This window comes from Piliocolobus tephrosceles, chromosome 1 (genome assembly GCF_002776525.5).
Source record: "Piliocolobus tephrosceles isolate RC106 chromosome 1, ASM277652v3, whole genome shotgun sequence".
Classification (NCBI taxonomy): domain Eukaryota; kingdom Metazoa; phylum Chordata; class Mammalia; order Primates; family Cercopithecidae; genus Piliocolobus; species Piliocolobus tephrosceles.
The window spans coordinates 52,823,829-52,895,917 of NC_045434.1; the positions used below are offsets into that span (position 1 = coordinate 52,823,829).

Sequence of the window (72,089 nt, forward strand, 5' to 3'; positions counted from 1 at the left end):
ATGAGGTACATAATTTTTCCCGTGTGTCAACAAAATATATTGCACAATGGTTGGAACCCATGAAAGGCAGTTTATCTGAAATTCAAGAAATTATATTTTTGAATATAATTCAAAAATTCAAAAGTTTAGCTTGCTGAGTTTTCTTAAGATCAGTATTTTTAATTCAGTTGTAGAAATTTTATAATTTTTGTTTTATTGGGGATCTGTTCATGGGAAATTAACATGTTCCTTTGGGGGTATTATTTCTTTATTTTTCATTTTTTGTACCAATATTAGTATCTATGCATCTATTGTAACAATCACTTATTCCAATTTGGAAGAATGTAGATTTTTCCAAAATGTGGATTTTCCTATAGATTTATCTGTGGTGTCTGCTACACAGGATAATTTGATTTTGGTTCTGGATAAGCAGAGTAGTGTAGCCTTTACATTATTTATTTGGCTATAATCAACATCAACAGTATCTGTGAGTTCCTCAGTAGCTTAATTTATAGTTGTGTGTGCAGGCTATATTATTTTGCATTTTACTACAATAAAATCAATATAAAGGAATATATAAAGGGATATATAAGTTGACATCTTTCATAAAGAGATTACTGTAAACTTGGAAGATGGAGTACTTTTCAAATATCTGTGATTTTAACTTTTTTATTGACAAATGAGAGAGAATTGAAACAACATTGCAATGTCTTTATTCAGTTACTCAGTATTTCATATCAGTTGCGTTGTTACATCATATTTTAATACTCATTTAAATTAAATTTGAACTAATATAGTATATTACTTGATCAGAATACTGTATAATTATATTTGTGGTCTAGTTGCTCATTTTTACAATAGGACCAATAAAACCTTTTTTTGGATATTTATTTTGCTAGGCAAATATTATTCCAAACTATTTATTGTGGTTTACATATTTTTAGTATGAAGAGGAAGATTATAATTTAAATTTAGTTTTAGAACATGCTAAGAAATCCTGTAGAGCTTCTTTATAGTCTTGGAGTTGGGACTTGAATCCATCCAACATCCAAAGTATAAATAATTTAATCATTTAATTTTAGGGTTTTACTATATGTAGTTGTTATGCTACTGTACAATTACTGTATAATATTTCTGGAATAATTTACACAAAACAACCTCATCAAACATGAGAATCAATTTAAATCCATGAAATAACTCTTAATTTTAATTTACTTCACTACTGTATGTGCAGTACATAATTTTCTTTTTTAATAAACACCTTGTCACATAAATGAGGCACTTTGTGAGGCCTTCTAAGAAATTCAGAACACAGGGGAAAGGTTATTTTCTATCTCTTAATAAAGTTGTAAATTATTTTTCTTGAGAAAATTAAAGTCATATTGTAACAATTAAAATAATCATAAACATTAATCTTTATTCAAATCATATAGTTTTTCAAATTTAGCAAATAAGAGAAGGCATTCCTAAAATAATCATAAATGTAGTGTAAAAACATTATTTATAGCAAACCATTAGAAAGCAGCCCACCAACAAAATACTAAGAAAAATATTTATTTCAATTTAAACAGTATTCATGTCTCAGAATCATAATCTGCATCATATTTCTGATTCTCTATAAATTATAGTCATAATTTTATCATTCTATTTTAGCTATAATATGTGAATTCCTCAATGTAATTCCATAAGTCTCAAAAATACTCTCAATTCTCAGTTATGGATAGGTTCTCTTCTATTCAGATTTTCCTTTCTCTCAATCTTTCTTTTATTTCACACATTTCTTATAGTGTCTTGAATTATCTAACTACATTAACCACTTTTCCATGCATACTCAATGTCATAAAATAATTTTGGTTATTTATTGAAGCCAAACATTCTTAATTTTCTCTCTCATTGATAAGGAGTGTCTCTTTGGGGTGAATTATATCTCCTATTCACCTTTCTCACCCCGACACCACTCTATATGGCTAAAAAACAAAAGAAAGTCTTTAAGAAAAACAATAGCCACAATATCACAACATAAAAGCTAATCAATTCATGTATAAAAAAATTTAGATAATGGAAACCTAATTACTGAAAGTATGAATCATTTCCCTTAATGTAAAAAGGATCCTATAATAATATCCCAGAAAATAAAAAAAAAAGGTTAATAGTCTTTGCTTGAACAATTCTCACAGTGGGAAAAATCTCTACTTTATTAAGGAGTTCATTTTCTTGCTGGACAGCTTTGAAATTAGAAAGTTGCACCTGATATTTATTCATTTCTTCATACAGATTATGAGCAAAGTACAAAAATAATGTAGCTGACCTCATCTGGACTCTGAAGAGTGGCTGTTTCCCTGCATTTGTATACTTTGTTTTCCAGATGATGAGATAGAAAATAGTTCTGTAGGATTAATCATTCAAAATGTTCTCATATAAAAATATCTACAGTGATTTTTTTCTTTGAAATTTTACAAAGATGATAAAAATGCTCTCTTGATAACTGAATTCATTTTCTGAAATAAGAATCTAAATGCACAATGAATTTTAAATCTCCATCTCTTCCTCATCAGTAAGTGATGAAACTCTTAGCTCCTGTTCCTGAAATGACCATCCTGGCCTGGTCTGGTCTGGGTCCTACACAGTGTCCTACATAGTTTGTCATATTCCGTGTAGTCTATAAATACATTTGCCTCTTTTTAAACAGGTGTGCTAGCTTACTCCTCCTCCCTTTGCTTAAAGTATAATATTTTATATTAAATATTTTGCATATAAGGAAAAATCTTGTCTTCCTATAGTGTACCTGCTGACTGTATAGCTCTGTTCATCTATCAGAGTGTTGGATGCAGTGAAAATGGAAAGGAGATGGTTAATGGCACTGGCATTAAGTCCTTTTGCAAGGCAAATCCAATCCTCTGAGTGTGAACTCAAAATTTACAACATATCCTTTCAACTTTACCACAATGCCTGTGTAATAGTCCTCAGGTATCATTAGTTGTGAAAATTTTGATATTTGAATTTGACAGAGGGGTAGAACACCACCAGAAGTTCTGCCATTGGTGTCTTGGATGGAAAGTATTTAGGATGTGCAAACACAATTTTAATTTTGAATATATATATATATATTATATATATATATATCCCTGTATAACTTCCAAATAAGATATCAACTATCATCTTTAAGTATCTGAATGTATATATATATATCAAGTACATGTAAAAACTAAATCTGCTAATTGTAATTAACTAACAGAGGTTCAGATGTTTATCTAAAATATAATAATGGAATAAGTGTTGTTTCTTTGCTTACTTTGATGTATTCTAAGGCCTTACTATCTTTTATCTACATGTAATACAAATAAATACTTTATATATAGTTTGTAATATATCCAGATTATCAAAAGTAAGATACAAAAAATTAAAACTACTATAAATGTGTAATATTTCTAAAGAAATCTTTTTTCAATTTTGCTTAAAAATATTACAATATGGGCCGGATGCGGTGACTTGCCACTGCACTCCAGCCAGCCTGGGTGACAGAGCAAGATTCTGTCTCCAAAAAAAAAAAAAACAGATTGCAATATGATAAAAATATATTAAGTGAATTGATACTTGACACAAAGCTAAATTGAATTGTGTAGATTTTACATTCAACAAATGGTTTAGACATTTCATTTCGAAAACACATTCTTCTTCTCTCTTTTTTTTTTTTTTTTTTTTTTTGGAGATGGAGTCTTGCTCTGTTGCCCAGGCTGGAGTGCAGTGGCACAATCTCTCCTGACTGCAACCTCCTCCTCTGGGTTCAAGTGATTCTCCTGTCTCAGCCTTCCGAGTAGCTGAGATTACAGGCATGTGCCACCATGCCCTGCTAATTCTTATATTTTTAGTAGAGATGGAGTTTCACCATGTTAGCCAGGCTGATCTTGAACTCCTGACCTCAAGTGATCCTCCCTCCTTGACCTCTCAAAGTGCTGGTATTACAGGCATGAGGCATTGTGCCCAGTCATAAAACACATTCTTATAATGGTTTCAAATGCATCAGAGCAACCAAATAATTTACTTCTTTTTCCCAGGTTATGAGTATCATTCTTATACTATTTGTTATTTGAAAAATATTTCCAGTGATTCTGCAAGAAATGTGAAAACTAGGGATAGGAGTTTCTGAAAATAATAAACGGAGATTCTTTATACTGGATCTGTCTTTGAATAAATGATTTATTAAGGATTAGGAAAATAGAAACATTAGTATTCAGGTATCATAGTAAACTCAGAGAGAAGTTTGACTAAATGAATAATAAACATATGGAACATGTCACCAAGGAGACCAATTAAAAGTGTGATAAATCAAAAATTCTGCCATCATTTCGAGTGCAATAGAAGTAAAGAGAGTAAGACAGGAGAACAGAGCTAGATGCTTGCTTTATTGACAAAGTTAAGCCATTATTTCTTTTCTTCATATAATATTCCAATTGATCTCTCTATTGGTGTAAAATGTTTAACAGCAACCTCACCTTTACATACATCATTTTTAAAATCAGCAGTTTTCCTATCAGAATTCTATTTTAAAATATTCATTTTTGTATCTTTATTGTGTCATTATCTTTGCCAGTCATTTTGCTGATATACAAATTCTGAATTTTCTTAAACTTTGAAGATATATATCTTCTTTTTTGGTATTATTATAGTAGATGAATATGCAACCAATTATATTTACTGAGATAATCTTTCACACGTGGTAGATACAAGTATCTTTCTTCACTTCCTATATATCTTCACCATTTCCTCAGATACTATTTAAATAACCAAAAATACAATGTTTGTAATTAAGGCATCCTTGACCTTTCTCTTAAAATGCAAATTTCTCCAGAGATATAATGTATACATAACCAGCTGTATCTTGTAATAAGATTTATTATATTACTTTCCAACAAGACTTAACAGAGAAACTAAAACCTGGGCCAACTTAACTTTTGATTAGTCAGAGGGTGCTGATGTTGCAGAGTGCAGAGTTTTGCTCATCTCTAAAGATGTACAATCTCTGGGCAGGCAGAGAACTAGAAGGAAAGGATATGGGCCCCTGGAAACAGAACTGCATGGAAGAAAGATTAGGGATATCAGAATGGTTATGAAGAAAAATTTTTTAAAAAACTGATTTCATAATGCAAACTCTACATTTGGACTAGTCAATGTGTTTTACTATTTTAGTTTTATAGATCATTAAATGTTTATAAATTTCTGTGAAAATAAACATGCAAATTAGCTCATCAAAATTTAGACTGTATGATTTTATTATTGATATTTTTAAAACTCTTAGTAACAAACCACAAAATGGAACTGATATCTGTTCAATCACTCTACTAATAATTACTGAACATTGACTTTGCTCAGTGAACTGTGCTTGCACATAATTCGCAATACAGTAGCGAGTATGAATAATACTTCTTTAGTACTCTACAATGGATTATTACAGATACTTTCATACGTAGTCTAGTCTGATCTTATGGTGCTAAATGTTTTGATCTCAGCTTTCAGTACTGAAGATAAATTTATTCATAAGATGACAATTTAAAAGGAAAGAGAAGAAATGCTGCATTGGAATGTTTTCAAGGAAATTGCATTTTAAAACTATAAATGTACTTCATGTAGAAAGGATTTGTAACACATATACTTTGAAGAATTATGTGTCTACATGTTTTCTATTTTTCTTAATCTCTGAATGAAAAAAATTATGAAGTGATACATTTGAGTATTATGTTTCTTTGAAAAGGAATGATAGCTCATTGAAATGTTTTCTAAGTCATTTCATAGTTTCATATAAAATGTCAGCAGTGGATAAAATCTTTGAGTTCCTGCTTAGGTGAATTATTTTGCATTATGTTTAATTTTCTATTTAACGCCATATAAAATTGAAACTGTATTCTTCTAGAAAATAATTGTAATGCTAAGATGTTATCAAAGTGCACAACAGATTGCATCACACTATAAATTGTATTTTTAAAATTAGTATTTTCTGTTAATGTTATGACTAAAATACACCACAAACACAACAGTGAAAGATAACTAGTTTGCTAAATATTGGAATACAAGCTTCTTTTGGTATATTTCTATATAAACAGTGCCTAAAATAGTCCCAATCACTTAATAAAGGCACTTAATAAATCTTTGTTAAGTTAATTTAGAGGGAGAGAGAAGTTAGAACTTTTACTATCTACATTTACCTATAGTGCCTTCGCCCTTCCTCTCAGTACCCTTCATCTCCTGGTTCGTGCATCTTTCTCCAATTACTATTAAGGGGATCAGAGCTACTACAGAGTTTCTGGGATACATTTGAACCTGCACTGGCTTATGCTGGAAATCATCAATGCCATACTTAAAATAGTCATACTGCTTACAAAATGTTCTAGTTACATATTATTCTGCAATACCACCCTCAACTGTATGCTGTATTGACAATTACCTAATGAGAACGTAGATAACCTTCTATTTGATAATTAAGAATGGTCATTTCACAAGATATTTCTTTATAACCACAAAACAAGCAAACGATAAAAAAAAATATATATATATATATATATCTCTTTTCCTACACCTAAGATGTCCAGCACTCCCAAGGAAAAATAAACTCTGTGTTTTTATGTATTTTAAGAACTTAATGTTTTAATTTCTCATCAGGGCATTTGACCCTGCCTATTAGTCTCTTTTCTCATTTTTCTTTTATACTTCATTACCCTCTTCAAATCCCCATCTCTGGTGAACATTCTGCTAATTATTGAATGATAATTTACAATTCAGGAATTTTCTCAAATTTTTATTCTCATAGAGAAATATGTGTTCTCCTTTTTAGCTACACTCTCAGAAACAATAAAACGCATAATAATACTCTTTACTGATCAGCTAATATATTCAAAGAATTGTGCTAAAAAGATTCATTATCAATAATTATGTTATTTAATATCAGATAGATACTTATATTGGCATCTTTTTAAAAAATAATGAAACTGAAGTTTCAAATGGTTAGGTAATATTGCAGAGGTTAATTAATATCCACGTAGTTAATATGTAGCAGAACAAGAATTTGCACCATCGTGATTGGAGATCTCTCTGTTACCTAAATTGAAAGGAAATAAATATTATTTCTTTCCATCAGACTCAATTCTCAGCTTGTGCTATAGACACTTCCTCCATAATTATCCATTGGAGAAATAAATAGAAGAGAGAAGAAGAGAATGTGGTCAATTGTTTTATTTCTTATTTTCTCAGCTTCTTTCGTTACCTCTACTAATGGTCCTTGCTCTATCACATTTTATTTTTTAGTTATATTTAACCTGTTTTTGTCTTCCACTATTTCATGCACACCCTTTACCTCCAAGTTACATACTTATATAGTTAACTTTATTGCCCTCTAGACTTATACCTTTTTTGTGGGCAGACCGTTACCATGTCTTTTTTAATTTTATCTCCTATGTCTTGAGTATCTGTTACAATTGATATAGTTGATCAATTGTATCATAGTTGATACTCAATAAATAGGTGTTTAATGAATACATCTCAATGTCTCTGTCATCATCAATAAGAATTGTCTTCTTCAGGTTTTTTGGAAACTACATGGTAACTCTTTTGTTTCTTCATTCAACTGGTAAAGGCTAGTGATACCCAGAGTTTTTTCCTTAGTCATCTATCCTCACTCTATCATCTTCCTTTGGAAAATTTGTTCCATATTCAACACTGAATTTCTACTTGTGATATGCTAGTTATTTCTGATGAATCTCTCTTCTGCTCAGGCCTCTATTTTCTGCATTTGTCTTATGTATTCAACTTCCATTTATACGTGAGTGTCCCATATGCATCAGGTATAAAATTAAGCTTCTCTTCCCCCATAACATACTTGTCCTATATTCACTGCTGGTGAAAGACACCAGTGATTACCTACTTTCTTAAGCTAGAAGCCTGTGAGTTATATAAAATAGATGTACTTTCTTGTTCACGTATAACTTCTCTACACCAAAATATAATAGACTTCCCCTTGCTTGCCGTCACTGCTACCACTGTATTAACTTAGTATTTCATCTTTTCTTTCATGTATTAATAATTTTAACTAATATTTCTCTATTTTTCTCAATGCATTATGTATGAATTTTCAAAAGTATAGTCCTGATTCTGCAATACTCTTATTTAAAATCCAAACTACTCTATATGTTATGTACAAAACATGCTTTATAAGATACACAAGTTTTCCACTTTATTCATAGTGAAATAAATAGTATAAAAACTATGTTAACCAAATCTAACAGATTTTTTATGCGTGTGTGCAGTTGAATGCTATCATAGCAATGAAAAATATGGGTTATTTCTTTTTGTCTCAATTGATATATTTATTCAACTCAGAAATTTTATGTAACTGTGAATTTCCTCATTTTTCTATTCTGTTAGTCAAAAACAGCACATCTAAAATTGCAAATGAACTCTTCAATTTCAGAAATATTGTGAATATCATTTGGACCACAGTCTCTGTTCTGATTATTCTGTTAGAGTTCCTTCTCTGGATACACGGTTTTTAACTACATTTTCTATGTACATAAAAAATAGCCGGTGTCCTGCAGATAGAAAGTTAAAAGTCAGTTTTTAACCTGACATTAAATTGATTTACCATCATTATTAGAAGTATATAGAGATAAAGAAGTTAAAAATCATATTAGTTTTTGCTATGATGTTTTCTATTCCCTTTTCCCCCAAATGGCAATGTTGTTGAGTAATTCGTTTAAGAATATCAAGATTTTTAAACCCTGTAAGTTTTATTTTTCTAACCTGGTTAAGATTAGCTATATATAATTTATTCCTTGACTTTAGGGCACAAGTGTTCACTTTTCAGACTGTAGCAGCACAGTTTTTATTTCCGTCTTGCAATTTTGATATTAAACTTCATACTTCTAAAAATAATAAATAAATACCACACTGTAATGAAAAACTTGTCTTCAATGAAAATCCAGTTTCTAGTCTCTTGATTAGTCAACCAGAAAAAAAAAAAGCAACTTTTAAAAAGGTTCTTTGCTCTAAAATACTTGACACTTTCTATTCCTATTCTTCTCTATTTTTTGTGTGTTGTTCTTCCTGCACTTTTTTGGATATTTTTCCTGGCAATTATTTGCAACTCTGGATTATTTTGATTCAAGATTTAATTTAGCTGGCATTTGTTGAAATTCTGCCAAATGTTAGTCATAAAGGGTAAGCACATGAGATAAGCACAGACTCTAGACTTCACTATTCACACACACAAAAAAAATTGAGAAAGTCAGCATTTTTTGAGCTCCTACTATTTGCCATATGCCTCTGATATTTATGACAGACATAACCTCTCACGTTGAAACGACTACCCTTAAGAGAAGGTGTTATCACCTATTATTTATAAATAGGAAGAGCTCTAAACATTAGATATGAGTCTTAAAACAGTTGGGCCAAGATTTAAATGTACCAGGATGTAATAATATGCACACTATGTCTACTACAACATGGTGCTTCAAAAATTATTATTTTTTAGCATCAATACATGTTCAATCTTATAAATTTTTTTAATGTAAATTTTAGCTTTAGTTTCAATTGAGTATCACCAGACTCTGGATATTTTCATGTCTTCCTAATATGACCCAGACATGGCCTCTGTTTGGGATCGTATTGAACCTGTACACTAATTTAGGGAGAATCGACATTTCAATGATTAATATGTCTTCTGACTCATGAATACAGTATATCTCTCTCTATGTTCTTTAATTATTTCAGCAATTTTTTGTAGTTTTCAGCATATGTATATTTCACAATTTTTTTTCAGATTTATCTCTATGTGTTTACCACTTGTTGATGCTATTGTAAATGGTATTTTTACATTTTAGTTTCTCATTTTCATTGCTAATATATAGAAATGTAATAGATTATTTATATTTATGTGTATCCTTTCATATATGCATTACTACTGTTCTATTAGATTTTAAGGAGATTCCAGCAAACATTTTATAAAGACAATTATTCCTTGTGTGGATAAAAACAGTTTAATTCTTCCTTTCCAATTTGGACACTTTTTGTTTCATTTTTATGCTTTATTGCACTGTTGGAGCCTCCAGTAAAATGTTTAACAGAAATGATTAGAGTAGACCTCCTTGTTTTGTTCCTGATTTAAGCAGAAGGCATCCAGTCTTCTACCATTAAATATGATGAGATATATAGATTTTCATACATGGTATTTATCAGGTAGAGGAAGCTTTCTATGCCTAGTTGTCTGAAAACTTTTATTAGGAATTCTAGATTTTGTCAAATGACTTTTTCCATGGCTGTTGAGATGATGTTTTTCTAAATAATTTAATATGGTGAACTACAATGCATTTTTTGCATTCCTAAGTAAAACTCATTTTGTCACTATGTATTATTCATTTTGCATATTGTTGTATTCTGTTTGTTTTTGTTTTAGCTTTTTGCAACTTTCATCAGGCGATATTTTGGTCTGTAGTTTTCTTGAAGTGTTTCTGTCTAGGTTTTGGTGTCAGGTTAATTCCGCACACATGATTCACTTGGAAAGTATTCCTTTCCACTTTTCTGGAAGAGTTTGTTTAGAATGTGTATTATTTTTCTCTCAAATATATTGTAGAAATCACTGGCGATGTAATCTTGACATAGAATTTTATTTGTTGGAAGATTTGTTCCTACAAATGTAATTCCTTTATATATAGGACTCTACAATTTATTTCTTCTTGGGTAAGCTTTGGTAGTTGATGTCTTTCAAAAAACTGGTACATTTCATATAAATTGTTAAACATATCTGTATAAAGTTGTTCATAACATTCTCCTAATATTTTTTTAGTGTCTAGAGAGACACTGTACTTATATCACTTTTCCTAATTAATTTGGTTAAAGGTTTAAAATCAACTTTATTAATTATTCTCACAAACAAACTATTGATTTTGATTTTGACCTTTCTTTTTCTTTTATTGTAGGAATTCAGTGGTATAAAATTTTTCTTATATACTGCTTTTGCAATATATAATGTATATTTTCAAATGTCATCTTTTCCTTTTCATTTAGGTCAAAATACTTGTAATTTTCTTTCAGATTTCTCACTGGCTTATCAGTTATTTAGAAGTGACTGTTTATTTTGAAACTACTTAGGGGTTTCTCAAGAAATCTTTCTGTCTTTATTATCAAATTTTATTCCATTGTGGCCAGAAAATGTACTTTGTAGACTTGAATCATTTTGGATTTATTAAAAGTTGTTAGTTATTATAGCTGATTTATTAAAAGTTGCTAGCATATGATCAATCTTTGTGAAACTATTACATGCAGAAACTCTTCCAGAAAAATGACAAAGTATGAATACTTCCCAAATAATTTCATGTATTCAACATCAGAAGAATGTGTATTCTGCTTTATTGGGTAGACTACTCTATACATTAAATTTGATCAGGTAAGTTGACCTAATTTCAATTAATCTATATTGTTCAAGTCAACTACTGTATACCTGGGATGATTTTCTGACTATTCTATCAACGCTTATATAGAAAGTGGTATTCAAGTTTCCAGCTATCATTATTAGTTTGTCTATCTTGTCTTAAAATCCTATTAGACTTTATGTATTCTTAAGTTCTGTTATTTTGAAACCATTTTTAAATACATAAACATCTAAACTTTTAATGCTTTATGTTTTTATTATTATGAGATGGACCACTTTACCCCTAGCTATATCGTTTGCTCTGAACTCTAATATTTAAAAAGAATCTTTAGCTTTCTTTTGATAGTATGACAGTCTTAGCCTGGTATACATTTTTAAAATATTTATATCTTTACATTTAAAGTATTTTTCTTAAAGGTGGTATTTATTTTTTTTATGCTACTCTTCTCTTTAATTTTTCTATTTGTACATTTTGACTTTTTAGATCATTTACATAAAATGTGAGTATGGAAATTTTTAGGTTTAAAACTATCAGTTTGCTGCACACTTTGTATCTCCCATTTATTCTTTATTCTATTTCTTTTGATTATTTTCTATTTCTCTGCCTTTTGGATTTATTTAATTTTGTGATTCCATTTTACCTTCTTTGTCAACATATTAGCTACAATTCTTTATTTTGATAGAATACATTTTTAACTTATTACTCTTTATTTTCAAATGATGTTATATTACTTCACTTATACTATAAGAACAGTAAATAATGGACTTCCCTTTTATCTCCAGCTGGGACTTGTTTGTTATTGTTACATCTACTTGATACACTTCACTTTCAATTTTGCTGCTGTTATCTATAATTAAGTAGCCAACTATATTTTAAATGAATTTAAATAAAAATAGATGTATAATTTTTTCTCCACATATTCACATTTACATTTCCAGTACTTTCATTTATTTGTACAGCTGATGAATTTGAAGTTTTCTGTAAATATATTAGGAGTTACAGGTCACATACAGTCTCTGTTTTAGATTCTCTCTCTTTTTTTCTTTATCATCTTTTAAAAGTATAAAAAGCAGGCTATCTCATGGCTATACAAAAAGAGGGTGCTAGGCAGATTGTGATACATGGTTTGCCAATCCCTGGCATAGATCTGTGTTTATATCAAGTATCACTTTTTCTTCTGCCTGAAAAATATAGCTTAACATTTAGATGGTGAGAGAATGCCAGTGATTAATTATTTCAATTTTTCATTGCCTTAAACTGTATTTATTATTCCCTTTTTAAACTCACTTTTCCTGTTTTAATTTTTGAAACATGTTTTCACAGGCTATACAATTCTGGGTTGACAGTTTCTTTTTCTGCAGCATTCTAGATCTTTAAATATTTGTGTCTACTCTCTTCTTGTTTGCATTGTTTCAAATGAGACAGCTGATGTAATCTTAATTTGTTTCCTGTGTACATAACATGTTTCTTTCCTTTGGATTTTTTAAAAGATTTTCTGTCATCACTAGCTTTGAAATATTTGATTATAATGTGTTTTGGTATAGTAGTCTTTCATTGGGATTTACTGAGCTTCTCAGATCATCAGGTATGTAGTTTTCACCAAATTTGAAAGCTTTAGCCATTACTATGTCAGTTTTCTTTTGGACTCCGCTTTTTTAGGGACTCCAATTATAGGTTTATTAGGTAACTTGAAGTTGTACCGCAGCTCACTGATGCTGTCCATTTTCTTCTCCTCGTTAACGTCTATGTAAAATTATAGATGATTTGTATTGCTATGCCTTCAAGTTTATTATTTTTTCAATTTCTACATAGTCATTAACTTATCAAGTTATTTTTCAAATTTGACATTGTAGTTTTTTCTTTAATAGTTCCATTTTAGTCTTTTTAAACGTCTTCTTTCTCTAACTTTTTAAATGCATGGAAAACAGTTTGGTTAATTTTTCTCCTCTCCTCATTATAGGTCACATTTTTCTGTTTCTTTGCATGCCTGCTAATTTTTTCATTGGATTCAAACATTTGAATTTTACTTTTATGGATGATGGACATTTCTATGTTTCTATAAATATTCTTTTTATATGTATGTATGTATTTATTTATTTATTCATTTATTTTTGAGACGGTGTCTCGCTCTGGTGCCCAGGCTGGAGCGCAGTGGCAAGATCTCGGCTCACTGCAAGCTCCGCCTCCCGGGTTCACGCCATTCTCCTGCCTCAGCCTCCCGAGTAGCTGGGACTACAGGCGCCGGCCACCACGCCAGGCTAATTTTTTGTATTTTTAGGTGGAGATAGGGTTTCACCGTGTTAGCCAGGATGGTCTCGATCCCCTGACCTCGTGATCTGCCCGCCTCGGCCTCCCAAAGTGTGGGGATTATAGGCGTGAGACACTGCGCCCGGCCTATAAATATTCTTAAGCTTTGTTTTGTGATGAAGTTAACTACTTGGAAAGAGTTTTATCCTTTTTTGTCTTGCTTTTGAAGTTTGCTAGGTGGTTCTGGAGCAGTCCTCATTCTAGGGCTACTTGTTCTCCACTGCTAAAGCATTACTTTTCTGTGTACTTTACCCAATGCCCTGTCAATTATGTTATTTTCCATCCTGTTTAGTGGGAACAGACACTACTCCACAAACTCTATGAGTGCTGGATATTCTTCTTCTAATCTTTCATGCTCTTCTCCTGGCCTTGGGTAGTTTCCTCCTACATATTGCTAGTCATGACTCATGGAATATTTCAGGGTGATCCTCTAAGATCCCCAGAATTCTATTTCTGGGCATCTCTTTAGTCTATGGTATGCTGTCCTAAAAATTCTAGTTTCTTTGTCATTCCTCAACCCTTAGCTTCATCTCTTTAACTCAAGGATTCCATAGTCTCTATCTGGTTCTCTCTATATATACCAAGATCTGGAAACTCTTTCAAGGCAATACACTGGAGTAATTCTAGGACTTGCCTCATTATTTCTCATCTTTCAGAATCACTGTTACCTATTGCCTGATAATAAGTCTCTAAGATCACCATTTTATATATTTGGTTAATTTTTATTTATTCCTATAGGAGGGTAAACCTGATCCTTGTTAACCCATCCGGTCAAAAGCATAAGTGGTCTTCAGCTGTTTTTAATCTATTCTACAATATGGTCAGAACTGAATTAAATATGGCTATAGGGACCTGGAATTAAAGTAAATAGGTAACATTTTAATTTTTTCTTGATATCTATTTTAGCTATAGATTTACACCAATTTGGACTTTATTTCTCAAGTTAAAGTATTCTAATTGTAATTTGCTTTAAGAAGGATAATCATGTTGGACATGATACGTTTCAATTAGCCTGATTATTTATTTGAATTCCTTCCAAAGGTTCAAGACCATTTCCTAGTAGTCTTGAGACTTTAGAAGGAATTCAAATAAATAATCTAGCTTTGAGTTGCCTACATCTTACAGACTAAGTTCTCCCTTCCTGATTTTTGGGTCAAAACACTTTGCATTTTAACTGACCACTTTGTAATAAAAAATAAATACAACTAATTATTTGCAGGTCTCTTTTTCTATTTCCCTATGGCTCCAGTGTGGTAAGTTTAAGGGACTTGGAGCCTGATCAGAGAAAAAGATATAATTGCCATGTGGCAGAAACACACAATGAGCTTTATTTGGGTAACAGTTTAACAAGTTTGCATGCTTGGGAAGACCATTATAGCCTACGACCATCCAGAAGCTATGACACAGAAGGAGAAGAAGGCAAAGGAACTCCCACGGGATATGGTACCAGTTAGGAGGATTATGTGTCTGGGTGACATCAGTCAGCAACACAGCAGGGGGTCTCTGGGTCGGAGAGCACCAAAGGGCAGCAGCAGCTGAGGCTCCTTCTTAGCTACAGTGTTTATTTTATCAATGGCTTATGGATGTTAAATGCAGTTTTGCATGATATACATAGAAGATAGCCTAAGTTGCTGTTTATAATCTGCTTTTTGGAGCTATGTGTAAAACCACAAATAATTTTGGGTTTGATGCTGGAGGCCTTCTGAGCTAATTGGCCCCAGCTTACTATGAAGAAGTAAACAGCAGAGGGTCAACAACACAAAGGGTATCCTTATCTTATGTATATCACAACGCATTCCTTGGTCTCGTATTGTTTTACAATCTAATTCTTGCATTTAGAGACAGTGATGAAATATCTTTAAAATTCAAACTCTTAAAAGGATGTGAACTAGTATTTCAGAGGGAATTTGCAGCTTGTCTGACCATGTACTAAGGAAAAGCAAAGCAAACAGCTCAGAAAAGACTTTAATTTGCTCAATCTCTTTGGGCAGTACAGTGCTATTATGGCCCCTTTGCTGCATGTTCCTATCTATCCACATACCGCAAGATGTTTAACTGGAGTACAGATCCCTCATTTGGTAGCCAGTAAAAAATCTAGGACTATGGAATTACCTAACATAATGACCGCTAATGTATGGTAAGATTCAGTCAAGCGTTCTAGTCCTTGGGTCATTTGTTTAAGTTGTGTGGCTAACACCTTACTCATGGATAACCGTGTTTCTTTAATTGTGTTTGGTACGTTGTACATATGCTATTCTTATTGTCCCAGAAATGTGTGATCCTAAAGTGGTTAGCACTTTGAAGACTATTAGGAAAACTCGTTTGTAGCATTGGAAACTTTTGGCTAGTGTGGTTTATAGAGGCAAGAACTTTGGAAGGAGGAGGCATGGTGGGCTTCCACTGCTGAGTAAAAATGTACTGGAATTTTGATCCAAATCCAAGTGCAGGAAATATCATCCAGGGTCTGATGAGGGAAAGCCATTTGATTCCCTTAGAGGCCCACAAGACTTCCTCTATTCTGTATCTCTATGAAGGGAAGTTTTTATAGTTTGGTGTAATTGCAGACAGTGTTGGTAAAGTTTAGGGTAAAATAAGCATGTATGATATGAGCACTTGGGTCTACTAAATCAGTTATGGGCTCAATTTATCATTGTCCAGATATTTGCATGATATCAGTCTCTGTACATTATTGTTGGATGCGGAGAGTTATTGGAATAGGCTCATTACGACAAATGAAGTTCGCAGGGGAACTTGGACAGGGGAGCGTATTATTCTATGTTACATAAAATCAGGTTGGCAGAAGCAACCCCAGCATGTGGTTAAATATGCCATAGTACATGTTTCTGAGTCAATGACTATGTGCATGTTTGGTTTGGTGGACAATTGCATGTCCCTCTTTGTTCAGATTGGTATATATTGGCACTTGAATTGCCTGCCAACTGCCATTTGTAAATGTCATAAACTATAAGCATGGGAGAAGCCTTGCAGGTGCTCTTGGTTATTTGAACAATCAACATTACACGTTAATATTTCTTGGTATTTTCACTTACTCTACTATTTTACAGGAATATGTATCATAAAAGAAATATGGGCCTTAAAACAGGACCTATTGAGAGAACTTGGATGACAATGGCCTTCCAAGTGGTTAAAAATACTTGCCATAGACCTAGTAATATTAAGTTCACACTTTTATGGCATAAGTACATCATATTTAAATTCACAGCCAATAAGGAGACCACCTGGAGAGACACTGAGATCTCTGCTGGTATATACACCCACAATAGACACAACCACAATTGCTAGTTTGCACAGAAAAATTCAAACCAATTTGCATGGGAGCCCTGGCAGTACTGCCAACACCAAAGGAATATCACTGGATAATTTCATCTTTTTCTTGTCTCTTGTAGAAAATTCAACATGTAGAAATTCAACATGATGTAGAAATAATTACCCCCCCCCCACCCCAGACCAGATAATATCATTTGGTGGATACCAAGGGTAAAATCAGATCTCCTGCTTCTTGCTGAAGATGACCTCCAACTTTACCCTCTACTATGTTGTTTTTCCTTCTTATCTGAAAAGTTCTTACTACACATCCACTGCAGAATCATGTTAGTTTTGGTAATTTATACCCTATCACTGACAAGATATGACTGAAAACAGCATGCAATCTGTATACCAGGAAAATAGCATGAGTCAGTCTGGGGATAATGGAACCACACTGTTGACTATTTGGGTAGGTCAGTCCTAGTAACATCACCACGAACATTAACACTTAGGCTAGCACTCCTCCTCCTATTCTACTTCTAGTAGCAACACTCATTCCAGCTAAATCAGACTCTTGGATATCACTTGTGACTCAATGACACCTTCTAAGTCCTATCAGCCAAATTTTACTTCAAATCAACAAAATAAAACACACTTTATTAACTAGTGCTATCAAACAAACAGAACAGTGAATCACTGTCTATCAAGTCTCATTTATGCAATGTCCAGAAATTGTGTTCACCCAATATTACAACAAAAATACTCACACGTGCTACAATCAAAATACTATAATTCATAGCCAATACCAACAAACACTACAGCATTAAAGCAACAACGTTATAGCTCTTACTAATCCCTGCGATAGTAATAAAAGTAACCCTTGCCAAAAATATACACCCCTTGCTATATACTAAAAATTTGTGACCCCTCTAAAATTTACATGTTGAAATGTTAACCCCCACTGTGATGGTATTGGGAAATGGCACCTACAGTAGGTGATTACATTAAAAGACCAGAACCTTCACAGACAGGATTAGTGTCCTTATAAAGAGAAGTCAGAGAGCTCTCTTGCCCCTTTTGCCCCATGAGGACACAGTGAGAAGTTGACAATTTGCAACCTGGAAGAGGACCCTCACCAGAATCCGGCAATACCAGCATCGTGATCTCAGACTTCCAATCTTTAGAACTATGAAAGATAGATTTCTGTTGTTTATAAGCAGTGCATGGATTTTTTTTTTTTATAGCAGCTGTAGCTGACTAAGACACCTTTACAACTCTTCGTCTCATTTCCTGTGAGTTATGTGCCACATAAGGACTTTTGATAAATGACAGACCACATATTCGATGGTGGTACCATAAGATTAAAATAATATTTTTTACTGTACCTTTTCTATGTTTACGTATGCTTAGATAAACAAATACACACGACTAATTACTGAAATTTGCATTAGAGTTGAATGTATTAAAGTAATTGCCCTGATTCTTCACTTTCAGGCACACAGAGTTTAATTATGGACTTACCTGCATTTCAAATACTTGGTTTCAAAAAGATAGAGAACTAAGAAATAATTAAGAGAAAATCATAAAGTATCATTCTACTGAGGAAAATGTTAAGAACCATAATATATCTGAGTAAAAATAATAATAATCTCATATTCAAATTAAAAGGTCAAAAGTTACTTAGAAGGTTGCAGTGCCATGCAAGGCATTGAGAGATGTTACATAGCAAACTGTGAATGAGATAATAATAGACAACCAAAAGGACAGTTGTTCCCTATGCTGCACACCAAAATGCATTGTGCTGCCAACTAATAAGATCATGATCTCCATATATTAAAAATAAAAGCAGCATATGAGATACACTTGCTCTTAGTGGACTGTAAGGTATGGAATATCTAAGACACTGGTGAGTAAAAGCTAATTTATCACTTTTCTGGATATCAGTGATACGCGGTTGGAACTCTGGGGAAGGGGTCAGTTGATAAACATTAAGCTATTTACCTTCAAAATTCTCCTATGAACTGATGACAATTGTGCTTCAAATCCCCTTTTCTGAGAAATTCTTCTTTGGTTCTTACTTTTTTCTGCATAGAGTCCCTGCTGCCTGATCATTTCCACTTTGCTTTTTCGAAAACACCAGTCCATGTTGTTCTAAGGAACAATTGAAGTTCTACCTTCTTTTGCCTGTAGAGATATTGATTAGTCCTAAATTATGATTGTAGCTTTATTCCCATTTATATCTCCGTTCTGTGAAAGGGTCATATGTGCAAAGTGGCCCCCAAACACCATAGGAGCCCAGAAACCAAAGAACGAGGCAGACATATCCAGTTTGTCAGGAAAAGATGTTTTAATGTGGGAACTTAGAGACAGAAGTGGGGCCTTGGGAGGCCACAAGGCAGGTAGATCTCTACACTGTCACTTCCCAGACTTATATTCCATAGGGAATATATTCCCTATGCTTATCCCATAGGCTTATATGCCATAGGGAAAAAAGGTATAGTGCTTCAGCAAGACGATTACAGACAACTCTCCAGAACTGGCAAGAATGTTATGCATATCATAGCCTATAATTTGTGCAATAACATCAAGACTGACATTTCTTACACTAAAGTCCTTAAAGTGTAAGAACTGTAAGGATGGTAAATAAAGTAAGAATCAGGAGGCATTCATGGGACTAGAGTTAATCAGAAATCAACATGGTAGATCAAGAGGGAGTCACTTTTGTCTCCACAATCTCTTTAGCTTCAAGAATACGTAATATTTATGGGAAAATCATACACACTATTTAGAATCTGGAAAAGATGTTTAGTCCTGCTAAATCACTTACTACCTTTTTGAATTGGTGAAATCATTTAACCTATGACACTTAGAATTTTTTGTCTATAAAAACAGAGATAATAAAGACTTACTTGTGAGATTATTACGAGTCTTGAATAAAGTTTTTGAGAAAATTACCAGGAGCACTTTTAGTGTTAATTTTTCTCCTCTTTCACTTCTTAAAAAATAGTAACTTATGCTTGTATTAAAATCTCACATAAACCCCATATGCCTAATACATACCCATTTTTTTTAATAACTTAGTGAAGATCAATGAATGAGGAAAAATAAAGACCTGCATCTGGCTTTTTCTTCTATGTAATCTTCATGCCGTTGAAGTGAAAGTATTTTCACATTGTCTGAAATACAATTTGATTAATTAAAGCAATATTTTTATACTGCAGATCATGATCTCTAAAATTAATGAGATTATTTTTTTTTTATTTCACAGCTAATATTTACTATTATGCTAGTGATAAGATTGGATTCACAATGTTTTATTACTTGGCTCAGAACCAAAATTTGAGACAAAATCATGTGCATGACTTCTTATGTGAATCATCTTGGCACGATATTAACATCAATATGAGATGAAAGGCTGATGCAATTCCACAGACCATTGAATCAACAAGCTCTTTATTATTGAACCATCCTCAGTGATTCTACTGTGAATGATATGAAAAGTATCACAAAATTATTCTTAACTTCAAGTTCCTTTTCTTTTTGAAATAACAACTATTTATCTTCTAAAAACTGACTCATTTTTGCCATTTGTCCAAAATACTAACAGTAGAAAAATAGTAACTGATTAATTTTTAAAGCAAAGATAAAATAATTATTAAGTGAAACTTACAAAGTCTGTTTCTGTTAAAGGATTTACACTACTGTGTGATGGTCATTGAGAGTCAAACATGAATTCCCTGTTTATATGAGGAATCCGTGTCATGTCAGACATAGAAATTTGGTATCATCATTTTATTTTTATGATCAAGTATTATTCTGATTCAACACCTTACCTTTAATTTACAAGTTGATTATTAACCTAAACTAAGAAACCTGTAAATGATCTCTTGCTATTCTATTTCATTGTACAAAAGGGAGAAAATTTATCTATAATGAGTCATCAAGGAAGAAAAAAATGAAACACTGTGTTCACAAAACAAGCAATTTGCCCACACAGATGACCTTTCAGGTATGCATCTGGGTCAGGTCTTTTCAAAATGGATCTAACACAGCTTGAGTTTACTGTAGTTGACTGCAGCTTAACTCTCCTTGCACTGATTCCTCACTCCTAGGCTATCAGAAGACCTGCCGTTATCTTCTAAATTTTGATTCTTTTGCACAAGTCAGACACCAGACTTTTACTTTCCAAAATCTGAGGGATACATATCAACACTGTTAAATATCTCTCACTCTCCTGGGATTTTATAATGGCACCAATCCTCCCATGGTCCTGGGTTTGGCATGTGGGAATTATCGTCCTTTTCCCCTCTCCAATGGCTGGGGGTAGAAAACACCATCATATTCTCTGTTACACAAATATCTGTTTTCAAAGAACTCCTGACTTTAATCAAGCCCTATCACGGCCCTCCAGCTTTCTCCCATACATAGGCTGGAAGTAGAGGATGGATTGGAGAGTCTAGAACATATTGTTGGCCACTTTTTAGAGTCTTAGCAGGATTCACCAGCATCACTCTTTTGAATGTGTGACTGTTTAACATCCATTATCATCAATACAGGGACAGCAATGACAACTCTAAGACAACAGGAAAAGTAAATTTAACTTAACTTTTTCTAAAATTCTATTCCATTCTCACATTTTATCTATGTAGGTATTTTTTGTTTTACAGGACAATACAATAGGGAAGTTAAATAATTCACCTAATAGCTCTCATCTAGAAGGAAGATTTTAAGAAATTCTAATGCAAATCTCTAAACTCCACTACTTTCCAAAAGGTGGAATCTACGTAAGCACATAGTTTATTGGCATAGTTAAGCTGAGGACCCTCCTCAAGTTTAGGGCAATAAGCCTGATTTCCAGTTGTAGTTACTGGAGAAAATGGGGCCATTACTGTACTATTAGGCCCATTAATGATTGGTCCCTGCAGAGAAAGAAGCTGAGTCCACAAGGTGAAGGACTTCTGGCCTTGTATTAATTGGATAAAGTAAAGCAGTACCAATAATGCAGTATCTTATTGGGGGTGGGGAAGAAGCAGTTTGTTATTCTCACTGCATTTTAAGCAAGTGAATTATATTTCATGTGGTTTTTCAGAAATAGGAATACTTCACAGATTTTAACTTTTCCATTTCCTTGAGTATTACCATTGTCAAGGACAAAGATAGGCTGATATATGCATATTCCCCCTTAAAAGAAAAGAGTTTGGGAAAGCCTATTATCATTTGAAGGCAGGCTTTATCAAGGAAGTGGGACACTTCCAATTCCGTGGGTGAGCACTTACTATGGTTTAAGCGTACGTGTCTCCCTTCTAAATTCATATGTTCAAATCCTAACCTTTAAATGATAATGTTAGGAGATGGGGCTTTTACAAAAATAATTGAATGATGAAAAAGAGCCCCAATGACTGGGATTTGTGTCCTTATAAAAGAGACTGTGAAGAACCAACTAGCCCCTTCCACCATGTAAGGAAACAGTAAAAAAACACCCTCTGTAAGGATCAGGACCCTCACCAGACACTGAATCTGCCAACACATTAATGTTATACTTCCCAGCCTCCAGAACTGAGGAATATATACATGTTGTTTATAAGCTACCCAGTTTATGATATTTTGTTATAGCAGCCAAAATAGACTAAGGGAGAACTTAATAATGGGTTTACATTTAACAGAGAAAGAGGTATATAATAGGGCATATCTGAGTAGTCAAGTACTTGACTACAATACTTGTATTATGGAAGAAGAGGAGACAAGTTATTTTGGGAAAGCAGTATTTGGCACTGACCTACACTAAGACCCAAGTGCAAATGAACAAAGCTAAGGAGATAGGCAGAAAATACAATAAAGTATGGAGAAAGGATACAACACACAAAGGCAATGGGTGTCCATAATGTAAAATAAGTACAACCATATTAGAACTAGAAGTCTTTCCAAACCTCAATTTTCCCATCTATAAAATGTATATACTATATTCCAATATTATTAAGACTCTTCTCAGCTATAATGTTTTCAGCTGTATAAAAAAGAATCTACATAGAAAAGGATATGTTTTGTTTGGGATAACAAGCTAGGAGCATTATTTTAGGAAGTTTGGTTGTATAATAAAGCATTTGTCAAGGCAGAGAAAATAACAAAGTTGACACTAAAATTCTGTTTGCATTAAAGATAGACATAAAAAATTCTATAGTAGCATGATGAGAGCAAGATTTGAAAGGAATAACAAACTTCTAGAGCTGTGCTTCTTAGTATGGAAGTCATTAGCAACATGGCGATTTTATAAAAATTGAATAGCTTTATCGAAGTATAATTGACATCTAATAAATTTTATATGTTTAAAGCATACAATTTTGATGAATTTTGACACCACAATCAAGATAATGAATGTATGCATCACAAGCCCCCTCCAAAATTTTCCTTCTGTTGCTTTAAAAACCCTTCCTTCTACCACTCGTCATTACCTTCCATTCCCAAGCAAGTACTGAACTGTTTTCTGTCACTAAAGGTAAATTTGCATTATTTAGAATTTTATATAAATGAATCACATAATTTTTTCTTTATAAAATGTAGCAGTTTTTACTTGATACAACTATTTTGAGATTCATCTATGTTTTTGTGTATGTCAATAGACCATTCCTTTATATGACTGAGCCACACTCTATCATATGAATGTACCATAGTTAGTTGAATGTATCATGTTTGTCCATCCATCTCTTGATGGACTTTTGTTTTTTCTTTCTTTCATTTTTTGGCTATTATAATAGATAGAGCTATAAATATCTATGTACAAGTCTTATTTTTAAATCTGTTTTGTGTAAAAACTCAGTTGTATACTTGCTGGATTATATGGTAAGCAAATGTTTGGCTTTTTTAGAAACTACTAGGCTTTTTTAAGTTGTGATGTCATTTTTCAGTCTCAACACCAAAATATAGAACTTCCAGTTAATCCATACCGTTGTCAACACATGATATGTAAATCTGTTTAATTTCAGCCATTCTGATAGGTTTGTAGTGGTATCTCATTGTGATTTTAATTTTTTTCCCTAATAAATATTGATATTGAGCATCTTTCCCCGTTCTTGCTAGCCATCAGTTTATCTTCCTTAAAGTGTTTACCTTTATTGCGGCAATATTCACAATAGCAAAGACTTGGAACCAACCCAAATGTCCATCAGTGACAGACTGGATTAAGAAAATGTGGCACATATACACTATGGAATACTATGCAGCCATAAAAAAGGATGAGTTCATGTCTTTGTAGGGACATGGATGCAGCTGGAAACCATCATTCTCAGCAAACTATCACAAGAACAGAAAACCAAACACCGCATGTTCTCACTAATAGATGGGAATTGAACAATGAGATCACTTAGACATGGGAAGGGGAACATAACATCGGGTCCTATTATGGTGAAGGAGGAGGGGGTGAGGGATGGCATTGGGAGTCATAACTGATGTAAAAGACGAATTGATGGGTGCTGACGAGTTGATGGTTACAGCACACCAACATGGCACATGTATATATATGTAATAAACCTGCGCGTTGTGCACATGTACCCTAGAACTTAAAGTATATATATATAAAAAAGTCTACCCAAATATTTTACACACTTTAAAGTGGATTGTGTGTTCCATTGTTATGGGGTTTTGAGGTTTTGTGAAATATTCTACATTTAAGCCTTTGCAGATGTATAATTTGCACATCATTTTTCCTGGTTTGTAGCCTCTTTTTCCATCCTCTTAAAACTGACTAAATAAGTCAAATTTGTAAATATGTTATCTTGTAGATCATGGTTGTATTATCACATCTAAGAAATCATTGGCTAATTCAAAACCACAGAAGTTTTCTGTTTTTGTCTAGAGATTTTATAACCTTAAGTTTTGCATTTAGGTCTACAATCCATTTTTATTTATTTTTTGCTCTTGGTACTTGGTAATAGATCAAAAGTATACTTTTACATATGAATATGCAATTGTTCCAGTTCCATTTATTGAAAAGACTACCTTTTCTCCACTAAATTGCCTTTGTAACTTTGCCATAAATCAGTTGAGTATATATGTATGGATTGGTTTCTCTACTCTTTGTTCTATTCCATTGACTTATTTGTCTGCCTTAATTACTATAGCTTTATGATAAGTGTTGAATTCACATAGTATAAGTCCTCCAATTTTACATCTGCATAAAAATTTTAGAACCAGCTTACCACATTTTTCAAAAACAAAAACAAACACAACACTTACTATCAGGAGCTTTGACATCTAAACAATATTGAATCTTATAATCTATGAACACAGTATCTCTCCATTTATTTACATCTTTTTAATATTCTCAGCAATATTTTATACTTTTAATTATGTAGGTCTTGCAAATATTTTGTATTATTTATCACTAAATGTTTTATATTTTTGATACTACTCTATGGAGACATTGTAAATGGGAGTTTTCTAAACAGAATGTATACAGCAGTACTAAAGAAGCAAAATGTACATGATACAACTTTTCTTCAATTTAACCTTCTCAAGGATCTCTTCCATGTTACAAACATATTTTTAAAAATATTAAAAGAATTTCTTGTAATAATTGCCAAAATAACTTGTCATTGTTTTCAAACCACCTGGGAATTATGATTTACATAAGAATGGCTCTAAAGACATCAATCTGTTGTTCAATGTTAGCGAAATTCTTTCACATCATGGCATAAGAGAAAGTAATCATGTTTGGATGGCATGCTACCATACAGTAGCAGACTTGGGAAGATTTATAGGATTGCAGAAAATAGATTCATTACATTTCTACTACATAATTAAAATAAAATAAAGTGGAAAATATTAGAAAATACATTAAATATTGAATTCCCATGACATTTCCAAATAAGAGCTTCTGTTTTCAACACTATGTCTTTTGTTTTTTTTTTTTTTTTTTTTTTTTTTTGAGACAGAGTCTCACTCTGTTTTCAGGCTGGAGTGCAGTGATGTGATCTCTGCTACTGCAACCTCCACCTTCCAGTTCAAGTGATTCTCCTGCCTCAACCTCCCGAGTAGCTGAGACTACAGGCACACGCCACCATGCCCAGCTAATGTTTGTATTTTTAGTAGAGATGGGGTCTCACCATGTTGGCCAGGATGGTCTCAATCTCTTGACCTTGTGATCCGCCCGCCTCAGCCTCCCAAAGTGCTGGCATTACAGGAGTGAGCCACTGTGCCCGGCCTACAACACAGTATTTTATATCTAATAGTACTCTAGATATTTGCATCACAATTGATGAATTATCTATAAATAATTATCTGCCTTTGTGTAAGTTTCATTTTTTATGTGTACCTACTTCTGTATATTAACTATTAAAGAAATTTGATAGCTAGAGTACTAGAGCCATAAAGAGGGGAAGATTTCTGTAGCGCTGAATCTATAAGTAGTTCTCTTTGTGTGGAAAGTCAGAGGTGTATAAAATATAGCCAACTACAAAAAGGAAACATGGGCCATGACAGAGACCTATAGCAGACATATTTCAGAAGACCTCATCAGGGTACACTAACTGAGAAAGAACTATATTTTTAGCCACAGTAGTTTGGTTGCCTTAAACAAAAAAGAAAAAGAGTACGAGCAATATAAAGACAGCATGCAAATGACAGAATGCTCAAAAAAATGCACGCTACTCAATGACCATTTTGTGAGGGCTTCTCTTTTTCTGATTTTCATTTGGGGTATAAAATATTTGTCTACTATTTTCAAGTACATTTGTCCAATTTAGCTAACTCTCCTCAAGGTATTTGACTCAGTAATGAAACTAAGAGCTTATATAATAAAATTAAAAAGCAAGAGATTTATTAAAATGACTAAATTTATAGTGGAATAAACTATGTATATTTAAATAATGAGTTTATAAATTGTATTCAGGAAATGTCAGTGTACTTCTGTGTAAAATTTGTTGGTACATTTGTGTTTTCTTTATTATTTTATGACAAATTATATCTCAACCAGTATATATTTCATTTCTTCCTCCTGTTGTTTTTTTTTAATAGGCTTTATTTTTTGGAGAAGTTTTAGGTTTATAGAAAAACTGAAGGAAGGAACAGAGACTTCCTCGCATACCCTCTACCATGGTATGTGCATAGCTCCTTAATCAACATCCTCTGCCAGAGAGGTACATTTGGTAGAATAGATAAACCTACAATGGTACATCATTATCATTCAAAGTCAGTGGTTTACATTAGGGTCCATTTTGGGGTTGCACATTCTATGGGTTTGGACAAATATATAATGAACCTGTGTGCACTGTTAAAGTACCATACGGAGTAACTTCACTGCCCTAAAAGTCATCTTTCTCTCCCCAAACTCCTGATATTTGTAGTTCTCTCAGATTGGCTTCTTTCACTTAGTAATATGCAGTTAAGTTTCCTGCATGTCTTTTTATGGCTTGATAGCTCCTTTCTTTTTAATACTGAATGATATTCCATTGTCTGAAGGTACCAGTTTATCTGTCAAGTTTTGGCAATTATGAATAAAGCAACTATAAACATCCATTATTAGAGGAATTTTCAATTCCTTTAGGTAAATACCAAGGAGGATGATCATACGGTAAGTTTACTGGATCATATGGTAAGGTTATATTTAGTTGTGTGAAAATCTGCCAAACTATCTCCCCAAGTGGCTGTGCCATTTTGCTTGCCCATCAGCAAGGAATGAGAGTTTCTGTTGCTCTACATCCTCATTCATTGCAGCACTTCACCCTCATATTAAAATGTGTCCATTTTCCTGAATCCAGAGACATTCTAAATCAATCTCTTCAAAGAAAACCCCCAGTCTATTGCTAGTCATGGCTTAAAAAATAGGAAGAGCAGCAAATTATAACATTGCTCAAAGAACTTTCCATTTCACCATCTCTCTAATTTTCTAAACTGTGACTCTAAAAATCAGTGTTGGCTTTTTAAATCTTGATAGATTAAACTTTCTTAAACTTAAGAAACCAGCTTTTTGCTTCAACTTCTCATGATTGCTTTTTTGTTTACTATTGTTATGGTGATCACACATCAGATCACACACTACTATATACTCCTTTTAGTAATCTATATCAAAATCTCTACCTAAGGAGAACTACAATCAATGTATTTCTAAGCTCTAACAGCCTTCTTGCAATATGTTATAAATATAGGGATTGTGATAAACACTGAGAATGCCTCCAGTAAAGATATCAACAATTTTAATGTGACAATATATAAGTTGTTAGCTGCTACTAAATAAAAAGAAAACACATGCTATAAGCAAACACACCACATTGATTTTTGTAAGTTAAAAGTGCTAAAACATATTCTCAATATTTTTCATTAATTATGTGGTTAATTGGAACTTCAAGAAAAATTACATTGAAAAACTATCTAGTTTCCTGAAAACGCTGATGTTAGAAACAAATAACTCAGGAAGGGAATTGTGTAGTTATGTCTGCATTAGACATTTCATCCCAGGGGCATTATAAACATGTTCAACAAGTACCATTTCTGTCATGCTAGTGTTACCTTTCACTGTAGTTGAGACATCTGACAAGCAAAGTCTCCATGCTAGACTACACAAACTCTCTAGACACCTTAGGCTTTCAACAATCTTAATCCTGCTTGTTGAATTTCAAAAGAGTTTCAATAAATCAGAAAACCCAGCCGGGTTTCCCTTCTCCCTATACATTACACAAACAAGAATCATATTATTGTTTACTTAAAAAGGATTAGTGATTATGTCACCTACCTTTATTTTGTTATTTTTGTTTGAAAAATATTTTTTTTCTCAAATGAAATAAATTTGAAAATTCTTATCTTAGCTCTAAGCTGAACCACATCACAACACAAATAATTCAACTTTTCATTTGTTTTGCTTTAGTGCACATGACAATAGTCTGGAAAAATATGATTTGGTCACATTAGAGATTAAAATTGATGCTTTTTCTTTGATAAAATTTATAGTAATAGAACTTCGAATAATATCTATACAACACTTATCTGTCATCTTTCAGCTGATACATCACTACCAATACCCTCATCCAACTTACTATCACCTTTTGCTTGGATTAAGAAAATGGTAACATAATTAGCCTTCCCACAAATTTCCTCTAATCAATTTTCCATCCTAAGTATATTTCTAAAATCCAAAACTAATTATGTCATTCTTCTCCTTGAAACCTCCAATAGCTCCACATTGCTTTTATAATTGAATTCTTTAAATTTGCTCCTGTGATCTTTATAATACAGCTACAAGTCCTCTTTTTGTTGTTAGAGTTGCCTCATTTCTTTCCAGTATGAATTTACATAGCGCATATATTATTCCCTATGCTTGGACAAAGCTCTCCTCTCCTTCATTCAGCATCATCTTTCCACTTATTCCCTAAAACCTCAGTTTACATGGCCCATGATAAAGAAAATGCTTCCTAACCTTTGAGACTTTCAATTTCCCAATCGTATGATTAAACAATTAATTAATTGCTAGTAATTTCAAATAACTGTTAATAACTGTAACAGTTATTAATATATAACAAGTTGTATATTTGGCTGGTTGATGTCCATCATCCATGCTAAAACTGTCTTTGAGGCCAGGTCTATATCTGTTTCATCATTGCACCATCTCTACCCTGCAGAGTAGAAGCTCAATAAATATTTCTTGAACCTAAAAATGTATACTGTGCACAAGCCAACCTATAGCCATGGCAATATCATTACTAAACTAACTAGTAATTACCATTTTTAATGTTCCCAAAGAGTTCTGTCACAGTTCTGTAGTTAGCTGGCCCATAATGCTTAAGTACTAGTATTCAAGATATATGCCTTCCACTTCCACCACTATTTAAAAAATAATGCTTCAATAAAATGAGCAAGAGTGGCATCAATGAGAGGAAAACTTTGAAACCTCTCTAATTTTGCAAAGCTACACAATCAAAATACTAAGCACCTTATCCTTCGTTATATGTAATCTGTAATACATCTCATAATATTATGATTGAGGACCAGCAATGTAAATTATAAATGCTATGAAAAAAACTTGCAGAGTAAATCCTTTTTTCAAAATATTTAATAAAAACTATTACAGACTCTTTTTTCAAACACTTAAATTTTGCCCTGAATTCTTTATTGCTACTAGGTAAAAAGAGTAAATAAAAATGACAATATTGCAATTAGACTTCAAGTTTTATAAATTGAATTTTGTGTATAATTTTGGGAGGTGGCAAATAATACATGCCTTTTCTAAGAACCACTGTACTTAATATGTTAATACATAAGATTAAAGGTAAGAGGAAAGAAAGCTAGAAGGTTATAGGGTTCCTCAAGAGACTCATAGCAGGAAAAATCAGTCCAAGGCAGGAAACAAACTACTCAAAGTAATCTAAGAAAAAAAAAAAAAAAAAACTAATATGGAGAACTGGGTGTTAACAAATTATTGGAAATGCTGAAGTTACCTTAGAATTATCCCATGATCATGAAAAACTGACCTACCAGAAATACCTCTGAGACCACTGAAGGCATCAGTTCATAGACACAAAATGATATCTTCAATCTGGGAAATAAAGAACATACATGAATATGCCACTGACACTACATAGCCAACAAACCAAGACCAGAGAATGAACAATGGAATACTCTCACAGATAAAACTCAAAATTTCCCAACTCTGTTTACTAGCAGAAAGAGCCAAAAAGATGGGAAGATGGATTCTGCCTCTCTTCTACCCTTTTAATTGCAAGCAAGAACTTCTAAATTATATCTATTTTGCATTTTAAATCCTAAGCATCCACTATAGCTATGAATGGGTACATATGTATTTAAGTCTACTGAATGGAGAAAATAGCTCTTCTGGAAAACTGACTTCAAATATTAACAATGTAACCCTTTACAGGACACCTTACTTAAGTAACCAGGTGAGGATGGCTATACTTCTATGCTGAAAGTACTATTATTATTTAAAGGCTTTAGTTCTAAATGTGTGTATGTGTGTGTGTGTGTGTGTGTATGTGTGTGTGTTAGGTAAAGGAATAGTAGGTCTTACAAATTTCATTGTATTCACTACTTATCTGACATTCTCTTTTTAAAATGTCATTACTGCATTACTATCAATGTTATTAATGTCTTATTTAAAACTGTACTAGTACCTATTATTCTTACCATTTGTAAAGGTCTGTTATCCACCAGGATGCACACACACAAACAAAAATACATATATTTTAATTATTTCCAATTTCATCTATCCCAACATTAACTAGTGATCCTTATTAATTTCATATAAAAGATGAGGAAACAGAGACAACAAGCAATTTTCCTGATGACACTCAGGAAAAAGTAAGAAGTGGCCACACAGATTCAAAACTAAATCGATACATCCTTGTTAGGCTAAACCATCACATTCTTAAAACTCAACTAGTTTAACATTAATGCTACTGATACCATATCTAATACTATTAAACATAACATGAAAGAAAATTGAGTCAAAGGATATGGAAAGAGATATTTGAGACCTTTATGTGTAATACCTAACTATTAAAGTTTTCTAAAACTTTTCTGATACTGAACACAAAAAGGGCTTTGTTAGGTTGTGAAGGTTGCAAGTTAGCCTCATAAAATGAAGTGTCATCTGCATACTAACAATATATGCTCCAGAGCTAAAATATCTTTCTTGGAAATGTAAAGCCAGAATAAAATGTAATGCAAAAATGTTATCTAAAATGAGTATGAACAAATAAAGAGCTCTGTATTATTAAAAATATCACAACATTTACATGTGCAATTTAAGTTAAACATATTTAACTCCATGGAAAAATGTTTATTATAAAGTTTCAGAGAGAAGAGAAAAATGAACTAGGAATTAGCCCTAATTATTTTACTTAAAAATATGTATTGATATACTCCAGATATTAACTTAAGCACAAAGAGATAAAAAGTGAGCAAAAGTAGACATTGCCTCTACCTTCACAAATGTCATATTAGAAAGAAACTAAGATATTAATTAAATTATCACAAATAAATAGAAAATTATAATTATGGTAAATGTATAAACATAAAGTACATAATTATGTGAGGCCATATAAAGGACACATGATCTCATTTATCCATTTAAGAAGAATTACTTCAAGACAGATATTTACTTAAAAATTTACTCACTGAAGGTTTGGGAAAGCAGAAAAGAAATACCCAGAAAAAGAAATAATAAGGAATTCACAATAAAAATATTAAGGGCCACTTTAACAATACAAAAATTATTTCTCTATGTTTCTCTATGTGATACAAATAGTTCCTCAGTTAAAGAATGGAGGGTGATTAAACATACACACACACATACCCTTAGATGATATGTATACAAATAGTAATACATATATCTGCACATACATATGTATTTAAAATGGAATAATACTCAAAACACAAATGTGAGTAAATTGTCATTATTGTTCTGTGCTTCCAGATTTCTGAGAAAATGCAATAGTGTTACCTGGTAGATATTTCAAAGTTCAAGAAATTTGGAGTGAAAAAAATTATGGCTCTGAAGTGTTAGTAAACAATGGCTCCGAAAAGTGGCCAAAGAGGATTTTAGTCTTATACACACACACACACACACACACAAATAAACATATATCACATATATAATTAATATGTGATATTAACTATATATGTGGCATATATTTATTTTATATATATTTTTTAAAAATTAATGTAATTAGTTTAATAACTCAAAATAGACTGGAGTGCAGTGGTGCTATCTCGGCTTACTGTATCCTCTGCCTCCTGGGTTCACGATTCTCCTGCTTCACACCCCCAAGTAGCTGTGACTACAGGGTCACACCACGCGCAGCTACTTTATGTATTTCTAGTGGAGACACAGTTTCACCATATGCCTGGGCTTGTGTTGAACTCCTGAACTCAAGTGACCCTCCTGCCTTGACCTCCCGAAGTGATCAGATTAAAGGCATGAGCTGCTGCACGTGGACAGAGCTTAATATTTTTTAAATATACACTTTATTGAAAAAAATATTGAGTAATGCTTGGAAAGATAAATTTGGCTACCTATTAAATATTGATTACTTCATGCTTTAATAAATTTTTAATGATGCACCTGAAGTAATAAACGAAGTTTCAACTTGTTAAAGTCAAATCACTAATTAATGAATTAATATTTTATATATTCCTATAAATTTTTGCCACACTCCTGTGTGTGATTGCCTCTGTTCACAGCCCAGGTCTAATTAAAGAATTCAAGACATGTTTATAGGGCTATACAATTTTCAGTTTTATAAACTTCCACTTTTCCAGTGAATGGTTGCAACAGAAAAAAATGTATGATAGAGACTTTGCAGCCTGAAACACATGCACAATTTTTGAACACCACTAACTTCTTGAGCAAATAATTTATTTTATCTCAGTTACAGTTTTGCATCTGAAAAACAGACATTCTAACACTAAACTCCAGAGTTGTTTGGGGGATAAAGAAACTTTTAAATCACCTGCCATCCTTGAAGTGCTTACTAAATTTGCCACAATAGATGCAATATGGTGAAAAGATAATTCGATGGGGGACAATATGATTCTGATTTAAGTCCTAACAAAACAATCATTAGCTGTTTGATTCTTATATATGACACCTTCTGAGAGCTCGTTTCTTATTTACTAAATGGAAAGAATAAAACTTGTCCTGCAGTTTTGTGAACATCAAAAGAAATAATATATGAGAAAAAGCAGCAAAACTAAGCTGATGCAGTCAAGGCTTTGCACACATAGTTCTATGAAAGCTATTCTCATGCTGTTGTGTAAGTATGCATTGCTTACCCAAGGAAATAACCAAAAAGGAGTAGGTAAGGCTAGGGCTACTTGATAACACTCCAGGTATTTCAGGACAAAAATCACTTTCTCTAATTTCTACTCCCTCACCTAACACACCTCATGACTTTATCCTTGCTTGCTTAAAATCACCCTCTACAGGAAGGAAAAAAGTGGCATCCAAAGAAACCCATGTAGTATTTGCATTGGGGTAAGTCTTTACTGGTTATTCACTGATATGAGAGTGCTATGTTCATTTGCTATTCTTATGATAGATCCTATTAATTTATCCACTAAAAATGAGAATTTTCATTCTGTCAACAGCATGATGATAATTTCACTTTATTTTTATCAATTTTAAAGGCAAGTAGAATACGTGTAAATATGTTTTACTTTTGAAAACAAAAGACATGAGTATAGTTGATATACTGCATAAAACAGTAGAGTGTTGTGTTTATATTATCTACATATATCAATTTTTAAATGATATTTGAAATCTGTATGAAAACTATAAGAGAAAATGATGAAGAAAACAAATGAAAATAACTGCATTGTTCTAAATTGTTGTAATTTAAATAAACATAATTTTTCTGATTTTTAAATATTTTATATACCCATTTGATGTAGCATATGATTAAATGATAACAGAACGCTTTGCTCCATCTTATTTCAAATTACTACTTTGATACATACACAATTGGTCATTCATGCACATGTCACACACAATGTCAAATAACTGTCATTGTCATTATATGTAATATAATCTACTGGCAATGCTGGTCTATTTAAGACCACATTTTTTAAAAAAAGCATACAGCCCTTGTTTCTCTTTCTCTGAAGGTTATAATGTTGCTTGAAATATGCCAGCAATTTCAACTTTGTGTTAAAAATACTCATGAAGACAAGAAGAAAGCAGAAAAAAAAGAAATTTGGAAGGCAAGAGATTTAACCAAAAAATAAACTATAAATTTCTGACTTCATTATATGTGCTAAAAATCCCTGTTGTGCATACTTTATACATTGAGATTAGTTAATATTCAGGATGCCTAAATGGAAGTAGATATGCATAGTAAAATTTAAGAATAGGATATTTATAAAAAAAAAGAATGCTCCAGTGACTTGACACAGTTTCACATTTTGTCCTTGACCAAAATGAATGAACATCAGTTTTCCTGGGCATTATAATCGATTAATACTAGATCAATTGCAGCAAGATACAGAATACATGAAGACGCCATTTCAAATGGCATCAGGATAATTATTAGCAAACTGTCTTTTTTTAATAAATGGTTTATGATATCTATTAACTCATGTTTTACTAGTATGACTTTTTAAAATATTATTTTATTAAAGATTAGGGAGAAAGTAAAAGACTGAAAAATTGAACTTAAGGGTTTGAAATAAATTTCCTATCTGTCAGAGCTAATACATGAAGAATCAAGTAAAATATGTTTACACTTCAATATAATTCAAATAAATTATTCTAGCTATCTGTTTTATATTACTCATATGTACCCGTGTGAATCTGATTTATTTCCCTAAAAGTTTAAGCCTAATTTTTAAAGCTACAGGTAAAATTTAATGCATAACTTTTACTGGATACCATATACATACATATATATCCCTTGTTAATAATATTTTATTGGCCTCTGTGGAATAAATTTTAAATTTAATTAAGTAAAAAGATAAATACTGTCACATTGTAAAAATAAGTCCCAAATCTTCATAATTACTTATCTATTAAAACCAGAACCATAAAATCTGAAGACTCAACAAATATTTATTGAGAATTTTTCTGTTTTTCTCATGATTCTTTTTGCTGAACATAACAAAAACAAAAAAAGCCTCAATAATTTCATAATTTATTAAATGAATTTTATCCTCTTGTAGATATCAAATATCAAAGTGATCAGAATATGAAGTCAGCATTATGAACTATGACTCAGCATTATGAAGAACATTCTCAGTTAACAGAGAGGAAGGAGCAAGTAAGTACACTGGGTGTGGAAAGTGAGGTGAGAGAATTGAAGAGGAAAATGTTGAAGAAAACTTAGTGGAAACCTGAATGTTCTAGAGAAAAGATACTCGTCTATGTTGTCAGAAATACTGACATATTGGCTATGACATAGCAATCTGGGATTTAATTCACTCATTCTAATGTACTTTATGCACTTAGGAGGGTAAAAATGCCTTCTTTCCAAAGATAGTAAATTAAATCTAGAATTGTATGCAGTTCGCTTGACATATACACAAGCTCAGTAATTTTTAGCTACTATTTGTATTCACAAAGAGAATAATATATGAGCTCATCCTAGAAAATGACTACCATTTCTTCAGATAGAGTATGGAGAATGCTAATTTCAGTTCAAAGAAAATACAAAATACAGATATAAATGAAAATGTAGTACACATGAGTAACATTAAATATTCTATAGTGGCTAAAAGCCATACAAACAGAGCAGTGGATGATAAGGCTGGAGAAGTAGACTTGGTCCTGATAATAAAAAATGTAAATTATTTGCTCATAAATGTGGACTGGATTGTGTAAACAATGGGGACCCAGAATGAGCGATGGAGGTCTGAAGTAGGCAGTAATAGTGATAAGTTACACGTAAACAAATCTTCATTGTGATTAATCACAATCTGAACAGTACTGCCAGATTATGATAGACCTATCTATCTTACACATGGAATAAAGATTCAAAACAGTTCAGTCAGTGCCATGATACTTTCAGTGATATACACCCTCTTAGTAATTTTCTCTTAGTTTTTAAAACTATAAAATATTATAGACATAAAAACATCAGATAAAATAATATAACTGAAACCCGTGTAAGTACCAAGTTGTAATACATGTAAACATATTTTTATCTTTACTTCATGCTTTTTAAAAAGCAACATTTTATGTATAAATTAGAAATTCCAGAGATTCACCTTAGGTATGATAACATGAAGAGCTCCACTGACACAATCCCCAGGGAAATTGGGAGAAATTATTTTCCAAAAACGAATCCAATCATTTAAACCTTCTGGAATTGATCCTAAGAGCACCAAGTAAAAGAAGAAACACCTATTCAAGAAAATCTACAAAAATTGGTTAAGAAGGCTGATAATACAGAATTTGAACTCATACCAATCCCTCCTTCCTCTCCAGCTCAGCAAAGCAGACTCCTCTCCAGACTACAGTACCCAAAAACACAGGTCTCCCTCATCCTGCCACTCCCCACCCTAGCCCCAGTTGGAGAATTTCCTTCTCCAGAGGATAAGGACTTTAGCATTTTTCATCCTACTCCCAGCTTTGGGATGCTGAGGTTAAATCCCAAGTGTCTGTGATCAAGAGAAAGTTGGAATGGCTGTACTAATAGAGTTTAAAACAAAGGCAGTAGATTTTAAAATAAAAAATGTTGCCAGAGTTAAGGAATATTTTATAATGATAAAGAGTCAGGATATCAAAAAGATATAACAATTACAAATACAGGGGTTCCCTGACTTATAATGAGGATATGTCCTGATAAACCCAAGATAAAACCCCATACTGTAGGTTTAAAATGCATTTAATACCTCAATGAACACATAGTTAAGTTGAAAATTCACAGATCAAGTCACCATAAGTTGGGGACCCATCTGGATATAAGTAGCTAATGACCAAGTACAAAAGATACATAAAGTCATAATAATCATACAGTTTAGTATTGACATAAAGATAGACAAACAGTTGAATGGAAGAGATTAGAGAGCCACATATACATGGACAACAGATTTCTACAAGGCGATTTAGTTGGGAAAGACAGACTTCAAAAACTGTGAAAGAACTATTGAAATAACTTATACAAGATAAAAAATGTTAAATTAACTTTGATCCAAATCTCACGTCATATCCAATAATTGAGTCAAATGATGATATGCCTACATGTGAAATGTAAAATTTTAAAATTTCTAGACTAGGCAAAGATTGCTGGGATACAATACCGTAAACCAAAAATAAATCTCTAATCCCCACAACTGACTGAATGGATGCCCCTCTCAGCCAAGAGGACTCCAAAAACTTGAAAAATTAGTTCAGGCCCTTACAGAAAGTGGGGAAGGTTAGACAAGACTCATCGAACCCTCCTCCCTTTGCAGTTTAGACACAGCTGACCTACTATGTTTACAAATGCCATGGCAACAGCAGGAAGTTACCCTATATGGTCTAGAAGGGAGAGACATGAATACTCCACCCCTCATTTAGTATATTATCAAGAAATAACCATAAAAATGAACAACCAGCAGCCCTTGGGGCTGCGCTGTCTATGGAGTAGCCATTCTTTCATTCCTTTGCTTTCTTAATAAACTTGCTTTCACTTTACTGTACAGGCTCGCCCTGAGTTTTTCTTGTGCAACATCCAAAATCCCTCTCTCGAGATCTGCATCAGAACCCCTTTCCTGTAACAATAGAATGTAATTAAACTAAAGAACTTCTGCACAGAAAGAGAAACTATCAAATGAGTAAACAGACAACCTATTGAGTAGGGGAAAATATTCACAAACTATGCATCCAAGAAAGGCTTATTATCTACATTATATAAGGAACTTAAATCAACAAGGAAAAAACAAAGTGGCAAAGAACATGAACAGACACTTCTCACAAGAAGACATACAAGCATCCACTAAACATACAACAATGCTCTTCATCACTGATCATCAGAGAAATGCAAATCAAAATCACAATGAGACACCTCTCACATGAGTCAGAATGGCTATTATTTAAAAAATACCGATAGCTATTATTAAAAAAAAAATAACATGGTGAGGCTGTGAAGAAAAGGAACACTTATGAACTGTTGGTGGCAATGTAAATTAATTCAGCCACTGTGGAAAGCAGTTTGGAGATTTCTTGAAGAACTGAGAGTTGAACTAACACTTACCTCAGCAATTCCACTACTGGGTATATATATCCAAAGAAAAAAATTTTGACCAAAAATACATGTGTACTCATATGTTCATTGCAGCATTATTCACAATAGCAAACACATGGAATCAACCCAGGTACCCATCAAGAGAAGATCTGATAAAGAAAATGTGGTACATATATACCATCAGATATTATGTAGGCGTATAAAAGAAAGAAATCGTGATCTTTGCAGCAACGTGGATATAGCTGGAAACCATTATCCTCAGCAAACTAATGTAGAAACAGAAAATCAAATACTACGTGTTCTTGCTTGTAAGGGCAAACTACACACTGGGTACACATGGTCATAAAAATGAGAACAACAGAGATTGGAGAATGTAATAGGGGAGAGCGAGAGACGGGGTTAAGTGTTGAAAAAAAACTACCTGTTGGGTACTATGCTCACTACCCGTGTGACAAATTCATTTGTACTCCAAACCTCGGGATCATGCAATGTATCCTTGTAATACACCTGCATGTGTTATTCCTGATTCTAAAATAAAAGTTGAAAAAAGTATTTTTAAAGCTGAACATTTCAAATCCTGGCAAGGAGATTGAGGAACTGGAACTTTCATATATTGCTGGGAGGCATGTAAAGTGTTACAACAGCTTTAGAAAACCATTTTGCAGTTTCATTAAAAGTTAAAAATATGCCTACTCTGATTCAGCCATCTCATTTGTATACAAATATCTATACAACTTTATCATAGCCAAAACCTTGAAACAACTGAACTTTCCGTCACCAGGTGAATGAAAAAGCAAACTGTATTATGTACATTCAAAATATTCCTCAGCAATAAATAGTAATCTTCTGTTGATATGTTTTACAGCATGAACGAATCTCAACATAATTTTGTTGAGAGAAGCCAGATAATTAAGAAGAACATACAGTATGATTTAATTTACAAAAATATCTTGACAATGTGACATAGTCCACAGTGATAGAAAATAGATCAGTTACTGCTTAGGGGTTGGAATAGGGAAGAATGGAGTACAAAGAGGCACCAGGAAAGTCTGCCTGTAACGTACACATTCATTATCTTGATCATGGTGATGGTTTCCCAGGTATATACATATGTCAAATTTTATCAAGTTGTTTGTTTTAATTATGCACAACCTGTTATATGCCAACTATATCTCAATTTAACCTTTAAAAAATACTTTAAAAATCAATATCCAAAGCTGCCTTAAAACACACACACACACACACACACACACACCTTCACATGTTTGCTGCCCCTGAAATAACATTAGAGAGGAAACGGATAATTGAAAAATAAATTTATTCCATGCCCTAGCTTGTAGACCAAATTGTTGCTCATGCTGTGACCTTTGAAATTTTCAATTACTTATTAGTAACTGAATTTTACCTCTGAGTTTCTTTACAGAGTTTGCCCAAGAACTCGTATCAATTTCCAAGCAAAAGGTCAGAATGTCCTGCCATGTAATACGGTTTTTCATTATTTCCTTATAAACTATGACATTTTCAAAATGTCAGCATTGGAGAAAGCTTGAGTGCTCTTCCATTCTTTCTTCTTGATACATACTAGCAAACATACAACATGAAAAATATATGAAATAAGTATCTATTGTGATGTGTAATAAGTAGTGATAAATAACAGTAGTAGAGAAGATTTTAAGAAGATGCTCTTACAGAATTTAAAGTCAGATTGAAGTACCTTTCTAAGATACCTAAGAATATAAATATAAGAATATTAATAAATCACAGTTACATTAAAATATCTTCTAACTAATTTTTGTGGTGTCTGAATCCAAATAATAAACCAGTGAAATTAATATGTAGTCTTAAAATGAAGAAAATAGGAGTTAATAAGATATACAGTATAAATTTGGAATAATTAAATACGAATAGATAATATTCCGAACATAGTAAAAATGGTTTTAAATGCTTCTTTTAACAAAACTGAAATTTCATTAGCTTAGTAGCTAACTAAAACTTTTTAACATACTCTATCGATTTTAAAGTACGCTATTCTGATTTTCATTCAGTACAGGGTTTAGAAGTCAAATTATTTTAATTAACTGCATGCACACTCCAAAGACAACTAGTGGGATATACTACATAGTTTTTCATTGGAACTGGCACTTACATTTTCTAAGACCTCTGGTTTCCAGTTGGCTATAACTCAGGATTTCCTATATTAAATCCTATTCAGTTTAATTTATTTATTATTAATACCGGATTTTTGGAAGCATGTGATTAAAACAAAATCACATTTTATTATTGTCAACAGCATTTTCTTGCTGGCAGAGTAGGAGAACCTGTGTGAATTTGAAAAAGCTCCCTTTCCCACTTGTCATTTATTTCCCATGGTATTAGATCTATAGAAGTACTCATCAAAGGACACAGTTATTTTTAGAAAAAAGAAAAAAAGGCCTGGCTTGTTTTCAGAAAGTGGTAGTTCCCATTTTATTGTTTGTCTTTTCTTCTACCAATAACTTTTCTAATTAAGGCAACTGCTATGATTGCCTATTGAATAAATGGCATCTAAAGATGAATTGATATGGCTGTTGTTTTTTTAATTTTAAAAATTAGATAGGATGATTAGTATTTATATATTAATTATAATCATTGTAATTAGCTGTAAAAATGAGCACCCAGGACTCTACATTGTATTCATACAATAATATTACCTGAGCTACATGATGTAAAAAAAGACAAGACATAAAGAGAAAAACAGACTTCGCCTTCTATTAATTATTTATTATGATAGTTGATTCAACTGGGATTTCTAATTTTTATCATAATGGAGGAACTGGAAAAAGACATGTCTCCCTCTATAAACTGCTATGAAACTGGAAAAATTTGAGAAAATAAAAATTAAAATGCAGGCATATGATTTTTGAAAAAAGAAAACATATCATTTTATACCTATTTCTGGACTGGATTCCAGCCTGGGTGCACTTTTCACTGCACAGTGGAGAGAGAATGAATCCAAAAGAGACAACAATCTCACCACACTGCTAGTGCAAGTTTCAAGTTTGGAGAAGAGGCGAGGATTTCTGGGTCTAAAAAGGAAAAAGCTGTGCATAGGAGCAATAGCAGATATTTGCATGGGGTCTTTAAATAAAGGCTGGGCTGTAATATACACAACTAGACTCCATGAGCACTACCTGAGAATGGCTGCTGTGGGTTTGGAAGCCAAACATAGGTATGATAACTTTCTCAGTACAGACATATATATATATATCTAAAATTGGGACGCTCTGGTAAACCTTGAAAGATTGCACTTAAAGAGTAAGGGCAATTCTTAGGACAAAACTAAAATAGATCTGTCTTAATAAAAGATAAAATTGAGCCTGATAGAATCAAGAGGATGCTTCATAATTAAACTGCCTGCCATAACAAATCATCATAACTTACAGAAAAACAACATAATTCACATATTGCAAGTGTCACCAATGATGTCCAACATACAATAAAAACTTACAATCTATGGAAAGAAGTAGAAAAATATAGCCCATGATCAAGAGAAAAAAAAAAAAATCAAAATCAAAAGAGACACCGAAGTGAAAAGCTGTTGGAATTAGCAGGGACAAGGTTTTTGTTTATTTGTTTGTTTGTTTGTTTTTTAAGTTGCTAAAAATATATCAAAGGACTGCAAGGCACAAAATGGATAAAGTGAATGAAAAAGTGGGAAATCTTGAGAAATGGGAAGTTATGAAGAAATGGATGGAAATTCTGTAACTTAAAAGTACATGATCTGAAACGAAAAGTAGCCTAGATTGGAATAACAACATTAAACACCTACAAAAGAAAAGATTGATGAACTTGGAGAAAAATTAATAAGCATTATTACATCTAAATAATAAATTAAAATACTGAAACTTTATCAAAGACCTGAGATAGCTGAGGGACGGTATGAAGTAATAGTAAAATACATGACCAAAAAAAGGGAAGGATAATAACTTTATTAAATTTCTTTACGTTGGCTGGGCACGGAGGCTCACGCCTGTAATCCCAGCACTTTGGGAGGCTGGGCAGACAGACAACCTGAGGTCAGGAGTTAGAAACCAGCCTGGCCAACATGGCAAAACCCCATCTCTACTGAAAATAGAACAAATAGTCAGGCATGGTGGCGTGCGTCTGTAATATCGGCTATTTGGGAGGCTGAGATAGGAGAATCGTGAACTTGAGACGTGGGAGTTGAAGTGAGCTGAGACTGCGCCACGACACTCCAGTCAGGGTGAAAGAGTGAGACTCCATCTCAAAAAAAAAAAAAGTTTCTTTAAGTCACATTTTACACTAAATGGGGACACAATAACAACTTAAATAGATGTTAACAGTTTGACGATATCTATTGCAATCATCTCCTGAAAAGCAAATAAAAAATAATACAAGGGACATTGCTATAGGACAAATAAAAGAAAGTGAAATAATGCATTAATGTCAAAGTACTTTACTGATTCAAAAGAAAGCAGGAATAAAATAAAAAATAACACAAAAAAGAGATGAAATACAAAACAAGTAACAAAATAATAGAAATCAGTCCAAACACATGAATAATTGCACTAAACACAAATGGACTAACTATTCAAATTAAAAGGAAATTATTGCCGTACTGGATTAAAAAAATAAAACACAACTATTTCTGCTTTTAAAAATACATTTTAAAATAAAAGCACAGGCCAGGCATGGTGGCTCATGCCTGTAATCCCAGCACTTTGGGGGACCAAGGTGGGCATATCACTTGAGGTCAGTAATTCAAGACCAGCCTGGCCAACATTGTGAATCCCTGTCTCCACTAAAAACATAAAAGTTATCCAGGCCTCATGATGCATGCCTGTAATCCCAGCTACTCGGGAGGCTGAGGCAGGAGAATTACTTGAACCGGGAGGCAGAGGTTGCAGTGAGCTGAGATTGCACAACTGCACTCCAGCCTGGGTGACAGAGTGAGACTCTTTCTCAAAACAATAAATAAATAAAATAAAAAATAAAAGCCCAGATTCATTGAAATAAAAGAATGTAAAGCAATGTACCATCCTAATAGTAAGCATGAGAAAGCTTGTATGGCTATATTAAGATCAGGCAACATAAACTTGAAAACAAAAGTTAATAGCAGGGACAGAGGGAAACATTTCATGATTGTGAAAAAAATCATTTATCAGGAAGTTGTAATAAGCATTCACACATATGTGTCTAATCGCAGACTTGCAAAATACACAAGGAAAACCTGGCCAAACTAAAGGAAGAAATAATTCACAATCATAGTTAGATATTTTAATACCTCTTAGTAGTTGAAATCAAAGTGACAAAATATGAGTAAGTATACAAATCTGAACAACCTAATTTGAACTAATTGCTATTTATAAAACTTTATGTCCAACAAGATTGAGAATTAAATGGTTCCATATCTGCCTTTTTAAATTAAATTCCTAAATAAATGCCTTAAAAACAACTTGAATTCCAGTTGATTTACTGGTAAATTATATCAAATTATAGCCAACATTAGGGATTTATAGCAAACATTTGAAGAAGAAATAATAGTGATATTAAAGATGTATTTACATAATCTGTTCTACTTCACACATCACAGTTTTCTCCCATTCAATTTCATACATAATCCTTTCTGATTTCTTCTTGATGTAAAAGGAAATCACAAAACATAAATGCAATTATATAGACATGTATCTTGTAGCATAAACTGGCTAGCTATTTCCCAATATTTATTTCATCTTGACACACTGTTAGATCTTCTTGCCCAGGCCTCTTACCCATCAGATGTGATTGTTCTCAACAACGGAATGAAAATGAAATTGATGTGTGTCACCACTGGGCAAAAGTAATTGAGAGCATGTGTATTTTCACCACAGTCTGAATTTCACTTCTCTGCTAGACAGATTTAGAAAACTGAGCCCTTAAAACCTGTGGAACCATAGGTACAAGAAGCCTGGGTCCATGATACCTGCATGAAACAGCCCTAACCGGAAAACACCTACTTCAATGAGGCATTAGTTTACTAATGACCAGTGACGTGAGTAAGAAATGAATCTTAATTATGGTAAGTTACTGAGATTTTAGGTTTGTTTTTATAGCAGTTAGTCCACCCTAACTAAAAACATCTTTAGTTTTTAAATCATCAAGCCAAACATTATAGCTAAACAGATACTTAAGAAATACAATATTTCATAATTATTAAATGGCAGTATGTTTACTCACTTAGTATGACCTTCAGCTTTTTAGATCAACATTTGGCTTCAGCTTCGTTTATTTCTACTGTTTCACTTCAGCTAAAACAAACTACTTCACTTGGCATTGGTAAATTCACAGAAATTCCCCTTTTATTATTCAGAGGCCATGTGATAGCTATTCACAGAATCACTGATATCTTCTCTTTCATTTAGACTCATGTTTTTCTATGCAGACAATAAACCTCTATTGAATCCTAAGCAGCTATGTCATCTTATAGTAACTATTGCTCTTAGAAGAGGAAGGTTATTTCTAAACACAGCTGATATGATGACTAGTTGAAAGCACATAAACTTGAAGTGATAGGAGACATACCTTAATCAATAGATTTATGTTAATTAAGAGTTAAATAATTAATCAGATATAGTATAATACGGTAGACAAATACCCAGATCTTGCATTGTGAGAATTAACTTATAATTCTAGCTTTCCTGTTAAAACTATTTCCTCAGGCAAGTCTTCCTAATATAAGAGTCTTAAGTTTTTTCACCACATGATAGCAGCTAGTAGATAATATTTATTGAGATCCAGTGCTAGGTAACAAATTAGCCCAAAACTTAGGGCTTAAAACAACAAACATTAATTATCCCAGAGTTTCCATGAAACAGGAGCCCATGCCTCATGGCACAGACCTGACAGAGAGAACAGCAGCTGCTGTGTAAAGGAAGCCTCATCTAGATCATTTTTTCCTGTCTCTTCTGCAAATTAAATCCTTCGATTTTTGGAGAAAGACAACAAATATCTATGATTTCTTTCAGCAGTGTTTTGTAGTTCTCCTTTTAGAAATCTTTCATAAATCTAAAATAAAAGTTCAAATTATATATATATATATATATATATATATATATTTTTTAAATAAGGCAACAAAAACTGTCACCCATATTCCATCACTGAAAGCTCACTACATCTACAGAAAGTTAATAAGAAAATAAAATCTACTCCTGGAACTGTGGCAGGCATACATGTTGGCCCAGTAGATCTACTAAGTGGGACTGAAACAGTGTTACTAAGAAGTCCCCGCCTCTAATACTGGAACTTAATCAGAATGAAAGAGAGTGCCATCTGCCGACGTAACCAGCTAACAAACTGACTATGGCAGGGAATGTGGCAAGAATTTGGAGAGTATACTGTCTGAGGTGAAGCAGAAAGGAAACTCCTAAAGTTGAGGATGGAACAGATATTGAGAAACTCCCACTGAAAAAGCTTTTCTCACACTAAAAATAAGGTAATACTTGAGGTATCTGAGGCCTATGTACACTAAAGATAACAACAGCAACAACAAATCTCAAATCCAGTTCACCGTGTACACTAAGTTTACTTTTTCCCTTGGCCTTCACATTAAGGGTTCAACTGAAGGAAAGGCAGGCCCATTTCCAGGTATAAAGCTGCTTATCTTGGCCTCCAACATGCTACACAAAATAGATTTCAATTAAAAAAAAAAAAAGTAGTGTAAAGAAGGCAATCAAGAGGACAATAGCCAATATGATTCAGATGCTACAGTATCAAAGAGTGATTTTAGGTAAACTATGATTACTATGTTAAGTGCTCTGGTGGAGAGTATACATAATCTGGTGGGTGATTTTAGCAGAGAGATGAAAGCTATAAGACATAATCAAATGAAAATGTGAGAAATAAAATATATATGAGAAAAATGTGCTTTTTTTTTTTTTTTTTTTTCGAGACAGAGTTTCATTATTGTTGTCGCCCAGATTGGAGTGCAATGGCGTGATCTTGGCTCACTGCAACCTCCGCCTCCTTGGTTCAAGCAATTCTCCTGCCTCAGCCTCCCAAGTAGCTGGGATTAGTGGCATGTACCACCAAGCCCAGCTAATTTTTGTATTATTAGTAGAGATGGAGTTTCACCATGTTGGCCAGGCTGGTCTCAAACTGCTGACCTCAGGTGATCCACCCACCTCAGCCTCTCAGAGTGCTGGGATTACAGGCATGAGCCATCGTGTCCAGCTGACTTTGAAAAGCTCATTATTGGCTCAACACAGCCAAGAAAAGAATCTGTAAACTTGAAGGTGTATTGGAGATATATAGAGATAGACCAACAGAAATTATGCAAACTGAAACACAAAGAGAAAAAGGAGTTCCAGGAAGGGAGAATCTTAAGAGCAAACATTCTAAGAGGCAGGAAGTGAAAGCTACCAAGAGGAACAGCCTCGCTTCTGTCCTATTCTAATTACCCCAAATAGTCAAAATTTCTGCCCAGGTTCAAGAGAGAGAAGAAAGACGCTCTACTTCTTGATGGGGAATAGCCAATGTTACATTACATAACATATGTGCAATGGGAGTTATTGTTGCAGCCATCTTTGGACAGTATAATCTGTCACATAAATATTTATTGGATTTCTAGCTTGTGAAATTGCTGGAAGCCTTAAGATACGTCGTCCCTGAATCTGCTAACCATCTGGAGTGGAGTTCAGCAACAAAAATTCAAATAGTATAATACAAGGTTGAATGTGCCAGATATCATAAGCAAAGAATATAGAACTATGGAGTTTCAAAAGAAAGTAATCAACATTTCAGTGGAAAGAAATTGAAAAATAATGCACGCAGTAGGTGGAATGTGAGATGAACCTTGAAGGCCACATAAAATTTTTATAGGTGAGAAAACAAGAAGACACATAACAGTCAGTGAAGATTCTAAGTTGTGGAAAGAGAGAAGCAAAAACAACAAAAAATGGAGAAGAAGCAAAAACAACAAAGAATGGAGAAGAAGAAACACACACATACACACACCCCTCTTTTGGCTTCTTTGTAGGAGACAAGAAAGAACATTGTATATACAGGAAGCTGAAAAGGAGAAATATGTGACTGTTTTAGGGCAGTGGGAAGGATGCATTTATTTGAGTGCAGGCAGTACATCAAGCAGTGATCTGGATGCCTTACATAAATTAACTGATATAAATCTTCATAGTCATCTGGTAGGTTTTAAAACAAATAAGAAAGGTGAGGCTTTCAGAGTTTCAAAACCTTGCTCAGGGAAAAATGAAGAGTCAATCCATATCCTATTCCAAAGCCCATATATTATACACTTCACCAAATGCTTCTTTTTAAACAAAGGTCTAGTATTTGATTTGGTATTTAGTGGATATTCCTAGAAAGATGTGGACAAGAAGATACAATGATTTTAATTGCACTTCAGAAACATTTGAGTGGCTTGAAGAAAGAACCGAGAGAAGGTAGGGATGCCATCCCGTGGTCACTATCATACTCCATTACAAGAAAGGTGAGACCTGAAATTATGTCCGGGCAAAGAAATTAGAGAACAGGGAGCAGATTTAAAGGAACTACACACTTAACATAAGACCCAACAACAGACAGTACAAATGTGTATGAGATATGTAGAGAGTGGAGGGGTCAACAATTTGACAAAAGATTAGTACAGATTTAGTCAGGGAAGACACTTGAAGGTATATGTGCTGAGATATTGATAAAATTTTTTAAAAAATCAACTGTAAAAATAACAACAACCAACATTACCAAAAGCAAAAATATAAGCATCACAGGAAAGGCATTTGCAGTAGTCTTGCATATTAAGAGACAACTGAAAATTTTCTGAAAGCTCTGTAAGTTTAATTACCAAAAATATATGAGAGGCAGGTGGGGTTTACGATTAACTTGGCATACAGTTTTATTGTCTGCAAAGAGTTTTGAGTATTTATAAATGAGCCAGTTATAAACTTCATAAATATTCTACTGTTTTCTCATCTAGGCAGTGACTTCTGATAACTGAAATATTAAAAAGTGAACTCATGTCAAAATCCCAGAGTTTTACTGGTCTATTTCTCTCAAAGAATGATCTAATATTTTTATGGTAGGTAGACAATCATTTTTTAATGAAACACCACATCCACTTACTGACAAACAAAATAAATGGGATAACATTTCTCTCAGTTATATTAGCACAATTTCTTCCCTTGTGAACTATTGATTTATAAACTAATACTATGTTCCAATAGTAATTTTAATTAAAGTCAATATTATGTATGAGCTTAATTTTAACCTTAAAACTCCGTGAGAGGAAAAAAAGGCATAATATTCTATTCTATTATCTTCACTAAATAATTGTGGAACGTGCTACCTAGATGAATTTGTTAACTTACCCAATGTTTTACAGTCATTGTAAAGTCAGCACAGATATTAGAACCCAAGAATCCTGATACCCAGAATTGATACCAGTTCTCCCGAATTAAAATACATACTTTATCACTAATAAAACATAAGATCAAAATTATTTCAGTGATATTCTATTTCATGCCTATGCCTAACACATTTACAGATCTTGAAGTGTTTTACCCCTGTGAAATACATACACTTCAAAAAACTACATATATGTGTTTATATATATATATATATATATATCTCCACATAGATTCATTATGTATTTGTCAGTATTTCTATGCAATGAATTAATTCAGCATATATAAAACAAATCCTAATTATTTATAAATTGTTCTTTGGAAACCAAATGAAAGTTAAAAATTCAATGTCAAATTAAAGTTAAGATTACAAATGGGATCTAATCTAAACTAAAGAGCTTCTACACAGCAAAAGAAACTATCATCAGAGTGAACAGGCAACCTAGAGAATGGAAGAAAAATTTTGCAATCTAATCCATCTGAGTTATAATATCCAGAATCTACAAGGAACTTAAATTTACAACAAACAAACAAACATCAACAACAAAAAATCAAAAAGTGAGCGAAGGATATAAACAGACACTTCTCAAAAGAAGACATTTATGTGACCAACAAACATAAAAAAGAAGCTCATCATTACTGGTCATTGGAGAAATGCAAATCAAAACCCTAATGAGATACCATCTCACGCCAGTTAGAATGGTGATCATTAGAAAGTCAGGAAACAACAGATGCTGGACAGGCTGTGGAGAAATAGGAGTGCTTTTCCTCTGTTGCTGGGAATGTAAATTAGTTCAACCATTGTGAAAGACAGTGTGGCAGTTCCTAAAGGATCTAGAACTAGAAATACCATTTGACCCAGCAATCCCATTACTGGGTGTATACCCAAAGGATTATAGGTCATTCTACTATAAAGACATATACACACATGTGTTTATTGCAGCATTATTCACAATAGCAAAGACTTGGAACCAACCCAAATGCCAGTTAGTGATAGACTGGATAAAGAAAATGTGGCACGTATACAGCATGAAATACTATGCGGCCATACAAAAGAATGTGTTCACGTCCTTTACAGGGACATGGATGAAGCTGGAAACTATCATTATCAGCAAACTAACAGGAACAAAAAACCAAAAACCACATGTTCTCACTCATAAGTGGGAGTTGAGCAATGAGAACGCATGGACACAGGGAGGGGAACATCACACACCAGGGCCTGTCAGAGGGTGAGGGGAAAGGGTGGGGAGAGCATTAGGGCAAATATATAACGCATGAAGGGCTTAAAACCTAGATGATGGTTTGATAGGTGCAGCAAACCACAATGGCACATGTGTACCTATGTAACAAACCTGCATGTTCTGCACATGTATCCCAGAACTTAAAGTAAAATAAAAATAAACAGATTTAAAAAGTAAAAAAATAAAATCATGCCAATACTAGATATCCTGATTTGTACTATTCTAATCTAATTATGTCCAATTTTCTGGGGACTTGGGGAATGTTCATCTATTTGTAACACAAATAAGAGACTATGATTTTTGACTGACATCTTAAACTTCCTGATAGGATTCACTGAAGAAAAACAAAGGATCAGTTCTGTCATAGTTTAGACAAAATTGCATCAAGTTAATGTAATCATGAGGAAACACCAAATAAATGCAAATAAAAGGACCTTTGACCAAATGGCCTCTGATCTTCTAAACAGTCAAGTAATGAATGTCAAAGAAAGACTTCTATTCTGAAGTAAGGAGACTACAGAAAGTCCAAATGAAATGCAGTCTTCATTTGGATTGGATCCTGAACCAGAGAATCTTTCTTTCTCTTTCTATAAAGAAAAATAATGAAACAATTACAAAATTAGAATGCCTATATATTAGGAATTAATAGTGTATTAACATTACTTTTCTGATTTTGAAAATTTAACTGAAGTTATGGAATAGAATTTCTAGACTCTAGTAAATATGCATTAAATTATTTAGCAATATATCATCAGCTCAACAATTTACACTTAAACATTACAGAAGAAAATACACATGCACACACATGTACACACAAGTACTCACATGGAGACAGAATAAAAATAAAGACAAAATAATAAAGCAAATAGAGTAAAATGCTAACTTTGGGAGAATATCTGTGATTTGCATGGGGATTCTTTGTATTATTTTTCAACTTTTCAGTAAGCCTGAGTTTTTTTCAAAATAAAATGTTAAAAAAGGAATATGAGTTCTTGTTATGCTCAAGATTGAATTTTCTAAAGCCAAGAAAAATGAAACAACACACATTAAAAAGAGAAAAAGACTGTCCCAACCAAGGAAAAGTAGGTTCTACATAGGATAAAAAATTATCATAATGTAGCCCCAAAAAGTGAATGCTGAATGGTTAGAAAGGGTAGAAATTGCTCACTGTAGAGGAGAAAGCGCATATGAAAGAGATTCGATTTGAAGTGGTTCATAAGTGATAGCCTTGATTAATTTGCATTTAGTTTCTAAATACCACTTTAAAAATTTCTATTAATAGTAACGGATATATAAGAATGAGGGTAAGTTGCAATCAGACTTTATTTCAAGTTAGATAAATTCTGCAAATTGCCAAGTATCTCTAGCCAAATGTAAAAGTATCACTGTTAGAATTTGTTGAATTATATATCTTGGCTCTTTAAGCACAAAACCATACAGAAATACTCAGAATTTTTAAAATAGTTACCTCTATAATTAGGAAGAAATAAGTCCTTATTTGAATATCTTCAAAATAATTAACTTATAAATGAATAATATTCATGTTACTGGTATATGTAATAACAGTGTGGCAGAGAGGGGTTCTCAGCAGCCTTTGATTTTTTGAAAACTCTAAGCTAGTCTCTAATTTTTAAAATAATCCCTTCCCCTTAACTTGAAATCTGTATTATCCCCTTCTTTACATTCCATAACACTTTGTTTATACCTTTAATATAGGATATCATATCTCAGTATAAATAATGAGTTTCTTTTCTGCATTGAAATGTCTTAAAAAATGGGTGCTGTTTCTTATTTTTCTATGTATTTCCAGAAGTCAGCAAATATTTTCTATGTTATATAGATTATACACCATTATAATAAAGTAGGCTAGAGGAAAAAAAAAATGTTAGTAAGAAAACCATAACGAAGAGAAAACATAATTACTGGTCATTAAGTGGAATTGGATCATTATTCAAACCTTCACCCTCACTGGCTTCATGTTGAGCAGACTGAGGAGGAGGAGGAGAAACAAAAGTTGGTGTCTCTGTCTCAGAGGTGGCAGAGGCAGAAGAGGAAAAGAAGCTGAAAGGGAAAAGAGAGGCAGGCACACTCCATGTAACTTGAAAACATCGTAATTTCTGATATTTTGCTTTCACATTTCTCCAAAACTGTTTCTACACAGTACCGATCCTTATTGCATCATTTTGTTTTGTTTTGTTTTGTTTTTTTCAGTGATCATATCATAGAAGGGTTCATCTTGTAAAAGATGTCAAAAACAGTTGTGAATAATTGGAACCCTTCTGACAGATTATGTCCATTTTTTTTCTCTGGCACCTCTTCTTTCTCACCATCTGGCACTGGCCTGAAAGCAGTCACCTCCACCGAGTCATCTTCTGTTAATTCCTCCATTGCAGTGTCTATCCGTTCTTAAATTTCTCCAAGATCCATATCTAGAAAGCCTTTAGCACTCCTGCCAACCCCCACATAGCTTTTTTTTTTTTTTTTTTTTTTTTTCCTGCCATATCCACAATCGCTTTTATGATCTGCTGGATTGGTTCTGTCCTAAATCCTGGGAAGTCATAGCCAACATTTGAACACAGATTTTTCCTGCAGGAATTTATTATCTCAGGCTTGACGGCTTTCACAGCTCTTTCTCTAACAATGATGACTTCTTCATGATGTAACCCTTCCAGCTTTCATAATGTTCTTTCTATTGAAGTTCTCTTCCATAGCATTGATAATTCTTTCCAAAAAGTACAGTGTGTAATGAGCCTTAATGGTACCATTGAAATTCTGATCTAGAGGCTGAATTAGAGGTGTGTTTGGGGTCAAGTAGACCACTTTGACACAAAGTCATGAGGTTCTGGGTTGCTAGGGGCATTGTCTGACATCAAAAGAACTTTAAAAGCCAACCCCTTACTGGCAAGGTACATCCTGACTTAAGGGACAAAGTATCATTGAAATCAATGTAGGCAAAAAAAGGATTCTTACTGTTCAGGCCTTCTTGGTATGGAGACAAAACACTTCCAGCTTGTGTTTATCTTTCCCTTCAAGGTTCAGGGGTTAGCAGTTCTATATCCTGATCATAAGCCCGACTACATTTTCACAAAATTGTAGGATTACTTTATATCCCTTTCTGCCTTAAATAGTGATACTTACTTCTCTTCCTTACTAATAAATGTCCTTGTGGCTTTTGCTCCCAGAAGAGTCAACTATTGTCTGCATTTAAAACCTTTCAGAAGGATGCCCTTTCTCCTCTATGATTTTCCTAATTGTTTCTGATAACTCTGCTGCCTCTTGGTCAGCAGAAGCTGCTTCTCCTGTTATCTTGACATATTTTAAGCCCCCTTCTGGCTAGGCTTAAATTATCAAATCATCAAAATTTCTAAATTTATCAAATCATCCTTTGCTGGTGGTAAGTTCTGCAGATGTAGATCCTTCATCTTCCTTTTGCTTTAAGTTTTCATGTAATTACTCAACTTTTTCTCAAATTATATTAGAGTCTCTAGGTATGCCTTTCTCATAGCAGTTTTGCACCCACATAAAAGCTGTATTTTCAGTATAAGATAAGAAGGCATTTTATAAAAAGTGCAAGATTTTTGTGCTTACTGGCATAGCTGCAGTGACAGCTTCATGAATTTCCTTTTCTTCTTTTACAATGGCCTTTATGCTGGATTTATTTATCTTGAAATGGCAGGCAGCTGCAGCTATAGACCTCAATCTACAGTACATATCAAACAATTCAGCTTTCTTTTGTAATGTCATGACTTTGCTTCTTTGAAGCACTTCTAGTCTCACTAGTGGCACTTTGTATGGGCCCCATAATGTTATTCAGGTTTTATAGGCACTAAACATGATGAAAAATATGCAAGGCACACAAGAGACCACTTTTTGCTTGTGATATGCAATTTACTGAGAGAGAAACTTTTCACATGGAGATGATTGGTGTCACAGTGTTTTATGGGATATTCACAACACTTTAGCTCACTGCAATAGCAACAGGGAGTAACTACAAAATATTAACAATACAGTATATACTACAGTCAATTTTATACAGTTATAATTTAATATTGAATCTTTACATTTGTTTACATCTCTCTTGACTGGTGGTAAGTATCATCTTTAGGTATTTGCGTGTATAAGTTTTGATCAGCTTTAATTTTTAAAATATATTTGTGTATATTTTAGGGTAGTAAATTATAGACTAGCATCCACATATATTTTGTGCATTTGTGGCAGCTTTTTCTTAATATTTTTGACATGTCTGGGCTATGTAGTTCATCTGCTAGTTTTTTTAGTTTTTAAAAAATTCTTTAAAACATTTTCCAATATTTCTATTGAAACATGTATTAGTGGACCAATGCAGTACAAGCTCATATTCTTCGAGGGTCAATTGCATGTTACTTCTGGGGAAGAAGCAGAGTAAGATGGTGGAATAGAAGGCTCCAGTGATCATTACCCCAGCCCCCTACAAGGACAACGCGTTAACAAGTATTCACAAGAAAAAACACCTTCATTGGAACCAAAAATCAGGTAAGCACTCATATTACCTGTCTGTAACTTCAAATGATTAAAAGAGGAATTGAAGGGATAGAAAACAAAACAAAAGAACAAGTATTCACAAGAAAAAACACCTTCATTGGAACCAAAAATCAGGTAAGCACTCATATTACCTGTCTGTAACTTCAAATGATTAAAAGAGGAATTGAAGGGATAGAAAACAAAACAAAAGTCCTGAATTACTGACACCACGCCTTCTCTACCCTGGCAGTAGGGAGTGGTGAGAGAGCATACTGAGTATTCCAGGAGAAGAATTCGGCAATTGAGAGACATTGAGCTCAGTGCTGTCCTGTTAGAGCACAAAGGAAGACAGAAGCAAACTCAGCTGATGCCCACCCACGGAGGGAACCAGCCCTAGCCAGAGGGGAATCACCTATCCCAGTGGTCCAAAATTGAGTTCCTGCAAACTCTGCCCCCAAGGACTATAGCACTCTGTCTCCAAGTACATTTGAAAGGCAATCTAGGGCATAAGGACTGCAACACTTATGGAAGTCCTAGCACTGAACCTTGCTCAGAGACAGTAGACTGGGTCAGCATGTGAGATTCTGAGATACCACCTGGGGAAGCCAAAATAGTGCTGGAATCACCCTTCCCCTAACCCCAGGGCACAGCTCAACACACCAACAGAGACTTCTTCCTTCTGCTTAGGGGAGGAGAGGGAAGAGTGGGGAGTACTTTGTCTTGTATCTTGGAGAGCAGCTCAGCCACAGCAGGATAGGATACCTGTCAGAGTCATGAGGCCCCTGTTCCAGGTCCTAACTTCCAGATGAAATTTCTAGATACACACTGGGCAGAAGGAAAGCCACTGCCTTGAAGGAAGGACCCAGACCTGCCAGCGTTTATCACCTGTTAACTGAAAAGCCTTTGGTTCTTGAATAACCAGCAGAAATACGCAGGTACTACATCAAGAACCTTGGGGGAGCCTCAGAGAAGCTGGCTTCAGGTGAGATTCAGCACATTACTAGCTGTGGTTTAAGGGGAGGGTCTCCTTCTGCTTGAGAAAAGCAGAAGAAAAAGTAAAGAAGACTTCATCTTGCACCTTAGGTACCAGCATGGCCACAGGCAGGTAGAGCACCAAGTGGGCACTTGGGTTCTCTGATTCCAAGACTTGACACTTGGATGACATTTCTGGACTTACACTGGGCCAGATGGGATCCCACTGCCCTGAAGTCCCAGGCCAAGCAGCATTCACAAGAGATTTAAGAGACCTTAGGCCTTAGGGGAACATCAGCAGTAGTCTGGCAATACTCCTTGTGGCTTTTGGAGTGAGCCTCCTCTGCCTTTGGAAAAGGAAGAAAGGAGTAAGAAGAACTGCATCTTGTGGTTTGAGTGGTGGCTCAGCCACAGTACAGGAAAGTACCAAGTAGACTTCTAAGGTTTTTAAATCTAGTCCTTGACTACCAGATGGCACTTCTGGACACATCTAAGGCCTGGGGGACCTAAATTCCCTGAAGGGAGGGATGAAAGCTGGACTGGCTTTGCCACCTGCTGATTGTAGAGCCCCAGAACCTTAAGCAAACATAGACAGTAGCCAGGGAGCAGTTACAGCAGGCCTTGGGTAAGGCCCAGTGCTGTGCTGGCTTTACATCTCACCCAGTGCAGTCATAGTGGTGGCCACAGGGATGCTCATGTCACGCCACCTCTTGCTTTAAGTGGCTCAAAACAGAGAATGCAACTCTGTTTTGGAGAAAATGAGAGAAGAGGATAAGAGTCACTGCCTAGCAATCCAGAAAATTCTTCTGGATCTTGTTCAAGACCATCAAGGCAGTACCTCTAAAGTCTACAAGAATCACAGTGTTACTGGACTTGGGGAGCCCCCTAAAGCAGATACAACTTAGATGACAACTCTCAAGCTCTTTCAAATATCTGGAAAGACTTCCCAAGAAGTATGGCTACAAAGAAGTCCAGACAGTGAAGACTGTAATACATACCTGACTCTTTAGTGCCCAGACACTGAAGAACATCTACTAGCATCAACACCATCCAGGAAGATAAGACCTCACCAAATGAACTAAATAAGGCACCAGATACTAATTCTGGAGAAACACATATATGTGACTTTTCAAATAGAGAATTCAAAATAGCTGTCTTGGGGAAATTCAAAGAAATTAAAGATAACATAGAGAAGGAATTTAGAATGCCACCAAAGAAATTTAACAAAGAAATTGAAATGATTAAAAATAAGCAGAAATTCTAGAGCTGAAAATGCAGTTAGCATACTGAAGAATGCATCATAGCGGCAGGGTCTGACTCACAGACCCAGGCTGCATGACAGATGAATAATGTACTCAGACACAGATATTCAGTGAAAGAGCAGGCCAGGGGGCTGGGCCACTCACAGAAAGAGTTGTGGTAGCTGTGCACTGAGTAACCAGCCTCACCGGCATTTATTCATCATAGATTTAATGACAAAGGCTTTTAGTCACAAACCTGTGGGAAATTAATCTCTTCGCCCTTCCCCGGAGAGAGCAGTCTTACAAATAATCAAAGGTTGGTCTTAGGACCACATGAGTAAACAAGCTCTTTATATAAACTCCCTTATATTCTTATATACCTACTTTAAGCTATTAACTCAAGGTAAGAGGATTAGACTGCCTTAAGCCAAATCTTTTACTGAAGCTATGTGAACCTCCAGTCTTTTTCTGTTTTTTGCATCAGGTTTTGTTGATTGAAGAGTACAGAAGTGTGCAGCAACATGTCAGTCAGGCATGGTGGTCACTGCTGGTTTCCAGCTTTGCATCCCAGAATTAGCAAATAACATAAGACATACATGAGTATAATCAGCAACATTCTTTTCCAATCAAGATGCGAGTAGGGTCCTGTCCAGGAGAGATGATCTTGCACACCCTTCCATATGGCTGTTTGTTGGGTGTGTAGATCTATGATGTGAAAGGATTTTAAAATTTTAGTTTTAAGTTGCTTCACGTCTGCTGTTAAATTGTCATGAAAGGTTCCCCAAAGTTGTTGTTTCACCTAATCCCAATGATGTATTGATTGATTCCATGGCAGAGAGGTGACACAGATATGTTTATGCCCCCAGTCGCAGTTTAATTGCTGTCAGAATACCAGTGCATTTTGTCACTCCCCAACATATTCCAAGGTAGCATCGAGGGCCTGCAGATGTGCGAGAATGTTTTCATCTATACTCTGCTGTAAGAGAAGTTCATTAGATACATTTCTGGCCAAATTATCTGCAAAAGTAGCTGTTTGTACTGATTCAGTAATAGATGCTACAGCAGCACTAGCAGTTGCTAGGAAGACTTTAGTGGAGACTATAAAAGCTAAAAGTGTGCCTGTGAATCTTTTGGGTCTGACCTGGGACAGGGTACATTCTAAGGTGGCAAGAACAGAGAAACCTTGCCAATCACATGTCAAATTGGCTGGTAGGAATGCCACAGATTGTCTTTTTAATACCATGACGCTAGTAATATTTAAATTAGATATATTGTAATTAGTGATGCATGAGGTGAACCAAGCCTGTCCCTGCACCTGGGTCACAAATGTGGAGCTTTGGGGTGTAATGGAAATATTAGTTCCCATAAGGAAACATATGGATGGGTAGTGCAAATTAGGCACTGGTCAATGTGATTATGAATAATGGTTATATTATAATTGTGACTGGAATTATGATATGTCCCATGCCAGGTGTTAAGAGAGGTGCTAAGATGTCCCAGGCACCATAAAGTGTCTTGGGGTGGCAAGGACTTTACTTGGAGTCCGTGATATCCCACCCCTACATTGGCCCAAATCACAGGGGAACAGGATGTGGCTACAAAACTGTGATTGATGTGATGATGGATGAAGACACCAGTAAGGTCACCCTGCAAATAGCCATAGAGACTCCAGTTTAAGAGGTTATAATTACCTAACTCAAGGCTACAGGCTTGTAGAAGAAACTGAGGATAGAAGGAACATATGCCAATACAAGAAAAGCCATATACAGCAGACCCACAGCTAGTATTATGCTGAAGGGGAAAACATGAAAACCTTTCCTCTAAGACCTGAAACACAACAAGAATGCCCATTGTTACAACTGTTTTTCAACATGGTACTGGAAGTCTTAGCTTGAACAATTAGACAAGAGAAAGATAGAAAAGGCATCCAAATTGGAAAGGAAGAAACCAAATTATCCCTGTGTGAAGATAATATGAACTTACATTTGGAAAAACCTAAAGGCTCCAACACAGAAACAATTGGAACTGATAAACAAACCCAGTAAAGTTGCAGAACACAAAATCAACATATAAAAATCAGTAGCATTTCTGTATGCCAAGAATGAACAATGTGAAAAAAAAATTAAAGTAATCCCATTTACAATAGCCACACATAAAATTAAATACCTATGGATTAACTTAATGAGAAAAGTAAAAACTCTATAATGAAAACTATAAAACACTGATTGAAAAATTGAAAAGGACAAAAAAGAATGGAAAATAACTCCATGTTCATGAGTTGGAAGAATCAGTATTATTAAAATGTCCATATCATCCAAAGCAATCTACAGATTCAATGCAATCTCTATCAAAATACCAATGACATTCTAGAAATAGAAAAAACAAACCTAATATTTTTATTGAGCCACGAAACTGGAGGAATTACATTACTTCAAATTATACTACAGTGCTATGGTAAACAAAACAGCATGGTACTGCCATAAAAATACACACAGAGACCAATGGAAGGGAATAGATATCCCAGAAACAAATCCACAAACCTACAGTGAACTCATTTTTGACAAAAGTGTCAAGAACAAACACTGGGGAAAAGATAGTCTTTTCAATATATGATGCTAGGAAAACTACATATCCATATGAAGAACAATGAAACTAGACCCCTATCTCTCACCATACATAAAAATCCGATCAAAATGGATTAAAGACTTAAACCTAAGGCCTCAAACTATAAAACTACGAAAAGAAAACATTGAGAGAATTCTCCAGGACATTGATCTGGGCAAAGACTTATTGAGAAATACCCCACAAGCACAGGCAACGAAAGCAAACATGGACAAGTGGGATCACATCAAGTTAAAAAGTTTCTGCACAGGAAAAGATACAGTCAACAAAATGAAGAGACTACCAACAAAATGGAAGAAATATTTGCTAATTATCCATCTGACAGGAAATAATAACCAGAATATATAAAGAGTTCAAAAAATACAGAAACATTCTAATAATTCAATCAAAATATGGGCAAAAGATTTGAATAGACATTTCTCAAAAGAAGGCATACAAATGGCAAACAGGCACATGAAAAAGTGCTCAGCATTATTGATGATTAGAGAAATGCACATCACAAGTACAATAGGATATCATCTCAACACAGTTAAAATGGCTTATATGCAAAAGACAGGCAATAGCAAATGCTGGCAAAGACGTAGGGAAAAGGGAATGCTCCTTGTATGCTGTTGATGTGAATGTAAATTATTACAACCACTATGGAGAACAGTTTGGAGGTTCCTCAAAAAACTAAAACTTGAGATACCATATGATTCAGTCAGCCCACTGTTGCATATATACCCAAAAGAAAGGGAATTGTTACAACAAAGAGATATCTGCACTCCTACATTTGTTGAAGTACTGTTTACAATAGCAAATATTTGTAAGCAATCTAAGTGGCTATCAACAGATTAATGGATAAAGAAAATGCAGTACATATGCACAAGGGAGTACTATTCAGTCATAGCAAAGACGCAACAACTTGGATGAACTGGAAATCATTATGTTGACTGAAACAAGCCAGGCACAGAAAGACAAACATTACATGTTCTCACTTATTTGTGGCATTTAAAAATCAAAACAGTTGAATTCATGGATTTACAGAGTAGAAGGATGGTTACCATAGGCTGGGAAGAGCAGTGGGTGACTTGGGAGAAGTGAGGATGGTTAATGGGTACAAAAAAAAAAAATAGAATAAATAAGTCCCACTACTTCATAGCACAACAGGGTGACTGTAGCCAATAACTTTATTGTACATTTTAAAATAACTTAAAAAGTGTAATTGAATTGGTTGTAACTCAAAGGATAAATGCCTGAGGGGATGGCTACCCCATTCTCCATGATGTGCTTATTTCACATTGAATGCCTGTATCAAAACATCTCATGTACTTCATAGATACATACACTTACTATGTACTCCCAAAAAAATTAAAAATAAAATAACTGTATGTTATGTCTTTGGAATTTCTATCTATAGTAACACAAAACCAAGATAAATCCTGTAAACAAGATAAGTTAAAAATGATTAGCTTAGTTCAATATATTATCAGAATGTTTTGCTATATTCAACATGTTTTCAAAAAATACATTTTAAATGAATTTTTAAAAAGTTAAGATGCAATCATCAGTAATAATTATTTTTTACTCATTTTATTTTAAAACAAGTATCTGTTTTAAAGAATAATTATCAAGTTTAGACACATTACTCAAATTCAGTAAAATATTTCATGTATGTATTCAAATATGCAAATACCAAGAAAAAATATTGCATATCTTATTTCACACTATTTTACTATTTCAATTTTAAACACTTACTGAAAAATATCTCTAAAAGTTTATATGGAATGACAAAATTTAAAAGCATTATTTTTCAGCAACTAGTATTTTTCAACCAGGGTTCCACCAGACCCTAGTTTCAGAAAGATGTCACTAGTGATTTCATTAGAGAATATGATCAAACAAAAACATATGTTTACTTGCCACTTAATGCTAGTGCTCATAATGATGGACACTGACTGAATAGCCTATTTAGCAATTGTAGTAGAGGATATTAAGCTCCCATTTGCCAGCATATAGGACTATGTTCCTTTGGCTGAATCCATTTCTTGTTTTTGATGCACAATGGAAGAGACTTGATAACTTACGGGTACTTTATTGTAAAGAGGAGCCAATGACTCATGACGCTATTCCATCTTCAGTTAGCTCCCTTGAGTTTTCTTGCATACAGTTCACTTAATTACAGAAGAAAACATGCTCTACTCCTGATATGGTTTGGCTCTGTGTCCCCATCTAAATCTCATCTTGAATTGTATTCCCATAATTCCCACATGTTCTGAGAGGGACCCAATGGGAGATAATTGAATCATGGGGGTGGTTTCCTCCATACTGTTCTTGTGATAGTGAATAAGTCTCACACAATCTGATGGTTCTATAAGGGGTTTCTGCTTTCACTTCTTTCTCATTCTGCCTTGCCACAACTATGTAAGAAGTGCCTTTCACCTTCCTCCATGATGTAAGGTCTCCTCAGCCACGTGGAACTGTGAGTCCATTAAAACTATTATTCTTCCCAGTCTCAAGTATGCTTTTATCAGCAGCATGAAAATGGACCAATACAGCTCCTAATATAAAAAAATCAGAGGAAAATTTTAATCCTAAAGAAGAAATGTTTACATATTGTGATCCAGCTGCTGTGCCATTTTGCTGTTGTTCTGGGTGCTACAAAATATGATTGTGTAGAATAGAAGTACATTGTATTGTGAAGTTTCATATTTTTAATTTTCTCACTTGTTTGCCCTTCTGATTTATATTCATTAGGGTTTACATTTTACAAACAAGTTTGATGTTTCAATGTGCTTATTTTGAATATAATGTGTGAGATAGAAGAGAATTCTAGATCTAAGATGAAAAATAATTTGGTAATGTTAGTAATTAATAATTACAAATTTCAAGTTCTTTTACTATACCAGTGTAACAGAGGACACGAAACAAGCTTTCTGTTACAAGGAAAATCACATATTACTGAGTCTTACATGGGCTGCTGATCCATGTTGTACTATTTTATCGTTTGTTGTTTGTTGCAAACAACTAGGATATGCAGCAATGATTCCAGCAAAGTTGTAAAGCAAGCTTATTAAAGATCACAACATTTGAAGAGTAAAGGTGCTAAATATTTTAAGCAAACACTGAAATCTCAAAACAGAGTAAGGCTTTTTAAAACAATTAGATGATTAACAGATTAAGAAAGGAGTTACTTTGAAAAAGTTATTGCCTGAAAAGCCAAAACACATAGTTGGTGAGAATCTAGAATGCCAGCATTCTAGATCAAGATGTGCTAGAAAAAAAAAACAGAATAGATTCCACTTTCATAATATACAATTTGTCACATGATAATATGTCACATGATGCTGAAAAGGCTTTGTGTAATAAACTGATAAACAATAGCTTCTGTTATCCAAGTTGACAACTTAACGGATTTTTACCAAGAATTGTCAAACTGCGACATTTTTAAGATTTGTAAATTATGGAGAAGTTTAAGAAACCTTTTCTGCTACAAAGAAAAATGCTACCTAAAAAAACCAAAGGCCATTTTCTTTGCAATGCTAGTCTCTGATAAAACAGATTTTAAACCAACAAAGATCAAAGGAGACAAAGAAGGGCATTACATAATGGTAAAGGGATCAATGAAACAAGAAGAGTTAACTGTCCTCAATATACATGTACCAACAGAACAAAACAGAGGCCTCAGAAATAATGCCACACATCTATAACCATCTGATCTTTGACAAACCTGACAAAAACAAGCAATGGGGAAAGGATTCCCTATTTAATAAATGGTGTTGGGAAAACTGGCTAGCTATATGCAGAAAACTGAAACTGGACACTTTCCTTAAACTTTGTACAAAAATTAACTCAAGATGGATTACAAACTTACACATAAGACCTAAAATCATAAAAACTCTAGAAGAAAACTTAGGCAATACCATTCAGGACATAGCCATGGGCAAGGCTTCATGACTAAAACAACAAAAGCAATAACAACAAAAGCCAAAATCAACAAATGGGATCTAATTAAACTAAAGAGGTTCTGCACAGTAAGAGAAACAATCATCGGAGTGAACAGCCAACCTACAGAATGGGAGAACATTTTTTGCAATCTATCCATCTGACAAAGGGCTAATATACAGAATTTACAAAGAACTTAAACAATTTAACAAGAAAAAAAAATCCCATCAAAAAGTGGGTGAAGGATATTATCAGACACTCCTCAAAAGAAGACATTTTTGTATACAACAAACATATGAAAAAAAGTTCATCATCTCTGATAGAGAAATGCAAATCAAAACCACAATGATATACCATCTCAAGACAGTTGGAATGACAATCATTAAAAAGTCAGGAAATAACAGATGCTGGAGAGGATGTGGAAAAATAAGAAAGCTTTTACACTGTTGGTGGGAGTGTGAATTAGTTCAACCATTGTGGAAGACAGTGTGGTGATTCCTCAAGGATCTAGAACCAGAAATACCATTTGATCCAGCAATCCTGGGTATATATCCAAAGGATTATAAATCATTCTTCTATAAATACACACGCACATGTATGTTTAATGCAACAATATTCACAATAGCAAAGACTTGGAACCAACTGAAATGCCCATCAGCAATAGATTGGATAAAGAAAATGTGGCACATATACACCATGGAATACTATGCAGCCATAAAAAGGGATGAGTTCATGTCCTTTGCAGGGATATGGATGAAGCTGGAAATCATCATTCTCAGCAGACTAACACAGGAACAGAAAAACAAACACTGCACAATCTCACTCATAAGTGGGAGTTGAACAATGAGAACACATGGACCCAGGGAGGGGAATATCACACACTGGGACCTGTTGGTCAGTGGGGGCCTATGAGGGATAGCATTAGGAGCAATACATAATGTAGACAACGGGTTGATGGGTGTAGCAAACCACCATGTCACATGTGTACCTATGTAACAAACCTGCAGGTTCTGCACATGTATCCAAGAACTTAAAAAATAATATATATTTAAAAAAAAAAAAAAGGGCAAAACATATTTAATGTTTTGTGTTTATGTCTGGAAACAAAGCTGTGTCTTAAAGAAAGTGTGTGGATATCCTGGTGTCCAATAGTTAGACCACCTTGCATCTTATAGATGGTCAAAACTAATGGAAGAAAATGTATTTCTTCAGAAAATGCTGTGACATAAGTGAACATCGTCTATAAGAAAGACTCTGGAGTAAATATTTGAAAGAAAGAGTCAATTTAGACAGAGTAGCTGGGCTCAATGAGCTAAATAATCTAGCTAAGAAGAAGTATACTTACATAAGTCCCTTTTATGCAATTGTATGATTAATTTTAAAAGTGATCTTCAGAATATATGGGATGACCAATATGATGATGAATGTTCACTAAGAAAGTTGGGAAAGTGAGATATAAATTGATTTCAGTCTTTATGGACAGATCTTAATTAGGGTGAGGAGACTGGATGGAAGTTTCCAGACACTGGTAAATAACGTGAGCAAATGTGGGAAATTTATTTGCCTTTGGTATATTGTACAGCACATGAGTAGATGTTTTATAATTTCATTAAATAGTCAACAAATATATGGAGTTCTTATTATGCCTCACTTATTGTATGAGGGGTTGTGGATCTAAGAGAACAAAATGGATATAGTAGGTTTGGGATGTGAGTATTTGATTTAAGAGAAGTTTCAAACTTCTCTTGTTATTTATTACTAACACAAGTTTATTAGAATATTATCATGGTGGAGAAAGATGTTAAATAATTGCCTTGCAACTTCAAAATGCTAGTTTTTCCCAGAGAACAGGAAGGCTTAAATAGCCTTAGTAATCCAAATATTCATTTCATAGCTATAAAATTATGAAAAGTGTTGATATAACTAGAGCTTTATGCTTGTAATATTAGCAAAATTCCAGGGAAGCCTGAAAGTACTGAGGCCACACTTTCCATTCCACTCCCTGAACATGTGTTCTGGATATTAGCCAATATGTGTACATTAAAGGGAATACAACTGAATCTTGTGCTTTGGTGTTGTTTTTTTTTTTTTTTTCCCCCATAAGTTCATATGTTATCATTTGAGTCACACACACAGTTAAGAATACTAGTGAAAGATTCATTGACTACTTTCTCCACTCAGGACTAATGGCCACAAGAGATGGCAAATGTTATAACTGGTTTATAATCTCTGAATATTCATATTATTTCTTGAATTCAATTTTATATAGGGAAGTGAAACATTTTATCTGTACTGTAAATCCATGTATACAAAATAAATTCAGGTATATTTAACTACAGTAGGCCCACCTTGTCCTTGGGAAATATGTTCCAAGACTCCCAGTAGTTGCCTGAAACCACAAATAGTACTGAATCTTACATGGACTATGATTTTTCCTACATACACATATCTACAAAGAAATTTAGTTTATAAACTGGGCACATTAAGAGATAAACGATAATAACTAATCATAAAATAGAACAATTATAATAATATACTGTAATAAAAGTTATGTAAATGTGACCTCTCTTTCTGTTCTCTGCCTCTCTCTAAAAATATCTTATTGTGCTGTACTCACCTATTTTTATAATCAGTTCACCACCAGTAATTAAAACTCCAGAAATCAAAACTTCTGAGAAGAAGGGCTACTGTATTCACAATTAGTTCCAGGGTCACTTATAGCAAATATTTTTCCAACATTTCCTTAACACTTAGTAACTTTATACAAAAGAATGTATTTTGTACTTGTTTAAAAAAAATTAAGAAGCCCCATACAGTAAAAATGTGTGAAAAACAAACAATTAAAGATGCTAATTCTGTTTTCATCACCTGGAAACATGAGTCATGTTTTAGTAAGTGCCCAGATATTAGACACATATACCATTGTTTAAATATAAGTTAGAATATTCATTTTTGAACTCAATGTTTAATTATCACTATCTTAGATTACTTAAAGATAATCCATCATTGGTCATTTTTGTAAAATTGACTATATTTCCTATACATTCAAGAATTTCAGTTAAAAACAATAAAATGCATAACTTTACACAGTAAAAAAAAATAGACCCCTAATGAATTTGTTGGCAGGCACTACATTTCAAGGACTATACTGTTATTTCTTCTTAGCACATGGTTCCCTTGGAACCTGCCATGTTCCTAAACTGTGTCCCAGCCCCCTGATCAAAGTTGATCATTCCAGGGATAAACTTTAAACCAAGTTGTACTAATATGTTCCGTTACTGAGAGTTTTAGATCAGCAAATTAGAGAGGGAAATCACTTTCTCCCTGTGTTAATGTGTTATAAAGTTTTAATAGAGAGTCCAGGCACGGTGGTTCATGCCTGTAATCCCAGCACTTTGGAGGCTGAGGGGGGAGGATCATGAAGTCAGGAGCTCGAGACCAGCCTAACCAACATGGTGAAACCCTGTCTCTCCTAAAAATGCAAAAATTAACCCAGCATGGTGGCGCCTGCCTGTAATCCCAGCTACTCAGGAGGCTGAGGCAGGAGAATCGCTTGAATCAAAAGGCGGAGGTTGCAGTGTGCAGAGATTGCACCACTGCACTCCAGCCTGGGCAACAGAGTGAGACTCCGTCTCAAATCAAAAAAAAAAAAAAAAAAAAAAGAAAGAAAGAAAAAAAAAAAGAAAAAAAGACTTACTTAGAGATCTATCAAAAGTGATCTTTCTGGCCATATTAAGAAAGTTAAGCTTTAGCAACCAAGAATAAAGGATGTATACAGAACAAAGTAGATACAACAGGAGAGAGAAATCATGAACTAACCGGCCAGCTCACAAAGCCTCTTTTCCTAATCCTAGTCAATTTCTCTCTAAGGCCCAGCTTCATCCTTGCTCTTGGATTTACTGAGATATTATAGACATTTTCTCACTAACTCTCACAACTCTGTGAGGTAGTTTTTAAAATATTAATTGAAAAATGTGGAATGGTGATTCATAGTATTTATGCAATTTTCCCAAGATAAACCGGCTAATAAAGAGCAGAATCCGAACTGGCTGGATTGCATTGAGTACATCACCTGGTCATGTCACCATTGAAGAGGGAGCAGACTCAGGATGCCTACGTCTTACCTCATATTTGTAAGAAAACCATCTGATTGTGAAACAACAGCTGGATACTATGGGACTAAAGTAAAATGTTTACTTCTAAAAATTGCATATATATGTTACACACAAACATATATACACACATACATATGCATAGATGTAGATAGATATAGATTCCACAGCAAGTTCATAATCAGATTCTTCTAAAAAACAGGGTATTAAAAACAAGATGATGGTGGCCAAATTATAAGAGAAATGCATGATGGAAGAAATACTTAAGAATGGGTAATGATATTTGTTTTCCTTTATTAAGTATATTCAACAACTTATTTCTCCTCTCATTTGAACTTATGGAAGTGTTTGCAATTTTACTGTTTCTAAAAGTAAAATAGTTTTATTTTTCTTTTTTAAAAGTTCCTGATATTTTGATATTTTGTTTTTTTAACTCATTTTTTGTTTTTATTTTTGTCTGTTTTTTAACACTACTGATTTCCATGGTATTATGATCCCAAGATCACAACAATTAATTAACATAATTTTTAGATAATCAAAAATATAAAGATCAGACCCAGGAACAGAAATCATGAAGGACATTTAATCTATGCATGTTCCTCCATTTTATTCCCCTTCTCATTGGCACAGAGGCTCCTGCTGACAGCCAAACAGCCCAGTGCACAAAAGAGAGTGCTCCAGATGATTATATATATATATTTTTTTTAACCATTTGACAGGACACTTTTTAAAAATTTTATTTATTCATTTACTTATTTATTTTATTTTTTATTATACTTTAAGTTCTAGGGTACATGTGCACAACATGCAGGTTTGTTACATATGTATACATGTGCCATGTTGGTGTGTTGCACCCATCAATTCATTGACACCCATCAACTTGTCATTTACATGAGGTATAACTCCCAATGCCATCCCTCCCTCCTCCCCTCTCCCCATAATAGGCCCCGGTGTGTGATGTTCCCCTTCCAGAGTGCAAGTGATCTCATTGTTCAATTCTCACCTGTAAGTGAGAACATGCGGTGTTTGGTTTTCTGTTCTTGAGATAGTTTGCTGAGAATGATGGTTTCCAGCTGCATCCATGTCCCTACAAAGGACACAAACTCATCCTTTTTTATGGCTGCATAGTATTCCATGGTGTATATGTGCCACATTTTCTTAATCCAGTCTGTCACTGATGGACATTTGGGTTGATTCCAAGTCTTTGCTATTGTGAATAGTGCCACAATAATCATACGTGTGCGTCTATCTTTATAGTAGCATGATTTATAATCCTTTGGGTATATAACCAGTAATGAGATGGCTGGGTCATATAGTATTTCTAGTTCTAGATCCTTGAGGAATCGCTATACTGTTTTCCACAATCGTTGAACCAGTTTACAGTCCCACCAACAGTGTAAAAGTGTTCCTATTTCTCCACATCCTCTCCAGCACCTGTTGTTTCCTGACTTTTTAATGATTGCCATTCTAACTGGTGTGAGATGGTATCTTGCAGATGATGATTATTTCTAATGTCACTAAAATATTTTTCTTCTTACAAGATCCTCTAAGTGCTAATCCTCATAAAACAAAACAAAAGTGATACATTAACTCCATTTTACAGTCTCAGAGAGCTTGTAACTTGACCTTGAGTAACTTGACCTAAGTCACAAAATGAATAATTTGGTAGAACAAAATTTTAACTCAGGTGTGTCTGACATGAGAGTCTCTGTTCTTTTTTTACTTTTTTTTGTTGCTTTGTTTGGCCTTATTTTGGTAATTTAGCTACATAATTACAATTTATTTTTAAAATTATGTGATACAAGTTTATGTTAAAACATCAAAAGGATAACAATGAAAAGTCTGCCTGTCATCCTGTGTCCACCAAAAACGATCTTCTTTCTGGATTCAGTCAATACTATCAGTTACCTGTGCATATTTCCAGAGATATGCTATGCTTATGGGGGGAAAACACATATGTTCTTTATTCTGTTCGATATCAGTTAACTATTATGCTTAGAAAAGCACCTCAAAACTCAGTGACTTCAAACAATACACATTTATTATGACAAGTTTACGGGACATTAGAATGTTTTTGCTCTGGGTCTCACTAGGCTGATCTCAAGAGGGTTCTCACTCACATATTTGGGTCAGCTGATGACTTGCCAAGGCCCAGCTGCCTACAATAGCCTCATTTACATATCTGGTGTTTGGCAGGCTATCAGCTGGGTCCAGGGGTGACTAAGCATGGGCATGTTCACATGGCAGTGGCAGGAAAGAGAGCAGAAACATGCAAGTCCCTCTGAGGCATGGGCTCAAAAGCAGTAGACTTTCGTGTCTGTCATATTCTGTTTGCCAAAGCAAGCCATCTGGAAGTAGGGATCTACTCCTTTATTGGAGAAGTTTCAAAGTCATATTGCAATAGACATACATACAGAAAAGCGTGCATGATTGGTACCACTACTATAATCAACCTATTTATTCACATACTATATAAAGTATGACATACTTGACACATTCTTCTGCACCTCCCTCCCTTTTAAGGCATTCAATATCATGTAGATCATTTTATCATTTTCTATTAGTTCATAAACAGCTTATGTTTTATAACTGCATAATCTCTATAGTGTACAATCATCCATCTCTCTACATACTTTTTGTTTAATAAGCAATGTTGTATTTAAGACTGTATCTGCAGAATAGATTTCTAGTATTTGATTAGCATAGCAAAAGGGTTATATAACTTTATAATTTTTAAGGATATTGAAACATTTTTATGATATCTTGTACCAATTTATACTTCCAGCAAAAAAGTGAGCATCTTGATTATCCATACCCTTGGTCTATAACATTCAATCTAATTTTTGAATTTTGTAAATATGACAAGTAAAAAATAATGTTTCAATTTGGTTTGAATAAATAAATGTGGCTGAACAACTTTTCATGTGTTTAATAACCAACTGTATTTTCATTTATTACCTTTGAATATTCCTTGGTTATTTGTTGCTTAATATCAGTGATTGAATTTGAATTCTTATAAAAATCTGTGTAGTTTTCTCAGATGTTTTAAAATATCTGTGATGGCGTATGCCTTGATTCATGAATATCTATATGAATTAGCCTAATTTGTACACTTAATTTGCTCATTTCTCATTTTTACACTTTGTTAGTATATGTTAGTCTTTTTTTGTCTCCTCACCACTGGAGATACAGATTTTAATATAAACTTATTCCCACAGAAGAATTACAGTGTTGTACAAAGGCAATTAGAATAGAATAATGATTCATACAATAGTTGTACATAACAATATACAGGAGCACATGGGAAATTACCAAACCCAAAATTGAGGAAACATGATAATGTTACTAAAGATGAATCTTGACAGTTAAATAAAACTTAACCAGTAAAATAATGGAGGGAGGGCATTCATTCAAATAAGGATAGCACCTGTTGAGGCTCAAAGTCAAGAAAATGCACCTTTAAAAAATGTAAATGAAAATATACTTTTAATTTAAGAAGTTTAAGTAGTCTTGGAACTAGAGTTCCACATCAAATATGAAAGTGGGTTTTGTGAGAAATGAACTGGAAAGATAAATGAAACTTTAGAATCCTGGAGTTTACACCCAGATTCCCTAAGTGATTCTAAATATCGAAGTGACTGAAAGAGTTATGCATTTTAGGAACAAAACATTAATTTGGTAAAGACTGGAGAATGAATTGGAGCAGCACCAAATTGGTGGCTGTAAAAATGCAGGTACAAAATCATAAAGGACTAAATATAAGGAGTGAGGCAAAGGTCAGTGATGACCATGCAAACCAGACAGCACTTGCCTGCAATGTAAGAGTTTAAACGTCTCAAATAGTCTGGAAGTGGCTTTCAAAACAAAAATATGAAACTGCCCCAGACTGGATGGTATATGGGGTATGTAGTTATACAGAACAGTATACAGATGCACACAAGAAGTTACCTAATTCAGAATTGAGAAACAAGTTAATACCTGGACTGAGGTATTGAGCATCATCTATTATAGAAATCAGCTATCAAAGATGACATGAATGAAAAGGAAAACATTCCATGCTCATGGATCAGAATAAATATAGATAAATTATTCATACTGCCCAAAGCAATCTACAGAATCACTGAAATTCCTATCAAATCACCATCATTTTTCACATAACTAGAAAAGACTATTCTAAAATTCATATAGAACTAAAAAGGAGCCCGGATAGCCAAAGCAATCCTAAACAAAAAGAAGCCAGAGGCATCACATCACCAGACTTCAAACTATACTGCAAGGCTGCAGTAGCCAAGACAACATGGTGCTAGAATAAAAACAGACACATAGACCAATGAAACAGGGTGAAGAACACAAAAATAAAGCCACATACCTACAGCCATCTGAGGTTTGACAAAGTTGACAAAAATAGGAAAGAACACCCTATTCAATAAATCGTGCTGAGAAAACTGGTTAACTGT

The 72,089-nt window shown here is 33.8% G+C and overlaps 1 long non-coding RNA gene across 1 annotated transcript; it reads right to left on the reverse strand.

Annotated features, from left to right (window-relative positions):
- Window positions 1-4,369: 4,369 nt before the first annotated feature.
- LOC111536901 lies at window positions 4,370-44,404 on the reverse strand. The gene is made up of 4 exons (XR_002729854.1): window positions 44,192-44,404; window positions 20,028-20,143; window positions 18,969-19,151; window positions 4,370-5,050 (listed from the first exon to the last, which is right to left on the reverse strand). It is a non-coding gene; the product is annotated as an uncharacterized LOC111536901 (long non-coding RNA).
- Window positions 44,405-72,089: the final 27,685 nt, after the last annotated feature.